The 72,089-nt window shown below is 35.8% G+C and overlaps 3 protein-coding genes, 1 long non-coding RNA gene and 2 other non-coding genes across 8 annotated transcripts; 4 read left to right on the top strand and 2 right to left on the bottom strand.

Annotated features, from left to right (window-relative positions):
* Positions 1-6,991: 6,991 nt before the first annotated feature.
* On the bottom strand, positions 6,992-8,270 carry LOC136208913 (uncharacterized). The gene is made up of 3 exons (XR_010677321.1): positions 8,132-8,270; positions 7,310-7,450; positions 6,992-7,123 (listed from the first exon to the last, which is right to left on the bottom strand). It is a non-coding gene; the product is annotated as an uncharacterized lncRNA (long non-coding RNA).
* Positions 7,325-9,478, top strand: LOC136208912 (E3 ubiquitin-protein ligase WAV3-like). The gene is made up of 3 exons (XM_066000204.1): positions 7,325-7,432; positions 7,506-7,589; positions 8,154-9,478. Exons 1-3 carry the CDS (start codon positions 7,325-7,327, stop codon positions 9,390-9,392), a joined length of 1,431 nt encoding a protein of 476 aa, XP_065856276.1. The 3' UTR covers positions 9,393-9,478.
* A 95-nt stretch (positions 9,479-9,573) lies between these two features.
* Positions 9,574-15,598, bottom strand: LOC136208911 (snRNA-activating protein complex subunit). Of its 2 annotated transcripts, none has more exons than XM_066000202.1 (12): positions 15,434-15,598; positions 14,715-14,862; positions 14,564-14,622; positions 14,397-14,463; positions 14,254-14,309; positions 13,688-13,898; positions 13,157-13,245; positions 12,972-13,056; positions 12,770-12,865; positions 10,589-10,714; positions 10,248-10,508; positions 9,574-10,117 (listed from the first exon to the last, which is right to left on the bottom strand). In XM_066000202.1, the coding sequence occupies exons 2-12, from the start codon at positions 14,853-14,855 to the stop codon at positions 9,833-9,835; spliced, it is 1,476 nt and encodes a 491-aa protein (XP_065856274.1). In that variant the 5' UTR covers positions 14,856-14,862; positions 15,434-15,598; the 3' UTR covers positions 9,574-9,832. The 2 variants fall into 2 exon arrangements, with proteins under 2 accessions (XP_065856274.1, XP_065856275.1); XM_066000203.1 differs by lacking the exon at positions 15,434-15,598 and adding an exon at positions 14,992-15,032.
* Positions 15,599-35,529: 19,931 nt separating this feature from the next.
* On the top strand, positions 35,530-35,636 carry LOC136210106 (small nucleolar RNA R71). Its single transcript, XR_010677813.1, has one exon. It is a non-coding gene; the product is annotated as a small nucleolar RNA R71 (small nucleolar RNA).
* A 7,115-nt stretch (positions 35,637-42,751) lies between these two features.
* LOC136210105 (small nucleolar RNA R71) lies at positions 42,752-42,858 on the top strand. Its single transcript, XR_010677812.1, has one exon. It is a non-coding gene; the product is annotated as a small nucleolar RNA R71 (small nucleolar RNA).
* A 5,892-nt stretch (positions 42,859-48,750) lies between these two features.
* Positions 48,751-51,597, top strand: LOC136209462 (protein PHR1-LIKE 2-like). Of its 2 annotated transcripts, none has more exons than XM_066000930.1 (6): positions 48,751-49,188; positions 50,031-50,104; positions 50,219-50,273; positions 50,473-50,548; positions 50,624-50,693; positions 51,000-51,597. In XM_066000930.1, the coding sequence occupies exons 1-6, from the start codon at positions 48,948-48,950 to the stop codon at positions 51,423-51,425; spliced, it is 942 nt and encodes a 313-aa protein (XP_065857002.1). In that variant the 5' UTR covers positions 48,751-48,947; the 3' UTR covers positions 51,426-51,597. The 2 variants fall into 2 exon arrangements, with proteins under 2 accessions (XP_065857002.1, XP_065857001.1); XM_066000929.1 differs by having other exon boundaries at positions 48,753-49,188; positions 50,028-50,104.
* Positions 51,598-72,089: the final 20,492 nt, after the last annotated feature.

The following is a 72,089-nucleotide window of genomic DNA, read 5'->3' as shown; positions in this document are numbered from 1 at the left end:
AACCTTAAGTTGGTTCTGAATTGATATGACATCCTTTCTCAGTTTCTTAGAATCTGATTGGACCTCAGAGACAAACTTTTGCATAATTTCTATATTACTATGCAAAATTGAGGTGTCCTGGAGAATATATCGAAAGTCACTCAGTTTGACCTCCTCAACCTCGTCACATCGCCTGCTGAGTGCTCTAACCTTTTTATTACACTTTTTGACAAGTGTGTAGAGGTCACTCAGGGCATTAATAATTTCATTTCTGAGCAAGGGTAGTGATATTATCTCAGTTGAGTGTTCCTTATCGTCAGATGCAATGGAGGGGTCAGCATGCTCAGAAACACATGGCTCAGTAAGTTCGTCAGCCATGAAACAAATCTTTGCTGACTCAGTGGTATCAGCTTCTGATGATGAAGACTCATCACTGTCACTCCAAGTTGCCACCATTGCCTTCTTGCTGTTCTTTCTTTCCTCAGCGTGGGACAGCTTGACTTGATATGGCCAGTTTGATGACATTCAAAGCATGTAATGGGCTTTGAGCTGTCCTTCTTGTACTTGCTGTCACTGGACTCAGCTTTGTACTTATCAAACTTCTTATAAGGCTTCTTAGAATATTTGTCATTCTTTCTAAACAGCCTTTTCATCTTTCTAGTGAACATAGCCATTTCTTCATCGTCTGTTGAGCTCCCATCAGTGGAGTCAGTTTTCATGACGAGAGACTTTGCTTCTTGTCTTCAGACTTTTCCTTCACCTCGAAGTTCTTCATTGATATCTCGTGGGTCAGCAGCGAGCCAATGAGTTCATCATACTTGTAGGTGGTTAAGTTTTGAGCTTCCTCAACAGCGGTTTTCTTTGCTTGCCAGCTTTTAGGAAGACTCCTAAGAATCTTCTTGACTTGCTCTTCCTCAGTGAAGATCTTTCCAAGTCTCTTGAGCTCGTTGATTATGTTTGTGAACCTTGCGTTCATGTCAGAGATTCCTTCATCATCATTCATTTCAAACAGCTCGTACAACCTCATGTGCTGGTTGACCTTGGATTCCTTCACCTTGTTGGTTCCTTCATAGGTGACCTCCAGCTTCTTCCAAATCTCTTGTGCTGACTCACAACCTGAAATCTTATTGTATTCTGCAGCATCTAAAGCACAGTGAAGCATGTTTATAGCCGAAGCATGATTTTGTAGCTTCTTGAGATCATCCTCTGTCCATCTAGTCTCAGCTTTGACAACCGTTTGGCCATCAATAGTTTCAACAGGAACAAATGGGCCTTGGACTATAGATAGCCATGCACTAATATTTGTTGCCTGAATGAAATTTTTCATTCTATTCTTCCAAAAGGTATAGTTAGACCCGAAGAATAGAGGAGGCCGAGTTATGGACAGACCCTCAGGTAAAATCTGAGTTGTCAGATTTCCTGGGAGAAACCGAGTGCTATTCTCAGCCATAGTGGGGATCAGCTCAAGGTAGTTAAACCTTGCACAGTGAGCTGTTAAGCTCTGATACCACTTGTTGGTCCCTTATAACGTGACAAGTTAGTCCCAAGGGGGAGGGGGATAGGAACTATTTAAAATTTTGTCTGTTAAGGCTGACTTCTTTTCTTATGAAAAGGTTTACACAGCGTGACTAAGCAGTTTGAAGACACAAGCTTAGTCAACTTGTGACTAAATCTGTTTCTTTCCTTGAGTTAGAAAATAGCAGTTAGAGTCTATTCCTAAACTCAGCTTGTTAGTACACTTAACTCAGCGTGAGCTCATTACTTAGTCAGTTTTATAGCAAGCAATAAGTAAAGGAGTTTTAAGGGTTAGAAAGATATTACTCAGCAGACTTATCCTGGTTCGGCCTCTCCGCCTACGTCCAGTCCCTGGAACTCGTTCCGAGCTTTTTGAATTCTCTACTGAGCTCTTTAAAGGTAGAGCACGAAACCTTTTACAAATAGAAGCTGAGTATAACAAGAGTACCTTCCTTTATACCTCTACTCACTCCTATATCTACTGCTGAGTACTATAACCGAGTACTCAGTCTCTCCTTTCTATTCTTCTAGAAATGATAAAGTGTTTGCCCTAAACAATAATTGCTAAGACACTTTAGATGATTGAAAATCACTCTAGACTTTTACACAATAATATAGAAATTGGTGTAAGGTATTTGCTTTGCTTTTCTCACAGAAACTTCAAGTATGAATTTGGTCAGCGTTTCAACTAATTGAAGATCTGCATCGATTGAAGCAAATGGATGGCCTTTATATAGTGACACTTGAGGCACCTGGTTATTTCGAATTTCGAAATAACCGTTGGAGGGAAACGGCTTCCTATCGTTGTCACTCTGAGCGTGCTCAGCGTCGTTGGCCAATAGGATTCTTGCATCTTCTGTCTTCGTCAGTCCTCGGCAGAATGTTTCGACATTTAAGGAAAAGTCCACGAGACAGCTTCCTGCGCCTTCTGAACTTTTCCCAAAGTAGAAATACTTTGTCTAGAAGTTGATCGTTGTCTGCCGCTGTCCAGACTGCATTGTCGTCCAACTCAGCAGCTTCCTCTTGAAGCTTTTGCTTCGAAGGCTTCTCGATCCTTCTTTCGCTGAGTCGTCGTTTTACTTGATACGGCTTCGTTTTGAACACTTGGGCCGAATGGTCTTGATGTGTTGACTTGGGCTTGACTTCCACTTTAAGGGCCTTTGGGCTTTTTAATCTTAATGTCTTGTAAATAATTAAACTCAACATTGAACAAACACATTAGTGTAATAAATCAAAGCATTTAAATTTAATGTGTTAGAATATTTTTATCATTACTTAAATAATTTTGTCAAATCAAAATCATGTGGAAAGGTGTTTCAACATGTCTGATTGAGTGAAGGAGCAACAAACGCACGGGTTCCATTTTGAGAATTGTTGGCTTTGAGTGCATGGGTTTCATGAGCTGGTTCGATCCTCTATGAGTAACTCTGTTGAGCTGGATTTGTGTCATTGTATTATTGAGAACACGAAAGTCATGCAGGAGTGGGGTAGGTAGTTTCATTACAGGCTCTCATATCGCATTCGTCGGTGTAAGGCTAACCTCGCGTTTCTATTGCAGAATATTTCAAATAATGGCTTGAATCAAGTTGTGGCAGCAAAGATGTTAAAAGATGTCGTTTGGGAGGAAAATAACTATTGGAACCAAAGAGTTAAAAATATGTGACTCTCGGATGGTGATAAGAATAGTAAACTTTTCCATTGAATGGTGTCGGGTAGGAGGAGGACCAAACGGGTTTCGAAGCTTGATAATGGAGATGACACTTGGGCCGAGTCCCCTGATGATATTCAGCAGGTTTTGTTCTTGTATTTCTCTACTTTGTTTGATGATCTAGATAATATTGTAAAGCTATGAGCTGCAGTTTCTTTGACTCTGTGTCTCGAGTGATATGAACGATCGTCCATTGGCCCCGTTTACTTCTGATGAGTTTTGTGGAGCTATTTTTCTAATGCATCCTTATAAAGCTCTTGAACCACATAGGCTCAATTCGGCCTTCTATTAGAAATTCTGGCCCACGATTGGACCTGATGTTGTTCAGAATTGCTATTTGTGGCTTAAGACTGGTGAGTTCCCCCCCCCCCCCCTTCCCTCCCCGTCTATTTAATACAAATGTGGTTCAGGTTAGTACTCTAATTATGATGAAGGATCTTCGACCTATTTCTCTTTGCAATGTTATTTATAAGATCTTGGCTAACATGCTAAAATTGATCCTTGGTGATATAATATTGTTTTAGCTTTCAAGCTGCTGCACATTATGAAGCGTCGAAAGGCATACTAGGATGTTGCCTTTAAAATCGACATTAGCAAAATCTATGTCCGTATTAAGTGAACATATCTTACAGTAGTTGTGGTTCGACTTGATTTTCACTCTACATTTGGGATTGGATTATGTAGTGTGTCACCTATGTTAACTATCACATTCAGTTGAATGGAGGCGATGTTGGGCTTGTTATTCCTAAGCGACGTCTTCGCCAAATGGGCCATCTGCCTCTTTATCTGTTTATCTTGTGTGCAAAAGGCTTGTCAGTTATGATAAAGGTGGCAGAGGGTTAAGGGTTACTTCACAATTGTAAAGCTAGTCGGTATGCTCCTCCGGTGTTGCATCTTCTTTTTGTTGATGACAGTTTTCGATTCTTCAGGGCCACGAGGGAGGAGTGTGTTGCTTTGAAAGGTACTTAAACCATTATAAATCTATCTCTAGAAAATCTATCATCCTCTAGAAGCCCGGTATTATGTTCAGCTTGAACGTTCCGAGCTCGACCCAAGATTGCATTAAAGATTTGTTAGATTTAAGAAATTCGCTCAATATTGGTCGTTACCTCGGCCGTCCATCTCCGCTTAGTCATAAGAAGAGGTCAGTATTTAGCTATCTTTGCGACAAGTTGTGGCAAAGGTTGTTTGGCTGGGATGGTAAGATGCTCTCTCAGGCTGGTCGGGAGGTATTTTTAAAGTCAGTTGCCCAAGCTATCACTTCTTACTGTATAGCATTTTTCTTCTATCATCGTCATTTGTGTCGATTTACAGCAAATGATGAACTCTTTCTAGTGGGGTTTGAAAGGTGATAAGCTCCGCATTCATTGGGCACCTTAGGATAGAGTATGCTTACAAAAGAAGAGTGGAGGATTAGATTTTCATCACCTTGAGTTGTTTAACCTCACCTTGCTCCATAAACAGGCTTGGAATCTAGCTTCCAACCATAATGCTCTTGCTTGTAAGATCCTCAAAGCTAAATATTTCCATGGAGGGACTTTGTAGAGGGCTCAGTTGGGTGATAACCCTAGCCTAGTTTAGAGGAGCATTTTTTAATCTAAGGACAATCTTGTTGAAGATAGTCGATAGCGTGTGGGATAAAGAAATACTATTAATGTTTGGCGACATCCTTGGATTCCTAATTCTTCTGGCTTTCGTCTGAGAACTCATGTTAAGGAGGGATGTGAGAATTTGCTTATGGAAGAATTAAGATTGGATGCTACAGTTTCATGGAATGTTCCTCTCTTAGAACAAATCTTTGAACATGAGTATGTGCATTATATTCTATCGGTTCCAACAGTAAATATGGATACAAATGACAGACTGGTGTGGCACTTCGACAAGCAGGGGAGCTATTCTGTTTGCTCGAGTTATAATGTTGTCTTTAAGCAGTTCTTTTGGGTCGATGGTGGAGACTCGGGTGGGTGGCTGGACTGAGATTTGGAAAATACACATTCCTCCTAAGGTTTGATGCTTTATGTGGCGAGCATGTAACAATATCATTCCTAACCGCGAGAAATTATTCTTGAAAGGGATTAATATAAACAATGAGTGTATGGTCTGTAAAGCGATTGGGGAACACAATTTCCATATCTTTGTTGAGTGACCCTACGCATCTGATTGCTGGTTAGCTATTGGTTTTGTTCCTGGATTGGGTACTACTTCGGACTTCAGTGAGTTGCATCTGCAAAAGAGAAGGTATGTATGGTAATGTGGAGCATTTGGGGTCAACACAACAATTTGCTTTAGAACGACCAAATTATGCCAGCTTCGGCCTTAGTTGATCGTAGTATGGTGTTGATGTATGATTTCCAATAGTGTCGGGGTTTTAATGTCGTTGTTCGCAATGCACTACAAGTGCAGCATGAACACAGATGGTCGTTCCAAGAGGTTGGCTAGATCAAAGCTAATGTTGATGTTGCCTCTGATGTCCTCTAAAAGCAAATAGGGGTTGGGATGGTTTGTCGAAATTCTCTGGGTCGTCTTATTGCGTGTTAGACACGGGCTTTTCCTAAAAATTAGTCTCCATTGGTGGTGGAAGCTACTAGCTTAAATGAGGTGCTAAGTTGGATTCTCAAAAATTATATCTTTAAAGTTTGGGTCGAATTAGACTTGAAAGGTATAGTGGACAAGTTTCGATCGAAAGTGGTTGATCTCTTGAAAGTGGATGTATCTTGGCTTCATGTCGTTTGGCTACTCAATGTGCAGGCTTTCATATTTCTCATGTAATCGTTACCCTAATAAAGTCGACGATACTTTACTTAAGAAGTCTCTGTTTTTACCTAGCTCCCATGTCTAGGACTTTGTTCCTTCTTTTACTTTGTCTCTAACTCTAAATGATGTAACTCTTGCTCGTTAATCTACCGAAGTTCCCGTTTAAAAAAAAAAAAAACAGTCACATATAACATTCAAATATTATATTAACCATGAATGTTATATAAATTAGAAAGATGCAACATTATTTCTTTCTTAATCTTCTTTACTCTTAATAAAAAAAAAAAAAAAAAAAAAAAGACTAACTTGAATACGTTTATCGGCGTTGCTCGCCTTCTATGACTGGATAAGAGCCAATTTTGATTATATCATTTTGAAAAAGTTCAGATTTGACCTTAATGTATAAAATGATACAAATTTACCTTTAACATTTTCAAACAACATCAATTTTACCTCTGATTTGACTGTTATTCAAATGTCAAATTGAACCTTCCAAACATCAATTACATCTAAGATAATTATTGTGTTACTAACGTAGTTATAAAAAACATACTAAAATGTAAACAACTAAATCTTCTACGTATAAGTTAATCATATGATACTCAAATAATTGTAAAACCAGTTATAACTAACAAAAAGTGTAGGAATCCGTTCAACTTGTTTGAAATGTCTAATATGATACTCAAATAATTGCAAAACCAATTCATTAAACTTTACCATTAGACAAAATGTAAAATTGATAAGAATAAATTTATACTTTCGTACGGGTAGATTCAAATCTCTTGAAACAATATGGTCAAATTTGGTCATTATTACGCTTTTCCACTAGTCCTCAACATAAGGGGGAGAGGGGGGATAAAATATTAGGCGCAGAATTTAGGGGTTGAGAAAGAGAAATGGAGGGACCAAATAAAGAAATCTAGAGATGGTCCCCCTCCCTCCTCCAACCCCATGAGACCAACTCTGATAAAGGTCCCATCTTTGTTTGTATTTCTCTATTCCACTTAATTACCCTTTCAAATTTCATAGGAAGTGGAACAGAAACAAGTGTAAGTAAAAATAAAAAGTGGGAGTGAGTCCCCATGGAACTAAACTAATCACTCACTGTTTAAGTTATAATGCCATGTGCCGACCATGCCTCTCTTTTTGCAGTCAAATCAAAATTCACTGGAAAAGAAAAGAAAAGCACAAATTTTGATTTCAATTTGAATTGGAAAACACTCCAAACCCAAGAAACCAAAAAGCATTATTCTAATTGTAATAAAGATAAAGTTGCAGTTTGTTCTTTCTTTCATAGTAGTATAAATAAAGGAATTTGCAGAGTTTTGGAAGCTGAAATGACTAAATTCATACCTCTTTTTTAGAACCATGGGAGTCGGAGGACTCAAAAGAGCTGCGAGGAAAATGGTGGTGGCTGCTTGCGCCTCCTTCTCTTCTTCTACCTCCTCTTCCTCCTCCTCCTCTGCCTCTGTCAATGTAAGTTCTTCTCTGATTCTGAATTCATATACACACTCTGTATATATTTTCTGATTTTTTATTAAACAAACAGGAGTGGGATTCAACTCCACCAAGATCAAAGCAAACAGAATCAAGCAGAAGCTGCATCAACAGTGAAATTAGCATGCCTTCTAAGGTTTGCTTTCTGAAAAAACTCCAGTTCCACCATAACCGTTTCATTTACTTTTGGTATCCAATGCTTTCTACTTTTTCTGTCCTTTTCTTTTATTTTGTTTCTTAGCTCATATTCGGCCACACCACACAGTTCCACAATTAAAAGAAAAGAACACTTCATTTTAAAGATTTCCTCTTTCCTACTTCTGTAATGTGAATTACTTGACAAAGTTTTGAAAATCAATTATAGTGATTCTAAAAGAGTAGATTTTACCTCTACCTGCAAAAGAAAATTTAACTTCTAATGGGTGAGTTTCAAACCTCATTAATGAATATGCATTTTTTTCCCATTTTTTCCACTAACAGCAATTTCAAAACTTATTAGGGTGGCTAGAACATGAAATTTGACGTGATAAAAAAAAATCATTTTTCTTAGGTGAGGTTTAAAATGGCACATTCCAGTAAACATAGGGTTTAAAATTGCATTATTTTTATTCGTAAAAATTAAATTCATTCTTCCCAAATAACAATAAGACTTTGAAGAAATGTTTGACGTTTGTTTACCTTGTTGATTTGATGGAAGCAGAACATCTGCGCAATATGCCTGGAAGTTCTGACATACAGCACAGGAAACAGCCCAGGGCAGGCTATATTCACAGCTCAGTGTTGTCACTCATTTCACTTCGCCTGCATCTCATCCAATGTCCGGCATGGGAGTGTAACCTGTCCTATCTGCCGTGCCCATTGGACCCAACTTCCCCGTAACCTAAACCAACCCTGTCCCCTCTCTTGTAACCAAACTGACCCTGTTTTCCAAATCCTTGATGACTCCATAGCCAATTTCCGGGTCCACAGGCGCTCCTTCCTACGCTCTGCTCGCTACAATGATGATGACCCCATTGATACTGTCCCTGACCACACTCCTCATCATCCACGCCTCCACCTCTCTCTTGTCCCCTTACCTCCACCACCACCACCACCATCATTCTTTACCCATAGGAAACTTACTGCTGCTCCATATTCTTATCTCTGTGTAAAATTAACAAACCAAAGACCTATAGACTTGGTTTTGGTTGCAAGCCCCAGCGGGCCTCATTTGAGACTTGTCAAGCAATCCATGGCATTGGTTGTATTCTCCCTGCGGCCAGTTGATCGTTTAGCCATTGTCACTTACTCTCCATCGGCTGCCCGTGTTTTCCCCTTGAGACGCATGACTTCCTGCGGTAAGCGAACCGCGCTCCAAGTCATTGAGCGCCTTTTCTTTGTTGGGCAAGCAGATCCCACAGAAGGGGTTAACAAAGGAATTAAGATACTTGAAGATCGTGCTCACAAGAATCCACATACCTGTATCTTGCATCTATCTGATTGTCCAACATCATCATACCACACCATCAATATGCAACTGCCTATCCCAATTCATCGCTTTGGCTTGGGCACTTCAAATGGATTTGTCATTCATGAATTTGAAGAGTTCTTGATTCGACTACTCGGTGGTGTCATTACAGATGTCCAATTGAGAATTGGGGAAGGCAGGGTAATAAGGATTGGAGAGCTAAGAGGCAATGACGAAAAGAGAATTTTATTAGACTTAGGCAACCATGGTTCTGTTTGCGTAAAGTACAGCTATATGGAGGGTGGGGTGGATGAGTGCAGCATAACTGGAGAGAGACTGGTAAATTTAGAGGATAAAGGCGACACTGTTGCTCGGATGGAAAGCGAAGTGGACACTACTAGCGGGAGGACGAGCAGCGTGGAGAGTTGGGATTATCATGATCCTTACATGGCTAGAAGATGGGCTAAACATTTGCATACTTATAGACTTTGAATCAAGAGATCAATACATCACGATTCACAACAGTATCTATACACACAAACACACATTAATCACATCCACAAGAGATTCCAGTCGTCTATGAGCTTCCCAGTCATTATGCAGCAACAACCTATGAGTGCTTCAACAAAGTTTACATAAAGAATTGTACAATCATTCCTCAGGATGCAATACATAAATGAATTGCTTTTTTTTATATCACTCTAAGCTAATTAAAAGTTTTGGCATAAGCAAACAATAGTCAGCAAAAGACCCTCAATCATGTACTCTACCAAAAGCATTCAGTGTTATGGAGTTGAAAGTTTTACAAAATCATAAGTCTTTATCACTATATAATCACAGTATCTATTGCTGCAATTGAAACTGCAAGTTCAGATGAACAGCCATTCGCTTGTAACGATCAAGATGTAGACCGACCTAAGACAACTATGCAATTAGTCATGCAGACAATCATGTGTTGAGAAGTCGCTATACAGTAAAGATCCATTCTCAGAGTAGTGAAGAAGGTAATAGCAGTCATTACAGAAATAGCAGGGGTTATATGCGGTCCATTTGTCATCCACTGTCACTTTTGTGGCCCTGAAAATTTTGCAAATTTGACATTTCTGGACACGTAGCTTGACTTGGTACCTTACTATTGGATAAGCTGAACGATTCTGTGAATCCTCAGGATGAATCAATCTCATGTCTCTAATAACAATTGTATGCTTGCAGTCTCCCTGCAAAAAGGGCAAACAAACAAAAAATTGGTGAAGACATCTAAAAATTTGAACTACATTAAGCCATAGAAGATGCTGCCAAATATTGCATCCATAATTTCCAACAGGGTAAATGTGCAGATTTTCATACCTGATGGCAGTAGACGTATCCAGCACCAAGACGAAATCTCAAGTCACAAAACCGAGTCTTCCGCATTTCAACACGTCTGAATGGAGGCAACTGCGGACTCCGTACCTCACCTATGACCGCTTTCTGCTTTCTTTGCAACTCGCCACTTACAATGCACTCCCATTTTCTAAGAGCTTCATCTTTGGAGTTTCTGAGCCAATCGAATATAGGTTGACTGTAATCAATTGCAGATGGATCCCTCATATCGTTGCAGAACACATCCTACATTTGTGCATTCCAATATATTTTAGTGACAACAAACTATCTTCAGAATAAGTCAAAGAACAATGAGTACACCTTACTTCTATAAGAAAATACCCAGATGGATCATGTTGCCCTGCCTTTTGCATCACTTGGTCCGTCATGCAATAAATTTTGTCCCTTATTTCAGTCAATGGTTGTCTACCAAGGACCAATAACTCTTGTGCCTATAGAATAATTCCAAATTCAATAAATTGTATGTGCAGGAACAAAAGTAAAACGTTACATGAAAAACTATAGGAAAATGTAAGCAACACTAAATCAGAAACCTATATATATATATATATATATATATATATATATATGTTGTTCGTTATATATATATATATATATATATATATATATATATATATGTTGTTCGTTACTAAAAGTTCATTACGTCTCTAGCAGCAGTTCAATGATTTTGAAAGGCAAAACACACCAGAGCATGAGCAAAACATAACACTGAAATTAAAAGCCTGAACTATGCAACAAAGCTTGGAGATTAAAACACACCAGAGCATGAGCAAAACATAACACTGAAATTAAAAGCCTGAACTATGCAACAAAGCTTGGAGATTAAAACGTAAAACTCAATTGAACTCCTCAGCCTAAAATGGATATAGCTACCTGCCCATCTTATGAAAAAAACATCATATGATTCACACAAGCTATGAAAGCCAAAGTAAAGCAAAATTGATTAGCACTCTAATTTCAAACTTGTGCCTCCCCTGATTTCCTAGGAACTCTAAAAATATATCAAACTGTCTTCCATATATTCTCACAAATCAAACTGAGCTTAAAACCTTTGATAGTTGACCATACACTCATCAACCTCAGAAACTATGCAACGATACACCTTACCAAATGATATTTGCAACAAAAGTATCGTAGGTCAGCAAAGAGTAATCTGTGTAGATACTTTAGTTCAAAGTAAGAGGTTTATGATTATTTAATATCTTAATCTAGACTATCTAATCCTTTATAACTATCATGAATTCAGATTATCAAGAACCCAATGGACCTAAAAGCTTAAGTTGATAGGTAAGGCCAATAAATAGCTTTTATATACACACACCTAAATGCTCCTTAGGCTTTAAGTATGTACAATACAAGCTCATCCTACCATGTGCTGAAATTCCATTAATACATAAGTTCGCAAGGATTTGAATCCTCCACCACTTGGTTTAAGAGGCTCTGAATACAATGTCAAGGAACTATTTAACCCAAAAGCTTAAACTTGTAGGTACGACCAAATAATAGCTTTTATATATTATCTTTCACAAAGATAAATAGGAAGAATAATAGAAAATGGCATAGTGGGATAGTTATTAAAGGCGTAAGGGGGACCTGGAGCCTTGGCGGTAGGCGCAAAGAGCAAGCATGCGCCTAAGTGACACAACACAAGCCACAGTAGAGAATGAAAATGTACAAAAACCATAAAAGACGATGTTTAACATATAAGAAGTGATAAATTCTAAAACCAAAATGCAAGAAATACTAAATCATATTTATAATTTTAAATTTTAATCACGAATCAAGTGTTCAAACAAGTCCTCTGTACTGTATCACCTTTGAACCTAAGAATTAGATGGATCAACACCACTGAACCAAAAAATTGCCAAAAAAAGTCTGAAACAAGACCCAACTGTCCCTTTTCATGGCTAAAGAGTTCAGAGAGGAGAAATCAGAAATACTTTAAATAGTGATGGTGACAGCAAGGCTCTTGAAGAAATCATCAAACAGAAGAAACAAAGAAGACGCAAGCCTTGACTAAGAGATAGAGCAGAAAAATTATGTGAAAAAGCAAGGACTGAGCTGGCTTTTGTAGGAGCGCACATCTGTAGGAACAGGAAGTTTTGAAGGGTTAGAAAACCCATCCAAGTGGGATGTATCTGCTGAAAACAGGTCCCCAAACAGAGGAAATGTGTTCTTTATTTTCTATATTTAGATACACGAGCCCAAATATGTCTCATTATGGTTCCTAAGCATCTCTTTGTTTCTGATTGGGAAACTTTGAAACGCCAGCCAAATGGCATTTCCATGCTTCACAGTTAACTGCTAATGATATTAAAAGATAATTTATTCCATTCTTGCTATCCTACATCTCTAGTAATGATTGAATAATGGTGATCATAATTAAAAGGAAAGTAGAACCATCATGATCTTAATTTATAACAAAACAGAAATCAAAGATAATTTGTTTACAGTTTTAGCATCACCAAGAGAATCAAAAGCCATACCTTTGTCCATTGTTGTATGTTATGGTAAACCTCAATGCAAAGAACAACGTCAGGGTGCTGCACAGCTCTGTGTTCTTTAAGATCTGAGGGCTTCAGCTGGTGTTTATATGACAAAAGAGTACCAAAGAACAAAAACGAGCATTAAGAATAATAATCTAGACCACACTTGTAGAAAGAAGTAAAAGATAATTCTGAAGGCCACCTGTTTCCCAGAATTTGTAAACCTAAGACATTTCATCCCTTGAGTTTCCTCTGGGGCTGAAACAGAAGTCTTGCTGATCTTGCAACTAGCAAGGGACCAAAAAAAAAAAAAAAAGGCAATTGTAAGCAAAAGATAACAGGAGCTATATCAATCACACGGACTTACAAAATTTTGTATCTACAAACTTTAGTGAATGTAGTCTGGCAGTTGCCTTGTCTTGATCTTGCTTTTGCTTGATTTTTAAGACCTTCTCTGCCTTCACTAGACAACTCTCCTAGAAATTTCAAGAATAACAAGTACATCAATAGAACATAAGATCGGTGATCATGCACCACAAATGAGGGAAAATTTAGAAAATATTGTTCCTACATATATTCTACAGGGCATTAATATATGTTCATATTGTAACCTCCTTAATCTAAGCAACTGCAACTAATTTAGTCCTATGTGTGTCTACATGCAAAAATTAGTGGTTGCATTACACTTCTTCTCATCTTGAAAGCACAGCATTAAGGGAGGAAGTAAAAACCATAAAGCAAAAGCAAATAAGATAAATTTATTGTAGTAACATGAACAAATCATTGATCAAAATGAATGTCCGTAAAATTAGAAATCAACTGAAACTTTGCATACCATATCTTAATAAGATACTGTTAGCAGCAGTACCAACACATGGGTGAAAACTGAAAGTAGAAAGGGTAAAACATGTAACACACCTCAACAGCATGTTTAGAACTGGTTCCAGACTTGGATCCTTCTGATGATTTCAAACATCTTCTTCTCTTACTTGGCTTGGTATCAACAAGAGTCGCATCGCAGCAGTTCCCTTCATTAAGTAATTCCAAAGCAGTTGATGCTTCCCCTTCTCTTCCAGAACTTTCCAATTGTGAGTTACCATCGCTTGGCAAGCTAAGATCATTTTCTCCTCTAAGGACAAAAGGAACACCTTAGGACATAAATAGAAGGACTAGGAACAAAGAAAGAAAGATATAACATCCATTGCACAGTGAAGTATATTCCCAAACAAAGAGGATCCTTGAAATTCATGTTTGATGGATCTAGATCTTCACTGGTATGTAAGAAATGATGATAACCTAATCTCTCTGTAAGAATACATGCTAAGATGTGTACATACATGAAAAATGAAGAGGAGTTTATAAAAAAAAATCCAGCAAATTGTATGAATTTTGATAAAAGACAGCCTATGGCAGCAGTAAAATTTCAATGATGTGAATGGATACACAAAACGAAAGCACAAGGCAAATTTAATCGCAAGAAGCACCTAGGATTTGAGTGCTTTTGAGACGCCTTCAAGGAACTTTCCTTCTGCCTCACATCCTGAAGTCAGAAACCACAAAACATCAATAACAAAGATCCCCCAACAAAAAAAATAAAAATAAAATAAAAAAGACTGAAGCAATATACCTTCAAAGTTTCCTTCAAGGCCATGTCTACCAAATCCTCGTCACTGAACATTTTAAGCTCATCAACCCTGCCATGAATAATTTTTATAATTTGTAATAAATAGAAAGAAAGTCTTCACTAAATAATATAAATAAGCAAAACCATAGGAGGAGAAAAAGAAAATTTACAATATATCCTCGTCAGTGGACAATGAAGAAGAATCCACACACAGTTCAAGTTTCAATTCCTAAAGGAAAGGGACAGCAGCCAAATTTGTCAAACAGTATAAATGAAATCATACACAAGATAAAGAAGAAAAAATAGAGATGAAAAGAAAACCTCAAGTTCATGAAGAAGAGTAGATTCAAATTCAGGAACCCTAGTGAGTGGGCCTACAAAGTTGTTAATGTAAATAGGCCCTCCACGAACAATAGATGCGTTGATCACTCCATCTCCATCTCCAGATGTTGAACTCATCATCTAATAGCTAAGCAATAGTAAAGTAAACAATCAACACAGATGGAAATACGAATATATTACTGATATTCTGAAAACAGAACTTGGAGGAAAACCAGAAATAAAGCTAGAACAAATGGGCTTGACAGGGAAATCCAACCCTTGATCACAGGCTCTGATAACATGACATGAAACCGCTTGAACTAAAAACTTAAATGATAGTTAAGTCCCAATTCATATTAAGATAGGAAGAAAATGTGTTAAATAGGTCAATCTTGCCAGGACTCGAACCCTTCACACTTGGTCAAAGAGACTCTCATACCATGCCATTAATCCACTTAACTAAAAGATTAGCTATTAGCTGATAGTTAAGGCCCAACTCATATTCAAATCCCATCACTCTTTCAATTGAAGACTAAACTTTCCGATTAAAGGGTTTGGTTTCCACAAGAAGTTTAAGTCCACAAAGGAATGCAAACAAAAGCATTGGAAGCAAATGAAAATTCTTAACGTTAAGCAAAGCACAAACTAATTCAAACTTGCAGCTGAAAAGAAGTGAAATTGAACAAAAGAGTAACTTAAGGAAGGGAAAAAGAAAATACCTGGTGGCGGTGGCGGTGGCAGAATTGGGATTGGTGGTGCTCCTTGTGATCGGTGGTGGCAGAGCAGAGCTGCAATCGGCTTCAGTGAACTTCGGAGCTTCTATGGAAACTTGATTGTCGCCGGTGGAGATCGAGGGTAGCCGCCGTGGTCGGTGGCCGGTGAAATGTTTATAAGGCAATATATGATCGAAATGGTCAAGACTTTTGAGCATATTTATAGCAACTCGGAACGCTGCGTTTTAAGAGTAAATCTAGGGATAAGGGCAAATTTGTTTCTGGTTCAAATTTAACCCTAACATTTTTAACCTGTCAATTTTATTCTATGTTACTTAAAAGGCATAATATCCATTAAGCTCCCTAAACTAAGGTTTCAAAATCAATTAAGATCCAAAATTATCAAAATCATCAATCAGGTCCCTCAATTAAGCAAAAATCACCAATTGAATCCTCATTCTAAACAGAAATCATCAATTGAGGCCTCATCGAAAATCATTCTGTTGAACAGTTTCAGACCATCTTCCTCAAGCTCATTTTGAACCGCACAGAGATGATTACAGTCTATATCAAATAGTCACAGTTTCTGATTTTAGGATAGGATAGAGATTCAATTGATGGTTTTTGCTTAATTCATGGACTTGATTGCTAATTTTAATAATTTAAAGTCCTAATTAAATTTGAAGCTTTAGTTTAGTGGTCCAAATTGATGTAATGCCTACTTAAAATTTAAAAAATCAAGTTTAATTCTTATTTAATTGTCATATCGAACTTTCCAAACATCAATTACATATAACATATTTAATGTGTCACTAACAAAGTTACAAAAACATATATTAAAATACTAATAGCTAAGTCTATCACATACAAGTTAATCATAAAAGAAATTTACCAATGGCTCTAAAATGTTTATTGTGTTACTAACTATAGGAATGATCTAGTCCCGAGACATTATCTCTAAATAGTGCCTTTAATTATCGTATTCTTTATTTGTGATCTGTTCACGTTTGATGGGTTGACGATCCAACTAAGTGAAACAGTGAGGCGATAAGATACTAATCTAGATGTCCCTGGTTTGTTGTCATCGTGGGAACAATAACAAACAACAGACTATATGTTCATTTGTTGTGATGATGTTTCATCGGTTGCATGCACTAGATGTCAAAACAAAGGCATACACTATGCCATTTTTCCTTTCACATGACACAATATACATGACAAAGATTTGTTTTCGTATCGTCTGATTGTTTTTCGTGACAGTATATTAAAATTCTGTTATCTTAAAGCGTAAGTTTAAATCAACTCAATTTCGTTGTGGCCTTCCGATGACACAAGTCTGTCATTTATAAAAAGCGCGCGTTTAAGTCAAAATTTACATAATCATTAGATGACGGTCGTTATAAATAACTGTCATCGTTTGCGGAAAACATAAAAACCGGCAATGAAATTTTCACTTACGCAGCCAACGAAAACTTATCGCGCTCAATCTGTTTGACTGAAATTTCAGCTCATATATAAACCCCTCTCTCATTCCAAATCCCTAACTAGGTTTCGTGCAGCTCGTCTTCATCTCTCACACCCCTCTCCTTGGCTATCTTCGGCCGGTTGCTTACTGGGTTAAAACTAGGTAATGGTAAGCCATAATTACTTCGTTCCTAGATGTATTAGAGTTTCATTGTTTCTTACAATTCCTTTTCCTCATCTGGTTTACTAATTGTATGTTGATTTCAGCAGCTGGAAACGATATCTATTATATCGTTGAAAAGGTTAGATCTCTGGTCTTTATCTTTTTTAACCTAGGGCAATATATAGTTCGTGATGCTGACATATGTAAATATTGCTCTTTTTAGTTGCAGGGATAGTACGCAAGAGTGCTGAAGTATATGGGACGGCTGATGGAAGAGATGGTTTCATGCCTACAACGTATGGGAAGATTTCTTTAACTTGTTGAGTACATATATTGTTATGTTGGTTGCATGTATGATGTGGTTGTATGCCTTAGTTAGACATGAGTATGTCATAAAGGGTTGTGTATAGGAATTGTCATGTACTGAATTCATTTGGGATAAACTATGGTTGTGTATGTGTATTGCTATGAAGCTTATGGTTGACGTTCTGTTTAGGGAGCTAGAACTAACTATGAGTATGTCTATCAATATGCTTAATGCTACTTTGTATATGCCTTGAGTACAGTGAATGTGTATCGTGTCACTTGGCTTGGTATGCTTATGGAAAAGCATTCAACATGGTGTTGTTTATGTGTATTGCTATGAAGCTTATGGTTGATGTTCTGTTTAGGGAGCTAGAACTGACTCTAAGTATGTGTATGAACATGCTTAGTGCTAGTTGTATGTAACATGCTTAGAACTGACTCTGAGTATGTGATAAACTATAGTTGTGTATACGTATTGCTATGAAACTTATGGTTTATGTTCTATTTAGGGAGCTAGAACTGACTATAAGTATATTTATGAACTGACTATAAGTATGATGATATAGTCAACTGTTGCTATTTGTGTCACTTGAATATACATATACAGCATGTTTTGTGTCAATTGAGTATTGTGTTTGGCATAGTCATATGGTCAACTAAATCTCCATACTATGTATCTTGTCAATTGGCTTGGTATGCTTATGGAAAAGCATTCAACATGGTGTTGTTTATGTATATTGCTATGAAGCTTAGAACTGACTCTGAGTATGTGATAAACTATGGAAAAGCATTCAACATGGTGTTGTTTATGTGTATTGTTATGAAGCTTAGAACTGACTCTGTGTATGTGATAAACTATGGAAAAGCATTCAACATGGTGTTGTTTATGTGTGTGAACATGCTTAGTGCTACTTGTATATAACTTAGTCAGACATGAGTATGTGATAAACAATATGAAGCTTGCATGTATGAAGCATGGTCACCAAGTAAGCATAGTCATATGGTCAACTAAATCTCCATCACTATGTATCGTGTCACTTGGTCGGTATGCTTATGGAAAAGTACTTAACATGGTGATGAGGTTGTATGATTCTAACAACACAAGTTTATGACTAAGCTTGTGGTGACAATATCATACACTTCATCACCGTGCTCACTTCATCATAAACTGTACAATCCAAGTGGTAGGTACATAGTAAGAAGCTTTCAAGTATCATATAGCATGTTCTGTGTCCCGGAAGAGATGGCTACAACATATGGGAATACTCTTATCCTATGAATGTTCATTACGTGAAATAATGTTCATGCCTACAACATATGGTTGTGTGTATAGGAATTTCCATTTACTGAATTCGTTTGTATATATAATAGTTAGACATGAGTATGTGATAAACAATGGTTGTGTATGTGTATTGCTATGAAGTATGTGTATGAACCTGTTGCTAGTTGTGTCACTTGAATATACATATAGCATGTTATGTGTTAGTGAAGTATAGTGATGGATTTATGATGCTATCAGCACAAGTTTTATAACAATTAAGGAATAGACATGTATACACGAATAAGTTGTCTACTTGTTATATAGCATGTTCTGTGTCACTTGAATATACATATGTCTACTTGAATAAGTTGTCTACTTTGTATTACAAAAAAAGGATAGCGTGCAAGAGGGGCATGATTATGTGATGTACGAATAGCGTACAAGGGGGAGCGTGATGCACGAATAGCAACAAAGGAGATTTGGATGCTAAACAAACACTGGAGTTGGATGGCGTGGAGTACTGGAGAGGCATGGAGCCAACATTGAAGATCAGATTGATTACCAAGTAGATTTGTAATCAGTAATCATTCTGTTCTTCAAGCTTGGCTCTATGCCCATACACTAGTCCACACCATCCAGCTCAGTGTTTGTTTAGCATCCAAATCTCCTTGTTATTCACACATCACCCTATGTACACTATTCGCACGTCACATCATCATGCCCCCTTTGCTTGCTATTCGCACATCATATATCCGATGCACCTCCGTAAGAAGGCTCACTAAGGGATAAGTGTACCCCGTTGTTATCAAGTAATAAAATCTGGAAAGTCCAGGTATCGAATCCACAAGATTTATTTCTGCAAGTATCGAGCTACTTGGTCTCAGGTATTATCTAGGCTATGGGGGGTTTGAATTGGTTTTGATTAAGTTAACCTACTCCTAATTAAGTTACTTCTACTCCTATCTAAGTTATTCTACTCCTAAGTGATCTTTTACCAATGTAATTGCCCGAAGGGACATGAGGTGATACGATAATAATGAGAATAGATTGTTTAGACAACGGAATTCAAACCTAATCTAAGTCACTTGTGTCTGAGGCGATTAACCCTACCTATCCTCCTGAGGTCCCTAGTTCGTGATTCCCTTGTAAGGCCGAAACTAGCTCTAAGGTTCAGTAATTTGGGCTTAATCTTCTATAGGATCGTCAATCCTATAGGCACTGATTAGGCCAGATTCAGCTCGCAATATGTGCCAACTTAATTTTGGGATTATCAAATGAGTTAAACCAGTCAGAAAAAGTGTAAGACAAAGATTTAAGCAATAGAACAATTGAATAAACAAAACTATAACATATATTAAAGATGAAAAGTATTGTCACGAAAATACAATGAGCCTAGGATTCATAATATGGATCAAAGGCTAGACAGAATATAAAAGAAAAAAAATCCCTTTCAAGGGAACCTGTCTACCAATGTAGGCGTTTTCCTAGGACTTAAGGATGGAACTTGAGCAATCCTCGATGACGGAGCTTCGGAGGTGTCTTCAATGGAGGTTGAAGGAGATGGAGGAGATGGAGATGATTTCTCAAGGTGAAAGCTAGGGGTTTTACAAAGATAAAAGATGTCTAATTAACAATAAAAAGGTCCTATTTATAGTTGTGTTTTAGTCCTAAACCTAATTGGATTTGTTTCCTGATGTAGGTGGAGAAGTCAGGAGCGAAACGTGGAGTCGTGGGGCCGGTAATCAGTCAAAAGACTGATTCCTGAGGCACAGCTCGTCGAGCTGGGCGAGCCAGCTCGGCTCGAGCTGGCCTCTGATGGCCAGCTCGCTGAGCTGGAATCTAGCTCACCGAGCTGCTGGACGAGCTAGAAAACAGCTTCACCGAGCTGGCCTACAGAGGCCAGTTTTTGTGCTCTAGACATGCCCAATTCACCAAGCGACTGTCGAGGGGTCCCCGAGATTCGATTTTTGACCAAAATTGATCCCGTTTTAACCTGCACATGCACATAAACTCCAAACAACGTTAGTCCAAAGGCTAAATTGACCCATCAGTCGTTAGATTTGAGTGAAAACTCCGTTTAGTGAGACCTTTGGTGGATCAATTAGCCTTAATAAATAATTGAAAGTTAACATACGTGCTATTTTGGCGATATTTGCCCAAAAACAACTAGAAAATGACCTCAAACTACAAAAAGTGAACAGGACGCATACAAAACACAACTATTACGCACACATGCATAAAAATGCGAGAATTGCTCGCTTATTGTAGGAAAACTAGACTAAACTAACCTAAAAACCGTGCCTAAAGATAGGGGTTTTTTACCCCTATCAATATCCCCTGCATACTCTTTAGTCGATCTCTTGGCAGTTGCTTCATAACCTGCCCTGTTGTTGAGGTATCGCTCAACAATTCGCTCTCGACCAGGAAATGGCTCCTCGATGAAGGGCTCTATCAGCATTCCATAAATATTCCACAATAGCTAGAAAATGCATTTATAAATTAGACCCCAAACATATGAATAGATAAATTAGAACCCAAACATAGGCAAATACATAGATTTATAGCATCATCTTACCGTGGCAATACTATAGGAAGGGCGATCAAGTAGCTGGGGCATAGATACATGCCCCAAAGGACTGATATTAGGATGATAAATTTTGGTCCTGAACATGAGCTACGAATAATAATAATGTCATTAGTGTATATGCATATATATGAACTGCTTACTATGTGTTAATAAGTTCATGTTCTTACAACTCGAGGTGCACGATAGGGGAAATCGATAGAAAAGTCCATATGGACTATGAATACACCTCCTTCATAAGGGGTGTTTGGAGGGCCCTTCATCACGAAAGTCCATTATTGACGGGCAGGACCTGCATAACTATTGATGAGCCACCTGGGTGCCTCATGCCGAAGTAGGGAAATCTGTCCCTCAACACGAGTATGAAGGTCCCTTATACGTCTATCTATGATCGATATAACTAGAGTAATTATAGTGTTGGATTGTGACTCTTGAGAACTGGTAAAAGCTTCATATTTATACTGTGGGTAAGTGAAAGGTCTAGGAAGGGGAAAGGGTAAATGAGAGTTATTAGGTCTATCTGTACATGGTACGTGATTAACGAGCATCAGTTGGTTTTGCAGATATCAAGACTTGAGGATTCTATGCCTAATAATGACTTATAGATATATGCAGATCAAGTTAAATTTTGCTTCCAACACCATGCCTTTGACAGATTTGGAGATGTATTAATTGCTTATTGTTTTTACCTTTACATACATTCAGAAATTCTAGTTCAAAATAAACAGATTATGAGCATTAGTTTGGTTCAAATGTAAACAGATTGGCAAATTTAAAATCATTGATATACATAAATTCGTGTTCATTTGATTATGTTTCAATAACCAGATTCATTCAAAGAATAAGGCAAAGAGTGACATTTACGTTAAAAGAAATATCATCTAAACAACAATACAAAGATATTAAAATAAACAAATCTGTCATCTGAAAATAAATCCATTGACATGATTGATCAAGAACTATGTCATCTGAAACAAGCTACAACGACATAAATTATTATAAAAACTGTCATCGCGTATACCAATATGTCAATTTTCCATATATCTACTTGACATTTTTAATTATTAATATGTCATGTGATGACATTAAATGTGATGTTAATAATAAAAAAGTTGCATCGTAACAAGATTAATATGAGAGTACGAAACTAGGCTTATATCATGCATCGTATCTTCACATGACAGAACCTAACCGTTGTCTGAAGGGGCAACAGATGGCAGCGAGCCCCGTGACAGATTTATATCTCGCGGGACGACGGTTTTTAACCATCGTCTGAAGGGGGTTTTGGCATAGTGATAAGGGTTTATGAAACAATAAGCTTTGGACGATCCGTTATAAAAACACTACATGGTAACAATGTCATAGGTGGTTCTCATGTAGTACTCATAGATGAGTCATTAGACTGAAAGTTACTATGGAACCTAGGTGAGACGCAACATGCTTTTGTTATCACCTAACGGGCTAGTAATTTGGTGTCAATCTGAATAAATTAAGAGGATATGAGTGAAGTGCAGGGATAGCCAATCTCTTACGGGATATATATCACCGGTCACTTTATTAATAAAGCTGAAAAGCCTGTGGCCACACCCGAATGCAGATATTTCTTATTCGAGCTTATCAATTCACTATGAGATCAAGAAATGCCCGAGCATCAAATGAGTGTGACATCATGCTAGACTTGATAGCAAATGATCACTTTGAGATTACGATTAGGTTCTTGGTTTTGATATATAAGATAATTGGGTAAATTTCATCAATGGTGTACAACCTTTGCCCCATTTCACACTTTGGTGTACAACCTTCAATTTGTCTCACTAATATGTACGAACTTATAGGTGACCTCCCACTATGGTATACAGCAGATAAAAATGACCGGTCAACCCGAAGTCAACGCACCACATCACCATTTTTCATCTAATTCATTAATACAAGTGGGACCCATAAAATAATAATAATAAAAAAAATTCTTTTTCTCTCTTTTACCCATATCCCTTTAATCTCTTCATCTTCTTCCCTCCATTTCTTTCACCTTCTTCAAATTTATTTCTCTCTATCTACATCTCTCTCTATTCTCTCACTTCAAACTTCACTATCTAACTCATCTCACTTCAAACTTCATTGGAACCCATTACCCTTAAAAGCCTACAAATTAATTCTCTCATCTCCAACTGAATCTTAATTCAACGACTTTACCTTCTCTCTCTCAAATTTTTCTCTAGCAATTTAAGAAGCTCTAGTCATTCAAAGAAGCTCCACCGTTTCCAGAAAATTCTGAGCAGCTCCATCAATTTAAGATTAAGGATTTGACCAAAAATGATAGAGTGAAATACGAAGTTCACATTATAGTGCTCTAGAGCTGCGAGGACTGTTTTTTTTACCGAGTGGAGCAGCGTCGAGTTTTGCAATATGGTCGATGAGGACTAAATCAGAGTCCAGATAAAGAACTCGCCTGAAACTGAGTCGTCGAAAGCGTAGACGTTGAATTTGAGGCAGGGGAAGAAAGGCTAAAAACCGAAAAGGCTGAGAAAAGAGACATGCTTACTTTCCTGGCTTACTTAGTTCGGTGAATTTATGCCCTCTTCTTCGAAAGGAGATTTCAATAGATGAAGCCACCATTTTTGCCTCTGAGTTAAGTGCTGTAGTATTTGATTTAGTGGAACCAGATGAGATCTCCTTTTTGACCCATTGCCAAATAAGAAACAACAGCATTACACTTTGTTGAGCGATTTCCGCAAGTGCACGGTTTCGCTTGTAGTAATAAAAATATCGATCCCACAGGGATACGTTTTTTAATGAAAAACTTATTTTTGAATTTATTAATTTCGAACTTGTTAGATTTATTATTAATTGTAAATGAAAAGTGAAATTTGTCTAATTGAATTTAGGAAAAATAATTGTTTAATTGAGTTTATGAACTTTGAATACTTGAAAAATGCTGGAATAAGATTTTATATTTAGAATAAATCGATTGTTAGAAAGATCTTCTGATTTAGGGATGAATTTTACAAAACAGGAACATTTAGAACTTTTTAGAAAAACAATGAATGTATTCATTTGCATTAAGCAAAGAAAACAACTTAAACTTTGTATCAATTATGATGATGAAATAAATGACGGAACCTCTAATTAATTGGCTTTGAACGCGACAAAACCCTTTCGGGATAGTTGCCCTTACTCAAATTAAAACTCTTTTGAGATGATAATTTGCCTAAGTGTTCAACAAAGTTTTCTTGTAATGATTTTGAATTCAACTGCGTATTAATGAAAACACCAGCCTCACTTATATTGGATTGGTTACCATAAGTGCTGCATAACGATTTGTCGAATAGAACAGACTTTATTAGATGAAATATAAATTGATACAAGTTTACAGAGAACATGGAGCATCGAGTTCTTCGAGGGCGTGCAAGTGAACAGCTTGATCGGTTCCTTTCTTTGGGTTTCCTTAGAGGTTGTCAGGCTCAGGGGCGAACACTCTACTCAATCTTCTCGCTGTAACTTCGTAATAGGGATTCGGTCGGCCACTATCATGATGCAAACTAAAACTGGAACAATGTCTAAATGCTACTGAGTTGTAATTAAACTATAAACAATATGTGTACCTCATCTTGTTTTGTACAGAATCTAATTTCTAACTCTCGAAATGTTTTGACTTAGAACTTAGACATAAGTTCTACGCTCTGATTCTATATCTATATTATAACATTTTATTGCATTTTTTCTCAACATCAACTCTTTATTTATAGATGTTGAAGGGTTGTGTTTGAAGTGATGTATCCGTTGGTTAAGAGTCGTGTCCGTTGTGAAAGGACGTCTTTATCCACTTGAACGAACACGTCTCTTGGATTTCAGCATGTGTTAAATGCTTTTGGCAAATTTTCTGCACTTACCGAGGATAGGAATCCTCGGCCGTGAATGACGTAGCATTAAGTTGAACGTTGGACGAAGGGGAGAAATGGCTAAACCACGCGTGTCGCGACCGCGGGTTGGGGATTCACTGTCGCGGCACGGTGAGTTTTCTCACTTCTTTGCTTTCGTTCGTGTCCTCGACTTGGTGCTTTCGATTTACTTCGTCTTTGACTCCTTTTGTAGGGTTTTTCTTCTGTTTTTGATCCTTTTTTGTTCCTATTTGGATTTTACCAAATATTTAGGTACCTTGCAAGAAAGAAAGATATTCGAGAGTAAAAGTAATCTAAACAGATATAAACAACATAAATTTGTAATAAAAAATGATGTAAATGTTAATGATATTTTAGGTATATTTTGGGCTTAACAAATCTCCACACTTAATCTTTTGCTAGTCCCGAGCAAAATTTCACTGAATTTATTCCTTAACTAATCTCTTTATGAAAATAAAACATATATCTTTGTTTTTACCTTTTAAATTAGTTAAGCCGAAAAGACTAACTTCGCATGGCAAATTTATACGCAAAATATCAAACTAACTTAGTATAAATACGATATATCATTCGTCTTGTATTTCAATGTTTAAATTGAAGTATTCGGGACGATGTAAGCATGCATGTTATTGAGTCTTTCATCTCAAGGCATTTCAAAACACCAAATTTCCTTTCCCAAACTTGAATTATTATATATGAGTATTAAGTTTAATTTATTTGCTTAGTTACGCCCGTGATAAGGGTGGTCTCGATCGTAACTTTATATGCATTTGTTTGTGTTCGCTTAAGAGGTACCGACCATGCCATGGGTGGACGCAATCGTTACTTTAAACTTTAAACACGCTTAATTTTTCTTATTTAAACGTTCCTTCCATACCTCGATTGTGATAAGGGTGGTCGCAACCGTGGCCAAAAGTACGCTTTACTTTTTTATTTCTTCCCTTTCATACCTCGACTGTGATAAGGTTGGTCTCAATCGTGGCCAAAAGTTAAGAATACGATTATGAATTATAAATTGTAAATTGGGAAAAAGAAAATTAGCACATTCATCCTATATTGACTTAAAATTCAACATGTATTATGGCTATAGTTTCCTTAAAAACTTCAATTTGTGTTAATGTAAGACAAAATAAAAAACCGAGCTAAAAATTTGTTAGTTCAATTTAATGCCTATAAATCTAATTGAAAATTTAAAATAAGATTTATTGTATCGTGAATTTCATGATAAGAAATAGAGATTGAAAATAAAGAATTTATTACTTAAATACATTCACTCGAGACAATTTTTACTTAAAATCGTGTCGAAGATTTGTGAAAAATATTTTGAAAAATATTACCCGTATAGAAATATTTATTTCTATCGATAATGATAACCTAAAAATAATCATAAAAGAAATTTAACTTATGATTATTTGATAAATGTAAAAATGATATTTCATAAAAAATGTTAAGTTTTTTTTTTCATTTGTTGCAATATAATTAAAAGTGTTGCAATATACGTTGCATTTTGTATTTTTGAAAACAAGTGAGTGTTGCATACATTCATTCATTCATTTGCATACATTCGTTCATTCATTCGTTTGTATAAAAATGATATATGTATATATCTCCTCCCACACTTAAATTGGACCATGTCCTCATTGGTGCAAAAATGGAGATAAAACGTTAAAGATAAAACAAACGGAAAAAAATGAAAGATATAGCAAAGAAAACATGCATCATAAAATTAAATTAAAACTGAAATTATACGAAACATAAGAAATAAAAATGTACGAAACTGAAATTAAAACAAGATAAGATAAAAATAAAAGATAAAACCTAAGCATGCGGCGGGGAATCCGGAGGTGTTGGTGAAGTTTCCACATTTCGGCGACGGAAAAACGAAAGCATCCGATGCCGAGTCGATCTTTGCGCACGCCTCAAAGTATTGAGGTTGTCATGCATCACCATGTTGTTCTCCACCAAATCATCAATTCTGAAATTCATTTGTCGAGTATTGGCATTGATTTGGTTCAAAATTCTTCTTAAATCCACCGGATCATTATCTTGAGATGCTTGGGCTTGTGGTGCATCTTCCGCTCCTTCCTCCGCACCTCCTTCCTCGGTACCTACATTATGAGAACTAGAAGCACCTCCACCCATAGTGCCACGAAGATGTGCAATACGGGTAGCATAAGAAATAAAAACGGGAGGAGCCGCAGAAACCAAAAAATGAGCCCGCTCAAGAGCCGCAATGTCCAAAACCGGAACATACCCATGGTAGGTGGACATATCATAAGTTGCTAATTCATCCCGTGCTCCCAAAACAATAGCAGTGATTAAATTACCGAGAGGGACTTGAGTGGTGTGAGCCCTCGAAGCACGATACAAATTGTCAAATATCATTCCAATGCTATCAACCCTTAAACCTTTGAATAAACAATCCCAAACAAACAAATCCCGGACTTGAATTTTTGAACTCTCAACACGACCAAAAAGTGAAAAACTCAAATACTTGTGAAAGAAGAACACACAATTGTCCTTAATCAACTTGCTCGAAGTGTTTTTAGAGTCAAAAGAAGTTTGGTCGGAAAGATTTGCCAAAAAGAGTTATTGTCAAAATCCCGAGGCTTATCATAAAAATCACTAGTAGGGAAACCAAACATATTTCCCATAGCCTCATAATCTATGGTATAGGTAGTACCATTATTCCGAAAAGAAATTTCTGTCCTCTTTTTGTTCATCTTTAAAGTAACCAAAAACTCAACCACATACTCTTGAATTTGGGGAAAACGCATAGAAGCAAAAGTTTCCCACCCCAAAGTCTCAATAAAAGCATCAATTTGAGTAGTGAAGTTCAACTTCCTTACCGAATCAAAATCAAGAAACTGCATGTCCACGAACTTACGATTGGCGTGTGAAAAATGCTTGAAACGTCCAACTTCTTCCTCGGAATGAATGTCGAAATAAGCCACGCAACTAATACGAAGGCGATTAGCCTCAGTGACAGCCGGCTTGTGTCCAACACGCTTTGCTCTAGGCATGGTTATGGTGTTTAGGGTTTAGAGAAAAAGATGAAAAGAGAGAAAAGCTTGAGGTTGAAGATGAAGTAGAAGGTTTGTATGGAGACTTGAATTGAAAGGTTTAGGTGATTGAAAAGGGTAATGATGAAATTGGGAAGAGTAAAAGTAAGATATTGGGAAGAGGTTAGAGTAGGGGATTGGTTAAAATTGGAGGTGATGTAAGGTTTGTGTAAGTAATAGGTATATATAGGGTTGAATAGGAAGATTAATAGGTAGAGTAGGAATAGGAATAGGAATAGGAATAGGTAGAATTGGAATAGGAAAAAGGTTGTAAAATAGGCAAAAATCCGGACTTAGGAGTGCATGAATGTCGCGTGTCGCGACCGAGGACGGTCATCCGCGGCCGTGAATCGCGTTGTGCAGCGAATTTTTTTCCTGAATTTTAGAGGGATTTTGCTGAAGTTACCGAGGACGCGCATCCGCGGCCGCGAATCGCGTGTTTCAGCCAATTTTTTTCTTAATTTTTGGGGGAATTTTGCTGAAGTTACCGAGAATTTAGTCATTCTCGGCCGCGGATCACCTCGTGGCTACCCAAATTCTGCATATTAACTCAATTTCGTGCAATTTCTTGATAAATTCTATCCTGAACTCCTTGAAAATGTTATCTGTACTTAAAAACACAAATGTAAAACATTAAATGATAAGGAAAACCAAAGGTTTATCCTTATTAATTGGAAAAATAAATGAAAATGCTTTAATTAATGAATGTTAAATTAAGAATAGGAAAGGTTTGGAACTCAAAATAATTGAAGCATTTATGTTCATTTATTAATGTAAGTTAAATGAATCTTTATTTAAGGAATTGAAACTTAGTTATTAATATTTAATTAGTAATGAATGCTTTAAAGTTTTATTTAATAGATTCATAAGTGTAGAATAATGAGTTTCCATATAATCAAAAGAGATATAATGCAAAATAGAAAGTTTTATTGATTTAGCAATATATACAAGATATTTACAAACAAAATAATCAAAGTTATGCTAGAAATTCGTCCCTTTCAATCGGGATTTTCTTAGCCCTATAGCGGTCTATTTTCATCTGCACGAAGGCTTGACGTTCTGGTGCAGAAAGAAAATTTGGGCCTGATCGAAAAACTCGGTTCACTAGACCTTCATATTCTAAAAATTCATAGTCTAGTGTCGGGAAAGGTTCAACATCACTCCAAGGAACAGAAATACTTCCCTTGGTCCCTAGTATTATTCCACATATAATATTCCCGAACCCAACCTTCTTAGCCTTAGATCTAGACGCGGCAACAAGACCCTCCATCAAAATCTTTGAAGAATCAACCACGTTGCCTTGAAATATATCGCCAAGGACATAAAGGTCAGTTTCTTGGACGACACTATTGAACGTGCGACCGACCAGACTGTGACTCAGAAATTTATGCAGATATAGTATAGAGTTGGAATAAAAAGACTTATTATAGGCAAGTTTAGGATTGAAAGGCCAGATGCCGGTGAGCATTCGCCAAATATCAGTGTATGTCATGTCTCTTCCATGATGACGTTTGGTAGTATCCTTCAAGGGAAAACCAAACCAAGCATGCAATTCAGGATATCCAAAAGTGAAAGTTTTGCCATCCCGACGAAAACTAAGACGCACCCGATGCTTGTTAACAAAACGAACCGTACAGAAGAACTCTAATATCCAGTCTCCAATTATAGGAAACTTCATATCAACAAATCTGGTCCATCCTAAACGTTCCATGTAGCGACTCATATCATCTTTAATTCCCAACTGATCGTTAAGAAAGTCATCCATGTATAACATTCCTACAAAGAATGTGTAGCGAAGCTTCAAGAAGCGCCTTCCCTCATCATGATTGAAGATAGGAAAGTTACATCCATAACGCTCGGATATATCAATACGTTTATTGCGTGAAGCAACCACTTTCTTAGGATGAGTGTTTGTGGAAGTCATGGTGTTTGGAATGAGTAAGGAAGAAAGGTTCTGAACTTAATTTCTGGGTAGAGAAAATTGGAAGAAAATCAGAGAATTGTTCTGACAGAGATGAAAAAGAAAGTGACAGAAAACTGAACCTCTAGAACCTATTTATAAAATCCTAGGATGAAAAAGAGGTGTTGTTTTGAAGTGAAAAGGCATGAAATCAGACCTCTTAAAAATTAAGAAACTCAATTTTTCGTTTCTGAAGAGTTGTGTCTGCTGGAGATGAAGAACACAGGTCTGATTTCTGCAGAAATTCAGCGTGTCGCGACCGAGGATTCTGACCCGCGGTCGCGACACGCTGATTTTCTTGCGAAAATCAGGCGTAAAAAACCCCTAACCTCTGATCCTCGACCGAGAATCCCTATCCTCGGTAAGTTCAGAAATTTTTCCTGTCTAATTGAAATCTATTGAAGTCAGAATTCTCAACTGAGAATCCCAAATCCTCTGTAAGTTCAGAAATTTTCCTAGCTAACCAGATTTACCCAAATTCTCAACTGAGAATTCTAAATTCTCTATAAGTTCAAAAAATTTCTCACCTTCTTAAGAATTCTAAATATATGAATTCTCAACTGAGAATTTCAAATTCTCAACTCAGAATCAAAAAATTTCTTCTAATTCACATTAAATTCCTAAAAATTAATTAAAATCATGACTTGAATATATATTTTTTATATATCTAAATTTCTAACATAAAATGATATAATCAAAAACAAAAATAAAAATAAAAATAAATAAATAAATAACTATGTGTAGAAAAACGAAATGATTTATATGTCAAGAAATCTTGTTACGAAATTAGTTCCTATTTCGGAAATATTTTCGTAATAAATTTTACATCGATTACCATTAACTTTGAAACGATTACCGTTGGTTTCCTCAAGTTCTAAAGAACCATAGTCGAATGTTTTGACGACTAAATACGGTCCGGTCCATCTGGACTTAAGTTTTTCTAGAAATATACGAAGCCGTGAATTAAATAACAGCACCTTATCTCCAACATTAAAGTGTTTGACTTTGATCTTGGCATCGTGCCATTTTTTCACTTTTTCTTTATAAATCCTCGCATTCTCATACGATAGATGTCGTAACTCATCTAACTCATTCAAATTGAGCAAACGTTTCTTTCCTGCTTGTTGTAAATCAAAATTAAGTTTTCTAATAGCCCAATAGGCTTTATGTTCTAATTCTACTGGTAAATGACATGCTTTTCCATACACCAAACGATATGGAGTCATTCCTATTGGTGACTTAAATGCAGTACGGTATGCCCATAGCGCATTATTGAGTTTTTGTGACCAATCTTTTCTTGATGGCGAAACAGTTTTCTCTAGAATCCATTTGAGTTCTCTATTTGAGATCTCCGCCTGACCATTAGACTGAGGATGGTATGGCGTTGACACGCGGTGGCGTACTCCATACCTTTTCATAAGCATATCAAAATTTCGATTTATGAAATGGGTACCGCCATCGCTAACAACGAATCTAGGACAACCAAATCTATAAAATATATCGTCAAGAAAATTAACAACTACTTTAGAATCATTCGTAGGGGTTGCAATTGCTTCAACCCACTTCGAAACATAATCAACGGCTACTAATATGTAAGTTTTACCATTGGAAGGCGGAAAAGGCCCCATGAAATCAATTCCCCACATGTCGAAGATTTCAACTTCCAATATGTTTTTGAGGGGCATCTCATCTTTCCTTCCTAAATTTCCCGTTCTTTGGCATTTATCACAACGAGTAATAAATGAACCAACGTCTTTAAACATTGTAGGCCAAAAGAAACCACATTCCAATATTTTAGCTACCGTTTTATTAACTCCATTATGTCCTCCATATGAGCTGGAATGACATTCCGTTATTATAGATTCATATTCATTTTCTCCAACACATCTCCTAATTATCCCGTCACCACATGATTTGAATAGAAAGGGATCTTCCCAAAAATACTGTTTAATATCGAAGAAAAATTTCCTCCTTTGTTGGGAAGATAATCCTTCCGGAACAATATCGGTTGCAAGATAATTAGCAAAATCTGCATACCATGGTGACATGATACTTTCTACCTGATAGAGATGTTCATCGGGGAAATCATCTCGTATACCGATAGTTTCACCTATAGGACCGTTTTCATCTTCTAGTCTCGATAGATGATCGGTGACAAGGTTTTCTACTCCCCTTTTGTCTTTAATTTCTATATCAAATTCTTGTAACAACAAAACCCATCTAATCAGACGCGGTTTTGCATCTTTCTTAGCAAACAGATAACGTAAAGCTGCGTGATCTGTATAAATAATAACTTTAGATCCTAGCAAGTATGACCTAAACTTATCACATGCAAATACTACGGCTAACATTTCTTTTTCTGTTGTTGTGTAATTTAACTGTGCACCTGACAATGTGTGACTTGCATAATAAATAACATGTAATATTTTATCCTTCCTTTGACCTAAAACACATCCTACAGCTAGGTCACTTGCATCACATATGATTTCAAAAGGCAAATCGCAATCGGGTTTAGCAATTATGGGTGCACTAACTAAAGCTGTTTTCAATGTCTCGAAAGCTTTAATACAATCTTCATTAAAATCGAAGGTTGAATCCTTCATAAGCAAATTAGTAAGTGGTTTGGAAATCACAGAAAAGTTTTTTATAAATCGTCTGTAAAAACCTGCATGTCCTAGAAATGATCTTACTCCCTTGACAGTTGTTGGTGGGGGTAATTTTTCTATTACTGAAGTTTTTGCTCTATCCACTTCTAATCCTTTTTCAGATATTTTATGACCTAAAACAATTCCTTCGTCAACCATGAAATGACATTTTTCCCAATTTAATACTAAATTCGTTTCTTCGCATCTAGAAAGAACTTTATCTAAGTTTTTTAAACATGCATCAAAAGAATCTCCATAAACTGAAAAATCATCCATAAATACTTCCATGATATCTTCGATGAAATCATTAAAAATTACAGTCATACAACGTTGAAAAGTTGCTGGTGCATTACATAGACCAAAAGGCATTCTTCTATATGCAAATGTTCCATAAGGACATGTGAAGGTTGTTTTATCTTGGTCATCCGGGTAAATATATATTTGAAAGAATCCGGAATAGCCATCAAGAAAACAATAAAATGCATGACCGACTATCCTTTCGATCATTTGATCAATGAAAGGTAAAGGAAAATGATCTTTCCTAGTTGCCTTATTTAGGTTCCTATAATCTATACAAACCCTCCAACCGGTGGTGGTTCGCGTAGGTATTAATTCACCTTCATTATTCCTTACTACAGTTATGCCTCCCTTTTTGGGTACACAATGGATTGGACTAACCCATTCACTATCCGAAATAGGATAAATGATTCCATTGTCTAAAAGTTTAGTAATCTCATTTTTTACTACTTCTTTCATGTTCGGATTTAAACGTCTTTGTTTATCCGCTTTAGGTGGCTTGTCTTCTTCTAAGTGAATCCTATGCATTACAATACTAGGATTAATTCCTTTTAAATCTGAAATTTTCCATCCCATACTTCCTATTCTATTTCTAACAACTTCTTTCAATTTTTCTTCTTGATTTTCTGTTAATTTGTTAGAGATGATTATAGGTAGAGTATCACTTCCGCCTAGGAAAGCGTATCTCAGATGGTTTGGTAATTCTTTAAGTTCTAATTTAGGTGGAACTACTACTGAAGGCGGAACTGGTCCATCTTCTCGAATCAAAGGCTCTGGGTCCTTATCTTCTAATTCTTCACCCATTATAGGTTCTATTATTTCTTCTCTTTGAACAATGTCATTAACACATTCTTCAATTAAATCAAGTTTCATACAAGCGAAATCCTCCATAGGATATTTCATTGCTTGATTCATATCGAACTCGATCTTATCGTCACCTATTCGTAAAACTACTTTTCCTTCCGACACATCAACTAGAGCATGTCCCGTGTTCATGAACGGTCTACCAAAGATTAGCGGACAATTAGCATCATAAGCAAAATCTAAGATAACAAAATCAGTAGGAAAAATAAATTTGTCAACTTTCACCAAAACGTCTTCAATTATACCATATGGTCTTTTAGTGGATTAATCCGCTAATTGCAAAACCATATTGGTACGTTTGATGTCTTCTTCTAAACCTAATTTTTCAAAAATAGACAATGGCATCAAGTTTATACTAGCTCCTAAATCACAAAGGCAACTTGGGAATTCCATATTTCCCAATGTACACGGAATGGTAAAGCATCCGGGATCTTTAAGTTTAGTAGGTAATTTGCTTGATACTATCGAACTACAATCTTCAGTAAGTGAAATGGATGAAATTCCTTCCCAACTAATCTTTTTTGAAATTAAATCTTTCAAGAATTTTCCATAGTTAGGAATTTGCGTAATTGCATCCATGAATGTTAAATTTATATGCAAATTTTTAAGCTTATCTAAAAATGATAAAAGTTATTTATCATGGTCCTTATTTCGGACCCTGTGTGGAAAAGGTGGTTTTGGTACAAAAGGTTTCGTACTAGAGTCAATTGTTATATCTTTTTGTTTTAACGTATCTTCTTTGGATTTTGGTAAATCATTTCCAGGTAAAGTTGAATTTCCGGGCATTTCCGGACCTAAATAGTTTTTCCCTGAACGAAGAGTGATAGCCTTAACATGCTCTTTCGGATTTTCTTCCGTTTGGCTGGGAAGACTTCCCTCTTTGCGGGATGGAATTGATTTAGCAAGTTGTCCAATTTGAACCTCCAAATTATGGATGCTAGATGATTGGTTTTTGATAAGCTGATCGAATTTACTTTCGATCCGTTTAAAACCATCGTCTTGATTACTTACCTTTCCATTCATAGCATCTATAAATTTGTCGATTTTTAAAGATAAAGTGCTAATCGTATCTCTTGTTTGATTTTGATAATTATTTACACGATATTGATTAGCATTTGCATTATTATTATTATTACTATCTTTCTAGTTAAAGTTATGATGATTTCTCCATCCAGGATTATAAGTATTAGAATAAAGATTAGTAGTTTGGTTTTGTCCTTGGACAAAATTTACCTGTTCTATCTCATTCATACCTTCGTAATCAATGTCTCTCTGGATTGGATCATTAGGATCGCATGGTGCTATAAACTTATCAATTTTGTGCGATAAGGCAGAAAATTGGGCTTGTAACATTGCTACTGGATCAAGATTCATTATACCTTTAACCGATGATGTACCTGAGGATGATGGTTTCGCCGTTGGTATATGTCCACGCTCTGCGGGCCACATACTGCTGTTGATTGCCATTTCCTCCAAAAGTTCTCTTGCTTGGGCGGACGTCTTCTTCATAAATAAACCTCCAGACATAGCATCTAATGAACCTCTAGTTGTAGGATTTAATCCATTATAGAATGTCTGCATCAAAAGTGCATCTGGCAGTTGGTGGTGTGGGCATAAACGTTGAAGTTCTTTAAAACGTTCCCAAGCTTCATAAAGAGTTTCATTATCATTTTGTGTAAAAGATGTCAATTCTTTGATGACTCTTGCGGTTTTTGCTAAGGGAAAATATTTTGATAAAAACGCTTGGACTTAGGAGTGCATGAATGTCGCGTGTCGCGACCGAGGACGGTCATCCGCGGCCGTGAATCGCGTTGTGCAGCGAATTTTTTTCCTGAATTTTAGAGGGATTTTGCTGAAGTTACCGAGGACGCGCATCCGCGGCCGCGAATCGCGTGTTTCAGCCAATTTTTTTCTTAATTTTTGGGGGAATTTTGCTGAAGTTACCGAGAATTTAGTCATTCTCGGCCGCGGATCACCTCGTGGCTACCCAAATTCTGCATATTAACTCAATTTCGTGCAATTTCTTGATAAATTCTATCCTGAACTCCTTGAAAATGTTATCTGTACTTAAAAACACAAATGTAAAACATTAAATGATAAGGAAAACCAAAGGTTTATCCTTATTAATTGGAAAAATAAATGAAAATGCTTTAATTAATGAATGTTAAATTAAGAATAGGAAAGGTTTGGAACTCAAAATAATTGAAGCATTTATGTTCATTTATTAATGTAAGTTAAATGAATCTTTATTTAAGGAATTGAAACTTAGTTATTAATATTTAATTAGTAATGAATGCTTTAAAGTTTTATTTAATAGATTCATAAGTGTAGAATAATGAGTTTCCATATAATCAAAAGAGATATAATGCAAAATAGAAAGTTTTATTGATTTAGCAATATATACAAGATATTTACAAACAAAATAATCAAAGTTATGCTAGAAATTCGTCCCTTTCAATCGGGATTTTCTTAGCCCTATAGCGGTCTATTTTCATCTGCACGAAGGCTTGACGTTCTGGTGCAGAAAGAAAATTTGGGCCTGATCGAAAAACTCGGTTCACTAGACCTTCATATTCTAAAAATTCATAGTCTAGTGTCGGGAAAGGTTCAACATCACTCCAAGGAACAGAAATACTTCCCTTGGTCCCTAGTATTATTCCACATATAATATTCCCGAACCCAACCTTCTTAGCCTTAGATCTAGACGCGGCAACAAGACCCTCCATCAAAATCTTTGAAGAATCAACCACGTTGCCTTGAAATATATCGCCAAGGACATAAAGGTCAGTTTCTTGGACGACACTATTGAACGTGCGACCGACCAGACTGTGACTCAGAAATTTATGCAGATATAGTATAGAGTTGGAATAAAAAGACTTATTATAGGCAAGTTTAGGATTGAAAGGCCAGATGCCGGTGAGCATTCGCCAAATATCAGTGTATGTCATGTCTCTTCCATGATGACGTTTGGTAGTATCCTTCAAGGGAAAACCAAACCAAGCATGCAATTCAGGATATCCAAAAGTGAAAGTTTTGCCATCCCGACGAAAACTAAGACGCACCCGATGCTTGTTAACAAAACGAACCGTACAGAAGAACTCTAATATCCAGTCTCCAATTATAGGAAACTTCATATCAACAAATCTGGTCCATCCTAAACGTTCCATGTAGCGACTCATATCATCTTTAATTCCCAACTGATCGTTAAGAAAGTCATCCATGTATAACATTCCTACAAAGAATGTGTAGCGAAGCTTCAAGAAGCGCCTTCCCTCATCATGATTGAAGATAGGAAAGTTACATCCATAACGCTCGGATATATCAATACGTTTATTGCGTGAAGCAACCACTTTCTTAGGATGAGTGTTTGTGGAAGTCATGGTGTTTGGAATGAGTAAGGAAGAAAGGTTCTGAACTTAATTTCTGGGTAGAGAAAATTGGAAGAAAATCAGAGAATTGTTCTGACAGAGATGAAAAAGAAAGTGACAGAAAACTGAACCTCTAGAACCTATTTATAAAATCCTAGGATGAAAAAGAGGTGTTGTTTTGAAGTGAAAAGGCATGAAATCAGACCTCTTAAAAATTAAGAAACTCAATTTTTCGTTTCTGAAGAGTTGTGTCTGCTGGAGATGAAGAACACAGGTCTGATTTCTGCAGAAATTCAGCGTGTCGCGACCGAGGATTCTGACCCGCGGTCGCGACACGCTGATTTTCTTGCGAAAATCAGGCGTAAAAAACCCCTAACCTCTGATCCTCGACCGAGAATCCCTATCCTCGGTAAGTTCAGAAATTTTTCCTGTCTAATTGAAATCTATTGAAGTCAGAATTCTCAACTGAGAATCCCAAATCCTCTGTAAGTTCAGAAATTTTCCTAGCTAACCAGATTTACCCAAATTCTCAACTGAGAATTCTAAATTCTCTATAAGTTCAAAAAATTTCTCACCTTCTTAAGAATTCTAAATATATGAATTCTCAACTGAGAATTTCAAATTCTCAACTCAGAATCAAAAAATTTCTTCTAATTCACATTAAATTCCTAAAAATTAATTAAAATCATGACTTGAATATATATTTTTTATATATCTAAATTTCTAACATAAAATGATATAATCAAAAACAAAAATAAAAATAAAAATAAATAAATAAATAACTATGTGTAGAAAAACGAAATGATTTATATGTCAAGAAATCTTGTTACGAAATTAGTTCCTATTTCGGAAATATTTTCGTAATAAATTTTACATCGATTACCATTAACTTTGAAACGATTACCGTTGGTTTCCTCAAGTTCTAAAGAACCATAGTCGAATGTTTTGACGACTAAATACGGTCCGGTCCATCTGGACTTAAGTTTTTCTAGAAATATACGAAGCCGTGAATTAAATAACAGCACCTTATCTCCAACATTAAAGTGTTTGACTTTGATCTTGGCATCGTGCCATTTTTTCACTTTTTCTTTATAAATCCTCGCATTCTCATACGATAGATGTCGTAACTCATCTAACTCATTCAAATTGAGCAAACGTTTCTTTCCTGCTTGTTGTAAATCAAAATTAAGTTTTCTAATAGCCCAATAGGCTTTATGTTCTAATTCTACTGGTAAATGACATGCTTTTCCATACACCAAACGATATGGAGTCATTCCTATTGGTGACTTAAATGCAGTACGGTATGCCCATAGCGCATTATTGAGTTTTTGTGACCAATCTTTTCTTGATGGCGAAACAGTTTTCTCTAGAATCCATTTGAGTTCTCTATTTGAGATCTCCGCCTGACCATTAGACTGAGGATGGTATGGCGTTGACACGCGGTGGCGTACTCCATACCTTTTCATAAGCATATCAAAATTTCGATTTATGAAATGGGTACCGCCATCGCTAACAACGAATCTAGGACAACCAAATCTATAAAATATATCGTCAAGAAAATTAACAACTACTTTAGAATCATTCGTAGGGGTTGCAATTGCTTCAACCCACTTCGAAACATAATCAACGGCTACTAATATGTAAGTTTTACCATTGGAAGGCGGAAAAGGCCCCATGAAATCAATTCCCCACATGTCGAAGATTTCAACTTCCAATATGTTTTTGAGGGGCATCTCATCTTTCCTTCCTAAATTTCCCGTTCTTTGGCATTTATCACAACGAGTAATAAATGAACCAACGTCTTTAAACATTGTAGGCCAAAAGAAACCACATTCCAATATTTTAGCTACCGTTTTATTAACTCCATTATGTCCTCCATATGAGCTGGAATGACATTCCGTTATTATAGATTCATATTCATTTTCTCCAACACATCTCCTAATTATCCCGTCACCACATGATTTGAATAGAAAGGGATCTTCCCAAAAATACTGTTTAATATCGAAGAAAAATTTCCTCCTTTGTTGGGAAGATAATCCTTCCGGAACAATATCGGTTGCAAGATAATTAGCAAAATCTGCATACCATGGTGACATGATACTTTCTACCTGATAGAGATGTTCATCGGGGAAATCATCTCGTATACCGATAGTTTCACCTATAGGACCGTTTTCATCTTCTAGTCTCGATAGATGATCGGTGACAAGGTTTTCTACTCCCCTTTTGTCTTTAATTTCTATATCAAATTCTTGTAACAACAAAACCCATCTAATCAGACGCGGTTTTGCATCTTTCTTAGCAAACAGATAACGTAAAGCTGCGTGATCTGTATAAATAATAACTTTAGATCCTAGCAAGTATGACCTAAACTTATCACATGCAAATACTACGGCTAACATTTCTTTTTCTGTTGTTGTGTAATTTAACTGTGCACCTGACAATGTGTGACTTGCATAATAAATAACATGTAATCTTTTATCCTTCCTTTGACCTAAAACACATCCTACAGCTAGGTCACTTGCATCACATATGATTTCAAAAGGCAAATCGCAATCGGGTTTAGCAATTATGGGTGCACTAACTAAAGCTGTTTTCAATGTCTCGAAAGCTTTAATACAATCTTCATTAAAATCGAAGGTTGAATCCTTCATAAGCAAATTAGTAAGTGGTTTGGAAATCACAGAAAAGTTTTTTATAAATCGTCTGTAAAAACCTGCATGTCCTAGAAATGATCTTACTCCCTTGACAGTTGTTGGTGGGGGTAATTTTTCTATTACTGAAGTTTTTGCTCTATCCACTTCTAATCCTTTTTCAGATATTTTATGACCTAAAACAATTCCTTCGTCAACCATGAAATGACATTTTTCCCAATTTAATACTAAATTCGTTTCTTCGCATCTAGAAAGAACTTTATCTAAGTTTTTTAAACATGCATCAAAAGAATCTCCATAAACTGAAAAATCATCCATAAATACTTCCATGATATCTTCGATGAAATCATTAAAAATTACAGTCATACAACGTTGAAAAGTTGCTGGTGCATTACATAGACCAAAAGGCATTCTTCTATATGCAAATGTTCCATAAGGACATGTGAAGGTTGTTTTATCTTGGTCATCCGGGTAAATATATATTTGAAAGAATCCGGAATAGCCATCAAGAAAACAATAAAATGCATGACCGACTATCCTTTCGATCATTTGATCAATGAAAGGTAAAGGAAAATGATCTTTCCTAGTTGCCTTATTTAGGTTCCTATAATCTATACAAACCCTCCAACCGGTGGTGGTTCGCGTAGGTATTAATTCACCTTCATTATTCCTTACTACAGTTATGCCTCCCTTTTTGGGTACACAATGGATTGGACTAACCCATTCACTATCCGAAATAGGATAAATGATTCCATTGTCTAAAAGTTTAGTAATCTCATTTTTTACTACTTCTTTCATGTTCGGATTTAAACGTCTTTGTTTATCCGCTTTAGGTGGCTTGTCTTCTTCTAAGTGAATCCTATGCATTACAATACTAGGATTAATTCCTTTTAAATCTGAAATTTTCCATCCCATACTTCCTATTCTATTTCTAACAACTTCTTTCAATTTTTCTTCTTGATTTTCTGTTAATTTGTTAGAGATGATTATAGGTAGAGTATCACTTCCGCCTAGGAAAGCGTATCTCAGATGGTTTGGTAATTCTTTAAGTTCTAATTTAGGTGGAACTACTACTGAAGGCGGAACTGGTCCATCTTCTCGAATCAAAGGCTCTGGGTCCTTATCTTCTAATTCTTCACCCATTATAGGTTCTATTATTTCTTCTCTTTGAACAATGTCATTAACACATTCTTCAATTAAATCAAGTTTCATACAAGCGAAATCCTCCATAGGATATTTCATTGCTTGATTCATATCGAACTCGATCTTATCGTCACCTATTCGTAAAACTACTTTTCCTTCCGACACATCAACTAGAGCACGTCCCGTGTTCATGAACGGTCTACCAAAGATTAGCGGACAATTAGCATCATAAGCAAAATCTAAGATAACAAAATCAGTAGGAAAAATAAATTTGTCAACTTTCACCAAAACGTCTTCAATTATACCATATGGTCTTTTAGTGGATTAATCCGCTAATTGCAAAACCATATTGGTACGTTTGATGTCTTCTTCTAAACCTAATTTTTCAAAAATAGACAATGGCATCAAGTTTATACTAGCTCCTAAATCACAAAGGCAACTTGGGAATTCCATATTTCCCAATGTACACGGAATGGTAAAGCATCCGGGATCTTTAAGTTTAGTAGGTAATTTGCTTGATACTATCGAACTACAATCTTCAGTAAGTGAAATGGATGAAATTCCTTCCCAACTAATCTTTTTTGAAATTAAATCTTTCAAGAATTTTCCATAGTTAGGAATTTGCGTAATTGCATCCATGAATGTTAAATTTATATGCAAATTTTTAAGCTTATCTAAAAATGATAAAAGTTATTTATCATGGTCCTTATTTCGGACCCTGTGTGGAAAAGGTGGTTTTGGTACAAAAGGTTTCGTACTAGAGTCAATTGTTATATCTTTTTGTTTTAACGTATCTTCTTTGGATTTTGGTAAATCATTTCCAGGTAAAGTTGAATTTCCGGGCATTTCCGGACCTAAATAGTTTTTCCCTGAACGAAGAGTGATAGCCTTAACATGCTCTTTCGGATTTTCTTCCGTTTGGCTGGGAAGACTTCCCTCTTTGCGGGATGGAATTGATTTAGCAAGTTGTCCAATTTGAACCTCCAAATTATGGATGCTAGATGATTGGTTTTTGATAAGCTGATCGAATTTACTTTCGATCCGTTTAAAACCATCGTCTTGATTACTTACCTTTCCATTCATAGCATCTATAAATTTGTCGATTTTTAAAGATAAAGTGCTAATCGTATCTCTTGTTTGATTTTGATAATTATTTACACGATATTGATTAGCATTTGCATTATTATTATTATTACTATCTTTCTAGTTAAAGTTATGATGATTTCTCCATCCAGGATTATAAGTATTAGAATAAAGATTAGTAGTTTGGTTTTGTCCTTGGACAAAATTTACCTGTTCTATCTCATTCATACCTTCGTAATCAATGTCTCTCTGGATTGGATCATTAGGATCGCATGGTGCTATAAACTTATCAATTTTGTGCGATAAGGCAGAAAATTGGGCTTGTAACATTGCTACTGGATCAAGATTCATTATACCTTTAACCGATGATGTACCTGAGGATGATGGTTTCGCCGTTGGTATATGTCCACGCTCTGCGGGCCACATACTGCTGTTGATTGCCATTTCCTCCAAAAGTTCTCTTGCTTGGGCGGACGTCTTCTTCATAAATAAACCTCCAGACATAGCATCTAATGAACCTCTAGTTGTAGGATTTAATCCATTATAGAATGTCTGCATCAAAAGTGCATCTGGCAGTTGGTGGTGTGGGCATAAACGTTGAAGTTCTTTAAAACGTTCCCAAGCTTCATAAAGAGTTTCATTATCATTTTGTGTAAAAGATGTCAATTCTTTGATGACTCTTGCGGTTTTTGCTAAGGGAAAATATTTTGATAAAAACGCTTGGGCTAATTGGTCCCAAGTTTCAAATGTTGCATCAGGCATAGAAGTTAACCAAATTTTTGCCTTGTCCTTCAAAGTGAAAGGAAAGAGGCGAAGTTTGATTGCTTCGGCTGTTACATCAGTAATTTTAAAAGTATCACAAATTTCTAAGAAATTTGTCAAATGTGCATTAGGGTTTTCGTTAGGTAGTCCATAAAACGTTACGTTGTTTTGCAACATATTAAGCAAAGCAGGCTTAATTTCAAATTGATTTGCGTTTATACGGGGTCTAACTACACTATTAGTTACACCGGCCATTCCTGGCCTAGCATAATCCATAAGTGTCGGTGGATCGGCCATATTTTCTAGCTGGTCTACTTTGGATTTTAAGGGTGTTTTGTCTTTGTCTTTGTTGTTTTTCTTGTTTTTCTTAAGTGTTCTTTCAATTTCTGGATCAAAAGGGTCTGGTGGCGTGCCCGAATTTTGCGAACTGCGCATGAACTTGAAATTGTTACACGAGCCAAACTACCTTCAAAACAAAATTGAAAACAAATATGTTATATAAACTGAAAAATAAATAAAATATAAAAATTGTATAAAAATAATGTGTAAACCTAGATTCGAAAATAAAATACGAAAAATAAAAATTTTGTCAAAAATTTTGGCGTATCCCCGGCAACGGCGCCAAAAACTTGTTGAGCGATTTCCGCAAGTGCACGGTTTCGCTTGTAGTAATAAAAATATCGATCCCACAGGGATACGTTTTTTAACGAAAAACTTATTTTTGAATTTATTAATTTCGAACTTGTTAGATTTATTATTAATTGTAAATGAAAAGTGAAATTTGTCTAATTGAATTTAGGAAAAATAATTGTTTAATTGAGTTTATGAACTTTGAATACTTGAAAAATGCTGGAATAAGATTTTATATTTAGAATAAATCGATTGTTAGAAAGATCTTCTGATTTAGGGATGAATTTTACAAAACAGGAACATTTAGAACTTTTTAGAAAAACAATGAATGTATTCATTTGCATTAAGCAAAGAAAACAACTTAAACTTTGTATCAATTATGATGATGAAATAAATGATGGAACCTCTAATTAATTGGCTTTGAACGCGACAAAACCCTTTCAGGATAGTTGCCCTTACTCAAATTAAAACTCTTTCGAGATGATAATTTGCCTAAGTGTTCAACAAAGTTTCCTTGTAATGGTTTTGAATTCAACTGCGTATTAATGAAAACACCAGCCTCACTTATATTGGATTGGTTACCATAAGTGCTGCATAACGATTTGTCGAATAGAACGGACTTTATTAGATGAAATATAAATTGATACAAGTTTACAGAGAACATGGAGCATCGAGTTCTTCGAGGGCGTGCAAGTGAATGGCTTGATCGGTTCCTTTCCTTGGGTTTCCTTAGAGGTTGTCAGGCTCAGGGGCGAACACTCTACTCAATCTTCTCACTGTAACTTCGTAATAGGGATTCGGTCGGCCACTACCATGATGCAAACTAAAACTGGAACAATGTCTAAACGCTACTGAATTGTAATTAAACTATAAACAATATGTGTACCTCATCTTGTTTTGTACAGAATCTAATTTCTAACTCTCGAAATGTTTTTACTTAGAACTTAGACATAAGTTCTACGCTCTGATTCTATATCTATATTATAACATTTCATTGCATTTTTTCTCAACATCAACTCTTTATTTATAGATGTTGAAGGGTTGTGTTTGAAGTGATGTATCCGTTGGTTAAGAGTCGTGTCCGTTGTGAAATGACGTCTTTATCCACTTGAACGAACGCGTTTCTTGGATTTCAGCATGTGTTAAATGCTTTTGGCAAATTTTCTGCACTTACCGAGGATAGGAATCCTCGGCCGTGAATGACGTAGCATTAAGTTGAACGTTGGACGAAGGGGAGAAATGGCTAAACCACGCGTGTCGCGGCCACGGGTTGGGGATTCACTGTCGCGGCACGGTGAGTTTTCTCACTTCTTTGCTTTCGTTCGTGTCCTCGACTTGGTGCTTTCGATTTACGTCGTCTTTGACTCCTTTTGTAGGGTTTTTCTTCTGTTTTTGATCCTTTTTTGTTCCTATTTGGATTTTACCAAATATTTAGGTACCTTGCAAGAAAGAAAGATATTCGAGAGTAAAAGTAACCTAAACAGATATAAACAACATAAATTTGTAATAAAAAATGATGTAAATGTTAATGATATTTTAGGTATATTTTGGGCTTAACACACTTTAATTGATTCTAGATTTTTCAATTAATGCCAAATATGAAATTGTACCCATTGCCAAATAAGAAAAAGCAGCGGTGCCCTTCAATTATAGTATTTGATGTAGTGGAACCAGTTGAAGTCTCCATCCTTCTATATTCGATTAATTCCTTATTTTTTAAAAATTGATAAAGGATGATCATATCCAATTGATTCCTTAATTTTTAAAAATTGATAAAGGATGATCGAGAGTGGGTGAAAATTAACAAAACTATATATTAGTTAAGAGAGAGAATGATTAAATGAAGAGAAACAATGGAGAGAGAAAGAGAGAGGGAAAGGATAAAGAAAAGGGTATAAAAGTAATTTAATATTGGAGGGTTAAATTTTAACTTTTTGACCGGTCAAACTGTTGACGTGGCACGTTGGTTTCAAGTTGACCGGTCATTTTTACCTGCTGTATACCATTTTGGGAGGTCACCTATAAGTTCGTACATATTTAATGAGACAAATTGAAGATTGTACACCAAAGTGTGAAATAGGGCAAATGTTGTACACCATTGATGAAATTTACCCTAAGATAACTATCTAAGTTAGAAATGCCCAATATTGATAGTCATCATTGAAAAATCTTATTCTTCTTGCTTCGCCGTCCGAGCAGTTGGAGATCAAACGGACGAGTGATGGCGACCGCCGGGGAGAACCAATCAATAAATTCTTGTATGCCCGCAGACACAGTATGGTTCTCAAAGGGAGACAGAAAAACCTCTCTTGCTTAGATATTCTCCTATAGAAGCAGATGCAAAAAGAAAATGATGGAAAAGTGATGATGACCAGTCGGGAGAACCAACCTTATACTTTTGAATGCCGCTGACGCAGTGTGGATTTGAAAAGAGAGAGAAATCTCTTTTGCCCAGATCTTCTCCTACAGATGCAGATGCAAAAAGAAAAGGACGGAGAATAGATTGTGAGGAGAGAAGAAATTAAAGTGTTTTTAATTTTTTTACATTTAATTACTTGTAATAGATTTTAACATGTGTCAACTTTTTAATGGATCGCATATTGTAAATTTTCTCCTTAGAGCATCTCCAACAGCCTCTTAAATTGGCTCTTAAGTTAAAATTTGAGGAGAGAGAATGAAAAATCAGCTCCAACGATCTCTTAGTGACTTCTCAAATTACTAAGAGCCTATCGATCATTTCTATTAATAGAGAGCATATCTCCACCTCTTAGTGCCTCTTAATTCATTTTTTTATTATTAATTTATTATTGAGGAGTCTCTCGCCTCTCACTATTAATAAATATAACAACAAAATTAACAATTTTAATGATAAAATAATAAATAAAGAGTGAATATAAGGAGTATTGTTGGAGATAATATGTTTTAACAACTCTTAAATCACTAAGAGTCAATTGTTTATATTATTTTTAAAGAGTGCACTAAGAATCTCTTGGAAATGCTGTTAGGAGTTAAAAACGTTTTACCTTTTTGTTCCATTAAAATATCTTTACAAAAACCGGAAGAACATTTACTTTTGTATTTATATACAAATAAAAGGTTTAATACATCGCCAGCTCTCTGAATTTGTCCATAATAATAGATTGACTCTCTGAACTTTGGAAGTGCCTCACCAGCTCCCTAAACTTGCTTATTTTGTATCACCAGCTTCCTAAACTTGTCCATAAAAATTGATTAGCTTCCTGAACTTTGTAAGTGTCTCACCAGCTCCATAAACTTGCTTATTCTGTAACAACTAAATACAAAAACCATAATACTAACTCGGATTAAGGTGCAAAACCCCTATGGGTCAGGAGTAATTTTACCCCTAACGTCTAAAAATGTATAATTTTACCCCTAACACTGGAAGCCAAGAGCAATTTTACCCCTAACGTTGATAAATTAAGTTAATTTGAGAAATAATTCATCAAACTGTCTTATCGGTCATGAATCTTGTCATCTACACTTCACACATGCGTCATTTTATCAATAACAACTCACAAACATATGTTGGGATGTAAAAAAAATAAAAAAAATATACTGACTTTTGTACGAATTGGATAAAAAAAATCAAAAAATTCACCAACTTTATAAATTTGCTTTTGACTACTAATGTTAGGGGTAAAATTGCATCATTTTAGACGCTAGGGTAAAATTACTTCTGACCCAAAACGTTATGGGTATTTTTGCACCTTAATCTGAGTTAGTATTATGATTGTTGCATTTAGTTGTTACGGAATAAATAAGTTTAGGGAGTTGGTGAGACATTTACAAAGTTTAGGAAGCTAATAAATTTTTATGGACAAGTTTAGAGAGCCGGTGATACAAATAAGCAAATTTAAGGAGCTGGTGAGACATTTGCAAAGTTCAAAAAGTCAATCTACTATTATAAACAAGTTCTGGATTAGGTCCAAATGAAATAAATAAATTATATCCATGATATTTTAGCTTTGATATTACTTTATGGGGTTAGGTTATGCTTACTTTGTTTTTGATAAAGTAAGCCTTATTTTGTTTTTTCTACCATTGGATGGTGATGAATTTTGACAAAGTAAGCTCATCCAATAGTAGAAAAAACAAAGTAAAGTTTACTTTGTCAAAAACAAAGGGCCCGTTTGTTTTACCTACTATTTGCTGTTGTTGTTTACTATTTACTGTTACGGTTTGCTTTTTGCTGTTACGGTTTGATGTTACTATTACGATTTGCTATTTGCTGTTGGAAAAAGCAGCTTTTCCAAAAAGCAGAGATTCTCTGCTTTTGTAAAAGATTGCTTTTCGGGTGTAAAAAGGCAAACATGAAATCACTAACCAAATACTTAATGCTGCTTTTCAATTGTGAAAGACAAACAAGAGATCATTAGCCAAACACTTGAAACTCTCTTTTTTGAAGTGAAAAGGCAAAAGGAACCTGAAAATGAGTAACCAAACGCCCCCAAAATAAGCATAGAAGGCACCTTACTTTATGTTCCCTAAACTTCAAATTAGACAAACAAAAAAAAAATCCCTAAATTTTATCTTTTACCTTCTATATAAAAGTAAAAGATTTGAAGATAACTAAACCAGGACAACATGCATCTAAATGGATTCGAAAATTAAAATTACTTGTTAAATGAATTAGAAAAAAAAAATTGAAGAATTAAAATTATTTATAATATTAATCGAATCAGATCTACAATAAAGATTTAAAATTTAATGACTTTTATGGTACTCCCTCCATTCTCAAATAAGTGTCGTTTTAGATAATTGTTTTTATTCTTTTTTAAGTGTCGTTTTCGTTTTTCAATAAAATTTAGTATAGTTTTTTGGTCTAAGCATTTAAATTTTGTCTTGATTTATATGTTTTTTAATCTTTCAAAGTTTCTTCTCCAATCATTATAGGAGAGAGAATTTTTATTTAGTTAATTTATGTAAATTTATTAATTTAAGTGCATATTAATTATGTTTCTTAATTTGTGTGAAAATTGTAAAACAACACTTATTTGAGAATGGAAGGAGTAGTAAATAATAAAATTTAGAGAGTTTTGCATCCAATTTTAAAATTTAAAGGCTATAAAAAAGTAAGAACCTTAAGGGGCCAAAAGTGTAATTTAATCCAAATAAGATTGAAAAGATATAGAGGGTCAAGAAAGTAAAAAAGCTGGCTTTGGAGCTTGGATTGTTTTGTTGGGGGTGGAAAGTGTTCCCTTTTATAACCTAAGCTTAAGCAAGTGGTGGAGTCAAATTTGAGTGAACGGTGGGGTGTTCTTCGTCGTCTTTGGGAACTGGGAATCGTGAAATTGTTGTCAGCTCGGTTGGCGGTGGTGGCGGGGTGTCGCAGGTGAGGTTTTCTTCTTCCTAATCCCATGTTCCAGAGACCGATTCAACCCTACCACGGCGGTGCTGGGCCTGCTCTTGGGATTGTAGGTCACCAGGAAGACATGCAACTTCAAATGGCAAACCACACTCATACTCCTGATACTCAAACAATTGGAGCTGGAGAGCCATGCCTTGTTCTCACTTCCGATCCCAAACCTCGTCTCCGTTGGACTGCCGATCTTCACGAACGCTTCGTCGACGCCGTTGCTCAGCTTGGTGGTGCCAATAGTCTGTGCTTCCCTTTTTCCTCCTTGCATTCTCTTTGTTTTGCTATGAAATTTGTTTTAAGCTTTTTTTTTTTCCTGTTTACTGTTATTGTTTGTGTATCTCTTTATCCACTTTGAAGATAGATTTTTTGGAATTCTCTATTTACATTTCCTTATTGATTGTGTATTTATATATTCCAAGCTATGTTTTGTTTGATTCGTACTAGCATGTTTTGTTTTTAGGGGAGATATACGGTTATCTGCACATACACAATGTTCACCAACACTGCTTATGCTTGCTTTAAAGTTCTTCAAGTTTAGGAACGTCCCGAACTTTGTATAGAGTGGTTAGAACTCCTTTTTACAGAAATCTCTGAGCTCTCTCATCAAACTCTTCACATTATTTTCGTTCCTTCAGTCCTTTTCTTTTATTCTCGTGTTTTCATCTGAGTTCTAGCTTTTACTTCCGTATTTCCAAAAGCAATTTATGTGGTCAATTTGCGTGCAAAACTTCATGATGTTGAGAAGCAACACATCTCTTCACACTTCTTGTTGTTCCTAGCTTGAAACTTGGTTCAACATCAGTTGGCCTTACCTTATTTTCTAGAAAGAAAGAGAGATAGAAAGAATTTTACAAATTAATCACACTTTCTTCCTCCAGTTAGATATGGAGAAAGATACGCAGAGTCTTATCAAACTTGGGTTACCCTGTTTCTTTACTGGTAAATTTGAACGTATACTTGTTGACTCGGCAGGTGGAACAACTTACGTTGATATACATGTGAACAAGCTTAAATTGCTTATGTCTTAATTATTATTTATTTTTAGACTACTAGTTCACTGGAAAGTACTTTCATGCAGAAGCTACACCGAAGGCCATCATGCGAACAATGAACGTAAAAGGACTTACTCTCTTCCATTTGAAGAGTCACCTCCAGGTATTATGTCATTGTTGTGTAATTTTCCTCATATCATGCTATTAGTTATTCTAATGTTGGTTGAAATGGAACGTTTTTTTAGTTGTCAATGTGTATGTTTCTTATGTATTGCAGAAATACAGATTGGGTAAGCAATCAGGGAAGGATATGAGTGAAGTTGCAAAAGACGGTAGGTCCTGCAATATTCATTCTGTTCCTTCACAGTGTATGATAGCATCAACATAATTTTGCTTCTTCATCAATCTAAGATTCTGATTTGGACACTGATAAAAAAAAATATCATATGATTGGAAACCTAAAATCTAAATAGAATGTCTTTTTTCTTTTCTGTTTTATCCGAATTGACTTTCCCCGCGTTTTTATGGAAGGATTGCCTGGCTCGTACTTGGTAGAAAATCCCAGCAGCAATAATGCTTCTCCAGATGATTCTTCTGATATGAATGAGTAAGGAAATTTTTCTTCCTTCCCTAAAAATTCTCTGATGTGCGGAGCTGCTAAATATACAAATGTCATGTTTAGGGGTTATGAAGTCAAGGAGGCATTAAGAGTACAAATGGAAGTCCAAAGTAAATTATATCTCCAAGTTGAGGTGAATCTTCTCATTTTGGAATGATTTATACTTCCTGTCTGATTTTAGAATGTTTTCCGTGTAGTATAATCTCCAGGTTGGGCACATTGGATATATCTGATAATTATGGTCCTCTGGGTAACCTTTTTTCCGATAAATGCCGAATCAAGCTTCAACACTGACAAAAACTTTCTTTGATAATTAACAAAACCTTCATCTTTTTCAACAAGATAATTATAAAAAAATTGGATTTGGCTTTGAATTTCTTTCATTTTGGCAAGATCCTGACTCAAGCTAGCTGATCTTCCCTCCCACCTTGATATGTAGGCAGAGAAACATGTGCAAATTCGTCAGGATGCAGAACGGAGATATTTGGCGATGCTTGAGAGGGCTTGTAAGATGCTTGCTGATCAATTTCTTGGAGGTACATTTATGGACATAGACAGCCAGAAGGGTTTAGGGACAAAGACTCCCAGAGTCTCCATTGACCCACTCGGCTTTTACTCCTTACAAACTGAAACAGAAGCAGCAGGAGACTTGCATGGGCAAGAAGAAACGCCATCTAGTCTGCATCACCAAGGAGCTGATTGTTCGACAGAAAGTTGCCTAACTTCGAATGAGAGTCCCGGAGGGGTGACTCTGGAAGGATCTACAGCTGGAAGTAAGAAACAGATAGCAAGTATGGAGCCAGTGACAGCATCTATGGTTTGGGGTGATCCCCATGGCATAACTGGGTACGGCATATGGAGCTGAAACTGAAAGTTGGTATGTTCAGTTTTTATGAGGTAGTTGATCTCATGGTTAAAATTTCAAGTTCCAAGTGTACAAATAGTATTGCGAACATGTCAACTAACTGTGTTGATAAGAGTAGTGGAAATGACCTTAGATTGTAAATTAAATTGTTGCTGCATGGACATTTTGCTTATGACTCGACTCGTCTCCATCTTTTTGCAACTTGTTTTTCATTTTTCAAAAAGCACACTGCCTTTTCAGGTTAGATATCTTCTGTAGTTAGGGCTGTAAAAGCTCGATCTGGTCGGCTTATAAACGAGCTGAGTTTGAGCACGGTGAAACTCGACTCCAAGGCTTGCGTGCAGGCTTGGTTATAGGTTTATAAACTAGTTTGATTATAATGTTCATGAACAGGCTTGTGAGTAAATTTGGTTCCATTATTTATTTAATAGTAAGAAGTTTTATAAAAAAGAAAATGTAAAACAACGTAGTTTTGTGTAAACTTTAATTTTCTAGGTTTAAAAACTATGAAATTTTATATTAAAGAAATTTCAAATAACATAATTAATGAGCGAAGTTCATGATAAAAATTCACGAGTTGCTCACAAAAGAGCTCTTGTTAATTTCCTAATAAGCCAAGCATGAACAGGTTAAAGTTTGGCTCCACTCGACTCGATTATAGCTTTACCTGTAGTTGACTCATACATAAAATCCAAGTGATATAGTTTGGTATGAGCAGATTCTGATCAGGAGGGTAGCTTTACCTGTAGTTGACTCATACATAAAATCCAAGTGATATAGTTTGGTATGAGTAGATTCTGATCAGGAGGGGGTTTGAGCACCCATTGCGCAACGAAAAACTCCATTGAAAAACTCCATTGATTAGGATAAAGACATTCCAAAACTTTCAAATAAGCATCCATATGATTAGAGTTAGGGGTTTTACGAACCGAATCCAGATCGAGCCTGAATAGGTTTAGTATTATGAGTCTAGCTTTGATCAAGCTTATATATTAAAACAAACAAACAACTATGATGGCCGAGCTCTAAGAAAAGTAACAATTTTTAAGTTGTTAGAGAAGAGAAGAAACTCATATATTACGGATGGTTTTGTTATTGGTATAGTGGCTTATGAGCATTAGTTTTTAAGTTTTCTATTTTGAATTTTGAATTTCCAATTTCTGGATTACACAAAGCCTTAAAGCAATCATTAAACGTTTTTTTTTTTTTTTGACTTTTGTGAGTTATGATTATTTAAGAGTTAGAATCCATGATTGTAGTAACTAAAAATATAATCGAATTTATTTATAAGCTTTCGAACCAAACTTAAAGAAATTCATATTTGGTTTGTTAATGTCTCGAATCCAGCCTTATTGAGTCAAGTTTTGATTGAGCCAAACTCGAATAGCTTATAAGCTATCTTGGTTAATTGGAACACTCACTATCTATAATTTTCCATCACCGGTACAAGAATTGTGAAAATATTGGTTTCTGTGATTGCTGGCCGGCCTCTCCAATGAATGACCGGCTTTAATGTTCAAAGCAGCGCCGGCCTCAGTCACATACTTGTGTTAAAGGCCTGTTTTAAACTCGAAATTGGCCCAATCAAAATTGGACCCAATTGATCAAACAATCTTTATTACTTGGGAAATTGAAATTCTGTTAGACACGATTGTACATTTTATAGAAATAATTAGCTAGCTTTGCAAGTTTTTTTTGAAAGAGAAGTTCATAAATTTTATTAAAAACTGTCAGGGACATTCTAATTAGACTGTTCCTAATAATTACAGTAAACAAATAATGAATGAAAAAATTAGCATAGGATCGAACATCTCTTGAAACAAAAACCACAGAAAAGCTTGGACACAAAAGTAGAATGGATTTCGTTTCTACAATCACATTTTCAAATTCTGTCAGGTCCCTCGTAGTGGAAAAAATAACCTCAACTACGATTTTAGCATCAGTCTCGAAAATAATCTGGTCATAATATTAGGCTTTCTTTGCAAGTTTATTTGATATGATTATTAGTTTTTATATTTATATCATATATCAATATATAAATAACATAACATCTTTGAAGGAAAAAGACGTGCATAAAATGGAGGAAGAGATATTAAAGAAATTTAAGGAATGGAGAGATGAACAGATGTCATATAATTATAATAAGAAGATGAATTCGAAGGTCATTCCCAACTTGGTGGAGTTGCTGATTAATTAATTAATTTTTTTTAATTTTTGTGAAAGGAATGAAATGGAATAAAAACAAACACTTTGCAATCATATTTAGATAAAAACAAATTCTTTTTTTTTGTTTATAACGGAATATTTCCAAAGGTAGATTCCGTTAAATGGCCGGAGGAGGATGTCTTCATTCTGGTTTTTCTAATTATTTTTATTTTTATTAAAAACTAAGCAAAGTGACACTCAAAAGTATATACCTACATAAATAGAAAAAAATTAATCTTTGGGCCTTCCAATGTATGTATGGAAATTCTAGCAATATGATAATTTGTTGTAAACAAAATTCATATAAATAATTACTCGGTAATATAATTCAGCATTTAAATTTGTGATCATTACATCTCGCTTTTAGTTTTTAGTTATTTTTTGCTTTTCTTTTTCTTGATTAAATATTGTTGAATTTTTTTTTTATGTTATTTCAATTGATGGAAAACCTAGACGACTCCAAGCTGACAGTGTTGATCACAGAGAATGAAGATCAATTGTTACGTAACACTAAAAAAAGCAAAAGAACCAGATGACTCTTCTATGCACTCGAGCCTGAACGACTTTCTAGCTTCTCATTGGAAAACAAAAACTTCATGAAAAAAGACTTTGTTTGGGTGATGTAGATTGAAATCGACTGAAGATTGTAAACCAATAAATAATCTGATCTTCTCACGTTAGACTTGAAGGTTGAGTTAACCAAAGGATATGAAAATCCAAGCTCTCAACGGAGGCTATTGTTTAAATCCATCAAAGAGGGGAGCTTAAATACTCTCCCAAATAAGAAGGGAAAAGACCAAAAGCCCATGAATAGGGTTTTGGTCAAAACATGTGCACAAGGGTATGATAGGAAAATAGGAGAGTCCATGGCAGTTTAGTAATAAGAGGGTGATGGCAAAACAGTAAATAAAGAGTAACAGAAATTGGTCCCCTCAAGGTGAGAACTTGGAGGAGAAGTATTCTCCTGGACAAGTACGCCCCGCGTAGATGCGCTCCTGAACTTGGAGGTGCTTGCTCGTACTCATTACGCGTGGCGTCCTGCGGAATACGCCCCGCGTCATTAGGCTCCTGAGTTTGATGGCTCTGTGGACGGGAATCTGGCGTGGCGCCCAAGGCGTACGCCCCGCGTGTTTGACCTTCTGGAAAACTTCCTGCTCGAGATTGCTATCCACGCCCCGCGTGTTAATGGTGGCGCCCCGCGTCCCCGCATTACTTGATCCTCCTCCCATGACAACACTCCCCACGCCTGGCGTCCTGCTAGGTGATAGGGATCAAAAACCCCTATCTTTTAGTACGGTTTTAGGGACTATTTTATATCTTTTATTTCCTTTTTATTTACTTTAAATAGCAATTTATTATTGTTTTGTCAATTTTAGGTTTTTAAATTACTTTTTAGCTTTTTATTAAATATTCCTAACTTTTGTCAAATATTTTGTCACTTTTAATAAATTAATCTCTATTTGTTATTTTGAGCTTTATCTGTACCCAAAATTAAGAAATTAACCTATCAAAAATAAATCAAATTTGACTTGGTAATTAAAAAGGAGTTTTGGTAGGATAATTAATTAATTTTGGGTGAATTATCTAAATAATATTTTATGAGATTATGTGCAGATTTTTAGAGATAAATGTGGAGATTTTTAAGGATCAGAATCAGAGACCCACTCGGCGCATCAAAATCAAATAAAAGTCATGCAGAATATTTTGGCAGATTTTTAGGGATTATTTTTGGGCTTTTTGTATTTAAATAATTATATTTTATCCGCAAAGATAAATTAGTTTTTATTAGATAATAATTGGAGAGTTATTTTTCCATTAGAATAGTTTTTTGTTAATTAGTCTTTCGTTAGAAAAGCTTTTTATTAGTTAGTCTTTCATTAGGAAACTTTTTATAATTAGCTTTTTATTAGGAATATGTTTTATTAATTAGTTTTCCATTAGGAATAGGTTTTAGTTTTTTCATTATAAATAGTTCCATTTGTTAGGAATTATTGTCACCTTTCATTATTGTAAATTTACCTTAGCCTTCACCCTTGAAGATTTCTCTCCACCTCCTCCATCTCCTTCAACCTCCATTGAAGCACCTTCGAAGCTCCGCTCACCGAGGAATATTCAAGGTCCGTCCTTAAGACCTAGAAAGCCGGCTGCAGAGTAGACAGGTTCCCTGAAAGAGATTTTCGTATCTCCTTTTATCTTTTCTTGTTTGTACTCTTTGATACAGTCTATGAATCCTAGGCTAATTGTATCCTGTGACATTTTTCTTCGCCTTTAATAATATTTTAGCTCTTATTTTGTTCTATGATTACTTGTTTAATCTTTGTCTTACGCTTTATTCAATTGGTTTAACTCATTCAAAAGCCCCAAAATCTAGTAGGCATATATTGCGAGCTGAATCTGACCTAATCAGAGCCTAGGAGATTGACGACCTCTTAGTTGATTAAGCCCAAATTGCTGAGCCTTAAACCTAGTTTCGGCCTTACAAGGGAATCACGCACTAGGAACTTCAGGAGGGTAAGTAGGGTTAATCGCCTTGAAAGTTTGATTCAAATGATCAGATTGAAGTATTTATCTTAGATGAGCCTCAACATGATAATAAATTTTTGGAGCCGATATTAGTGGAGAATAGTGACCGTTCGACCAAAAGTGAAGAGTTGAAAATTTTGGTCAAAAAATCTACGATAGAGGAGTTCGAGATAACCCCGACTCAAGAATTTTATGTATTATATGACTTGCAACACGAGTCAAAAAGGGAGAAATCGAAACTCGTACATTACTTTTTTAAATTTATGTCGTGGATTTTATTTAATTATCATCCATCTGATAATCCAATGTGCATTTACAGGATTTTTATTAAAGAATTTGGATTCCTCATACGACTCCATGCGTTCACATAAAAAGAAAAGTATAAGTCGAGCTAAACGACTTTAAATTTAGCGCTTATCGGGAGGCAACCCGATATTTCTAACTTTTCGTTTATTTTTTTTTAGCTTTATATATATAATAAAAAAAATTAAGAAAAAAAAAATAAAAAAAAGATAAATAAGATAACAAACAAAAGAAAAAGAAACGAAAAGAAATTTGTGTCTAAGATTTATTATTTACATATGTATATAAATATAGTTAATAAAAGAAAAAAAAATCAAAAACCAAAAAATAATAAAAATCAAAACCAAAGTTAGCCTAGGGGAAAGTTGAGAAATATGAAATATATCCTTTTTTTTGAGGTTGCAGGTGCACCTCGTCGAAGCACCACTTGCTTCGACGAGATGCATATGTTCCAGGAGGTTGGGAACCTCCTGGAACTCCTCACCTCGTCGAGGTATATCCCGACCTCGACGAGGTGGTGATTTAGGGTTAATTACCCATTTAATCCAATATTTCTCCATTACTGACCGTTTTAGTTTTATTTTCTGCAGTAACCAACTCCGTCTCTCAACTTCTCAAGCCATTTTCCGGCAACTCCCTCGACGGAATTCACCGATTTCACCTCCAATCCGCTCCACCAAAACAACTCCTTTCTACCACAAATTCATCCCAATTCCACCAATTTACAGGGAATCCTTCTATCCTTTACTTTTTGCTTTAGTGTTATTTCGCATTTCGGGACTAAACGCTACACTAATAGGGGATGGGAGTAAAAGATAGTACGTTATTTTTATTTCCAATAATTACTATTTTCATACTTTTGTTTTAATCGTGTGATGTACGTTTAATTTTAATTTTGTGTTATTTTGTACATTTATTTTTACTATCTTTATTTTGCTCTTTTATTTTATTTTATTTTTTGTTAATTTTTATTTAGCTTTTAAGTGGATGTTTTTTGTTTGTTAAATAATTTTGAATAAAAACCCCGTTCTAAAGTTTTGCTTCAATCAAACAAGAAAATCAAAAAAATAAAAAAAAAAATTGTCTAGAATAAAATTTAAATTTTGATAGGATGAAATTTTATTTGAAAATCTTAAATTTTGTAAACAAATTTTGGACTATTTTGAATACGTAATTTTTTTTTTACACTCAGTATTTAACAAATTGACATTTACATTTTGAGGAATAAAATTGAGTTAATTGGCACACATTATCATTCCAATGTGAGTTTTTGAGCCTAATTTAAAAAGCATTCACTAATGCTTCATTTTTTTCTCAAGAGTGTTCCATAATTACACGAAACTTGAGAATTTGCATCAAATACCGGTCAAAACCTCACGCGTCTAGCTCAAAACACGACATGATTAAGGCCTTCCTTGTTTTGCCCCCACATTTCAAACTCAAAATGATAGCCCACCTTAAACACATTCTCCGTCGTTCACCCCTTCGAGCCTAGACATTCCATTCATTTCACCACGTTACAAGCCGCATTCCCTTCATAAATACCATTTTTATTCCCCCTAAATTTATGGGCAATTAGTAACCAATATGCTTGAGATGATGATTCACAATAATTACGAAATTCAGACAAACACTTTCATCGATATATAACGGTTATACCTCTCTATTTTCATATATTTCTTATTCTCTATATATACATTATAAATAAAATTCATATTGATATAAATATATATATAAAGTCAAAAAATAAAAGAATAAAAAAATATATATCATATATATAAATAAAAATAAAAGAGAGATTTCCGTTACAAAAATTCTGAATTACCGAAAGACAAAATCTCTTTTGTGAATCTATCAAATAATTACCCGTGAATTTATCTACCCATAAAATCTCCTCTTCTCCACACTTTTACCTTCAACCAACGTTACAACCCGTTAAAGACCTTTTGATCGTGTTTATAGTCGGTCGCGTTTGGTAACGATTTGGATGACCATGCAAATTTTTAATAGTTAGTGTTTTTATCGGATTTGAGCGAACATTTGATGCCCTAAACACTTGAGCGTAAGAGTGACTTCCATGCGAGGTGTTTAAATTGGTTCAATTTTATTCAACACAATGAAAAATGTCCGTTTGGAAAATAAGGGTGTAAAAACAAATCATTTTATCCAAAGAAATAGTCCGAGATTTGAATATAGAATTTTTGCTCATTTTCGATTAAAATAATTCATGTCTTTACGTTAACTTATTCGACGAGAAATTTTGTTTTCAGCTTTTCTTTGCTTGAGGACAAGCAAAGCTTAAGTTTGGGGGTGTTGTTATCGTCGTAATTTATAGCATTTTTAGTATTTAATTACTAGTTATTTTGTACCATTTTAATAAATTTTAATAATGGTTTTTGTATATTTTCTTCATTTTATGTATCTAAGCCAATTTGTATGTTTTCTAGGCACTTTCGTAAGGTTTTCGGCACAAATAACCAAGTCGGGGCTTAAGGCGGCAACTCGGGAGTAAAAGGGACCAGAAAAAAGGAGTTTTAGTGACACCCAGCGTGCACTTCGTCGCGGATAGGTGCTGCAAGATAAAGTCCAATTGTTCACACTAGGACAGATTTGACACATTTTCGTATTTTCAACTTATCTCCCTCATACGGACTCGGATTGAGACGATTCAAAATGCGTTGGAAAGCTAAGAGAAAGATGAACAAATGACTAATGATAATCATCTCCAAATTCGAAGTGCATCAGGCCCAGAAAATTATCCAAAGTTGATAAATATGTTGAAGCCTAAGATTCCTTTCACACCTTTACACATTTCAACTCCTAAATTATTAAAATCTTCCCCCATACTCTCTTAAATGCTAAATTCAGATGATAAGGAGTGGGAGGCCATAAGGATGACTTGATCTTTGGAATTATGTGTGCCATTTTACTATAAAATGAGACCTTAGGTGCCATTTGAAGACACACCAAGCTTAGGCTTAATTCTTCCCTCTATAATGTTATTTTGTTGATTCTTATCCTCAAGAATCAGTTGTTTGTGTTGTTCTTATTGTTGTTAGAGTGTTGTTTGTGCAAAAGTTCATCTAATAAAAGTAAGTTTCAAGTTACCGAAGAAGTTCGTTCGGTAATCGTCACTACGGTTTCTTCTAAACTTTAATCTCTTTTATTAATATGAACTCTATTATCTATCTTTATAAAATGTGTTTTAATCTAATGATGGGCTAAACCCCTCTTAACTAAGGCTAAAAGTGGATCTTAACCTTAATTATGTGGTAATTACGTTTAACCTATTTAAGTTATCTTTATCCTTTTGGAGAACTAACTTATGATTCTTAATGCTTGTAGGAGATGGGCCAAATCTCTACTTGGATATAATTAATCGTTTATATTGACCGTGATTAAATTGATTAATCGAAATTCATAAGTTGGACCTAATGACCATTTAGTGTGGCTTATTGGTTTTCCAAGGTTTTTCATGAATCTTATTACAAATCTTTAATTATTACTTGAGCCGGACCAAGGGAAAGTAATAAATCGAAGGTTTGGAAATAAGAAAACTTAATGCTTCTTTGGATTAATTACTTGAGCCGGACCAAGGGAAAGTAATTAATCGAAAGTTTAGAACTAATTACTCGAGCGGTTTTTCTTGAATCTTAAGTAATCACTTTAGCCGGACCAAGGTAAAGTAGGTTAAAAAGGTTTAGATTTAATCTTGTTACAAATCTTAGATTTATTACTTGAGCCGGACCAAGGGAAAGTAATAAATCGAAGGTTTGGAAATAAGAAAACTTAATGCTTCTCTTGATTAATTACTTGAGCCGGACCAAGGGAAAGTAATTAGTCGAGAGTTTAGAACCGATCTCGAGAACTATTAGTTAATAAGAAAAATCGTCATCTTAAAAAGGATAAAACAACTTAAAAGAGGTTAAGTGTTATTACCAAGCAAAGAGGTTAAGTGAAGCTAGAAGCCTTAGTTTCTTTTATTATAAGTAATCTCTCACTTAATTTGTGTAATTTTTATTTCATTTCTTGCTTAAGTCTTAGCTTGATTGTCCAACAAACTCTACATTTTGGTTGTTTAAATAATAGATAGTAAGCAAAGAGATTAGTACTTATAATCACCATCCTCGTGGGAACGATACTCTACTTTCACTTTATTACTTGATACACGACTAAGGTACACTTGCCTTCACATGCACGTATACGTAAAACGCGCATCAAGTTTTTGGAAGTATATGAATTATCATGTTGAATTTCTTTTGAAGAAATAAAATCAATCATTAGTTCCTCAATAGTTTTTTCTTCATCACTGATATGTTGTGGTGAATTTGGACCATCATATTGATATTCGTCCTCCCAATTTGAGTAGAATGAGCTGAAAACCATTAAAAAAAAAGGTGAAGAAAAAGATCAAAATATTTACAAAAAAAAAAACGTTTAAATTAATAGAAGTTCAATTAGATTAATATTACAATTCTACCATCCCCGACAACGGCGCCAAAAACTTGATGCGCGTTTTACGTATACGTGCATGTGAAGGCAAGTGTACCTTAGTCGTGTATCAAGTAATAAAGTGAAAGTAGAGTATCGTTCCCATGAGGATGGTGATTATAAGTACTAATCTCGTTGCTTACTATCTATTATTTAAACAACCAAAATGTAGAGTTTGTTGGACAACCAAGCTAAGACTTAAGCAAGAAATGAAATAAAAATTACACAAATTAAGTGAGAGATTACTTATAATAAAAGAAACTAAGGCTTCTAGCTTCACTTAACCTCTTTGCTTGGTAATAACACTTAACCTCTTTTAAGTTGTTTTATCCTTTTTAAGATGGCGATTTTTCTTATTAACTAATAGTTCTCGAGATCGGTTTTAAACTCTCGACTAATTACTTTCCCTTGGTCCGGCTCAAGTAATTAATCAAGAGAAGCATTAAGTTTTCTTATTTCCAAACCTTCGATTTATTACTTTCCCTTGGTCCGGCTCAAGTAATAAATCTAAGATTTGTAACAAGATTAAATCTAAACCTTTTTAACCTACTTTACCTTGGTCCGGCTAAAGTGATTACTTAAGATTCAAGAAAAACCGCTCGAGTAATTAGTTCTAAACTTTCGATTAATTACTTTCCCTTGGTCCGGCTCAAGTAATTAATCCAAAGAAGCATTAAGTTTTCTTATTTCCAAACCTTCGATTTATTACTTTCCCTTGGTCCGGCTCAAGTAATAAATTAAAGATTTGTAATAAGATTCATGAAAAACCTTGGAAAACCAATAAGCCACACTAAATGGTCATTAGGTCCAACTTATGAATTTCGATTAATCAATTTAATCACGGTCAATATAAACGATTAATTATATCCAAGTAGAGAGTTGGCCCATCTCCTACAAGTATTAAGAATCATAAGTTAGTTCTCCAAAAGGATAAAGATAACTTAAATAGGTTAAACGTAATTACCACATAATTAAGGTTAAGATCCACTTTTAGCCTTAGTTAAGAGGGGTTTAGCCCATCATTAGATTAAAACACATTTTATAAAGATAGATAATAGAGTTCATATTAATAAAAGAGATTAAAGTTTAGAAGAAACCGTAGTGACGATTACCGAACGAACTTCTTCGGTAACTTGAAACTTACTTTTATTAGATGAACTTTTGCACAAACAACACTCTAACAACAATAAGAACAACACAAACAACTGATTCTTGAGGATAAGAATCAACAAAATAACATTATAGAGGGAAGAATTAAGCCTAAGCTTGGTGTGTCTTCAAATGGCACCTAAGGTCTCATTTTATAGTAAAATGGCACACATAATTCCAAAGACCAAGTCATCCTTATGGCCTCCCACTCCTTATCATCTGAATTTAGTATTTAAGAGAGTATGGGGGAAGATTTTAATAATTTAGGAGTTGAAATGTGTAAAGGTGTGAAAGGAATCTTAGGCTTCAACATATTTATCAACTTTGGATAATTTTCTGGGCCTGATGCACTTCGAATTTGGAGATGATTATCATTAGTCATTTGTTCATCTTTCTCTTAGCTTTCCAACGCATTTTGAATCGCCTCAATCCGAGTCCGTATGAGGGAGATAAGTTGAAAATACGAAAATGTGTCAAATTTGTCCTAGTGTGAACCATTGGACTTTATCTTGCAGCACCTATCCGCGACGAAGTGCACGCTGGGTGTCACTAAAACTCCTTTTTTCTGGTCCCTTTTACTCCCGAATTGCCGCCTTAAGCCCCGACTTGGTTATTTGTGCCGAAAACCTTACGAAAGTGCCTAGAAAACACACAAATTGGCTTAGATACATAAAATGAAAAAAATATACAAAAACCATTATTAAAATTTATTAAAATGGTACAAAATAACTAGTAATTAAATACTAAAAATGCTATAAATTACGACGATAACATTGATTAAGCCCAAATTGCTGAGCCTTAGACCTAGTTTCGGCCTTACAAGGGAATCACGCACTAGGAACTTCAGGAGGGTAAGTAGGGTTAATCGCCTTGAATACAAGTGACTTAGATTAGGTTTTTAATCAATAGACCTAATAATCTATCTTCATTATTATTGTTCATACCATGCTCCTTCGGATAATTGCACTAGTGAAAGATCACTTAGGAGTAGTTTAACTTAATTAGGGGTAGAGTAATTTAATTAGACGTAGAATAACTTAGCTAGAATTAGAATAACTTAGTTAGGAGTAGTATAATTCAACTAGGAGTAGATTAACTTAAACAAAACCAAACTCAAAACCCCCAAAGCCTAGATAACACTTGAGACCAAGTAGTTCGATACTTGTGGTAAATAAGTCCTGTGGATTCGATACCTGGACTTTCCAGATTTATTACTTGATAACGACGGAGTACACTTATCCCTTAGTGAGTCTTCTCAACGGGAGGCGCATCAAGTTTTTGGCGCCATTGCCGGGGATTTATTTTTTCTGCAATATCGAACCAAAGGTCGATTTGTTAGTTTAGGCATTCTTTTGTGAATATCCTTTGTCTATATCGTTGATACTTGTTTATATATAATTCTTTATACTTTTTGTGTGAATATTTGTTTTTAATTTTTATTGTTATTTCTAATGATTCTTCTTTTTTGAGAAAATGGCTAGAAACAATGGAAATAAGGAGTCTGTTACGCATTTGCTTAACTTCCTATCTACTCACGAAGACCAAACTGACGATTTGTATGCCTCAATTAAAAATTTATGCATACAAAAAGGGATCCTAGTTGATTCAACCACGGACGAATCAATTAAAGAACCCAATTTGGTAGGTCAGGTTGATCAGGTAATATCTTTTCCCATTAACAATGAAGAACTGATCCCTAATTATGAGAAACCAAAAGTTTCAATATTAATTGAAGGATAAGTTGAAATTGAGCCTCTAGAGAAGAATCCAAAAATAGAAGAGTTCGAATTTGCTTCATGTCTAGAAATTTTCATTCTCTTTGATCTACCTAGAGAATCAAAAAGGGAGCAAACTAAACTTTTTCATAATTTATTTAAATTTGATCCTTTGTTTTCATTAAAATTCTTTGAAACTGATAATCCGTTTTGCAGGTACGGATTATTTATTCAGGAATTTGAATTCCTAACGCGAATGTCAGCATACACCTAGGCGGGAATTCTATGTCGAGCTCACCGACTATAACGCAGCGCTTCTTAGGAGGCAACCCAAGTTTTAATAAAACTTTTCAGGTTTATTTTATTTAGATTATACATTGATCTTTTAGTTTAGTTGTTTAGTTTTCTTTTACGTTTTTTAAGTGTTCGGGTTTAAAATAAAAAAAATAAAAAAAATAAAAAAAAAATTGGCCCCGGGAGGCCCAGCTCACCGAGCTGGGCACTCCAGCTCGGGCGAGCTGGGCACTGCCGCCCAGCTCGGCGAGCTGGGCACTGTTGCTCGACGAGCTGGGCACTGCCACCCAGCTCGCGGTGGGCACTGCCGCCCAGCCCGCTGCTGGGCACTGCTGCTCGGTCGAAATAAGCAACAGTTCGGGATTTTTAAATCCCGAACGGAGTTAAATAAATAAATAAATAAATAAATAAAAATTCGTGTCGCGTTGTTTTATTTTAATTTGTTTTAGTATGTTATAATCCCAAGAACTGTACACTCTATCCGAAGTTAAAGTTTCGTTATTTGTTTCTTTAGGACTGAAAACCGAATCTAAGATTGCATGACAACTAGTTTAGGTGTAGGACACAATCCTTATATCTGTAAAAGCATGAGCTAAAGTTTGCATTTAGACCCTACTTTTGAAGAAATGCCAAAATCATTTCTTAGGTAGATAACTTAAGAATTGAAGGCATGTGATATTAAACTTGAGTTTGGGGAGAACTAGTAAGCACAAAATTGAAACCCAAAGAATTGTGAGTTGAATTTGAGCCTAAGAGTGAACATCAAAAAGCTCTTTTTCTTGACATTTTTGTGTGAATGCTTTGACTTGTGGAAAGATTACAGATTTTGCACCTAATACTGAGTTGAACCTACATGCGATGATTTGAGATGTTAAACGATGAATCAGCCTCATTAGAATTAACTATTTTCTTTACCTTATTTTATCTTTTTCATCTACTCTAGGAAGCCCCTTTGAGCATGTATTTTTGTAGTTTGTAGATTTTTCTTTCGTTCTAACCCATTTTTTTGCAAACCATCACTTGGTTTGTTACCTAACCCAAATTTTTGCAAAGCTCACATTGAGCCCTTGTTTTCTTCTAGCGCTTTATCTTTGTTTATGGCATCATAGTAGCAAGCCAAAAGGCTAAAAAGTGAATGGGCATTACTATCCAAAAAGAAAAAAAAAACAGAAAAAGAAAAACAGAAAAAGAAAAAAAAAAGAGAAAAAGAAAAACAGAAAAAGAAAAGAAAAGAGACGAACAAAAAGGGGAGAAATTCATTCCCGAGTTCTTAAAATCAAAACGTCTAAAGAAAAAAATAATGAATAAAAAGCTCAGTCACTTCATATTTGCTAAAGCCATTTTAACTTTGTTTTCTAGCGCTAAAACTATTAACCCTTGTTGTACCTTTAACCCTCTAACCACATTACAACCCCAATTCGAGGCTGTTTTTGATATCATCGGAGTCATGTAGCATAGTAGAGGAACTCGGATGAACGTGCAAAGTCAACGTAATCCTAAGCAAGAACATAAGCCGAGAGTAAACACTTTAGCCACCAAAATTGTGTGAATCGAGTGAACTACCTATGGTGAGGTGTTTTACTTAGCTATCCCCTTAAGCTCGTTTAATTAAACATGTATTCTTTTTCTTAAAAATATGACCTGTGATAATTGAAATGCGGCTTTTGGATATCGTGTCTTTATTTTGTACTTCCGAATGCATGTAATTACAGATGCTCGAAATTGTATCAGACACCTAGTAAAACTAGGAGGTTTTCTAGCTTGGCTTGTGATTACGGGTTTAGTTTTTTAGTTTACTTAGGGACAAGTAAAACTTTAAAGTGTGAGGAGGTTTGATAGGGGTCAAAAAACCCCTATCTTTTAGTACGGTTTTAGGGACTATTTTGTATCTTTTATTTCCTTTTTATTTACTTTAAATAGCAATTTATTATTGTTTTGTCAATTTTAGGTTTTTAAATTACTTTTTAGTTTTTTATTAAATATTCCTAACTTTTGTCAAATATTTTGTCACTTTTAATAAATTAATCTCTATTTGTTATTTTGAGCTTTATCTGTACCCAAAATTAAGAAATTAACCTACCAAAAATAAATCAAATTTGACTTGGTAATTAAAAAGGATTTTTAGTAGGATAATTAATTAATTTTGGGTGAATTATCTAAATAATATTTTATGAGATTATGTGCAGATTTTTAAAGATAAATGTGGAGATTTTTAAGGATCAGAATCAGAGACCCACTCGGCGCATCAAAATCAAATAAAAGTCATGCAGAATATTTTGGCAGATTTTTAGGGATTATCTTTGGGCTTTTTGTATTTAAATAATTATATTTTATCCCCCAAGATAAATTAGTTTTTATTAGATAATAATTGGAGAGTTATTTTTCCACTAGAATAGCTCTTTGTTAATTAGTCTTTCGTTAGGAAAGCTTTTTATTAATTAGTCTTTCATTAGGAAAGCTTTTTATTAATTAGCCTTTTATTAGGAATAGGTTTTATTAATTAGTTTTCCATTAGGAATAGGTGTAGACACCGAGTCGGAGGACCTGTGACGAAAACCTGAAAACAAGACGGTCGAAGCGATTGATTCCGGAAGTTTTGAAAAATATATAAAGAATAATAAGCGGAGGAAAATTAACGGCACGACGCGGGCGCGCAACGGCATCCCGCACGCGGACGACGATGGTCGAACGCCCGCTCGACGGCTCGAGACGTGCGCGCGGCGTCCGTCGGACGCACCGTGAGTGGCACACTCTCGACGTCCGAGCAATGCCTGGGACCGCTGGCGGTGCGCGCCCTCGTGGGCCGTTGAGCGCACGTGCCTGGCAGCGTGAGGCGCGCGTTCGGCGGCCGCAACGTGCGAGCATCTGGCTGCGCGGAACGCGCGCTCGGCGGCCACGGAGTGCACACGTCCGACGGCGCGGGGCATGCCCCGAGGGTCGCCGGGCAGGCGCCCAACCACGTCGGGCGAACGCCCAACGCGTCGGGCGGACACCCGACGAGGATTGGGTGCGGCTGCCCAACCTCGCGTTGGGCGGCCGCCCAACAAGGTTGGGCGGCCGCCCAACCACAATGGGCGACGCCCAAATTTTTTTGGGCGTCGCCCATTGTTCCGGGATCCGCTTCCCTATATAAGGGCACGGATCCCAAGGTGAAGATGGGAGGGCTTTGGGGAGGCCTTTTTGTGAAAGGGAAAACTTTCTCACTCTAAACATTTTTAGAGAGAGAGAGTGGATTTTTTTTGAGAAAAATATTTTTTTTCTCAAAAATTCCAAATTTCCTAAGTTCAATTTTTACTAAAGTTTTATTAAAATCGAGAGCTCGCGGTTCGTGGAATCAATCGGCTTCGACTGTCAGATACCGAATCAAAGGTATTATCCGAGGACTAGACTCTTTATTTTATTTAATTTATTTCTCTCCTACTATTTATTTTTTTATGCTATAGTTTTTATTCCTTTAGTCATTTATTTATTTTATCACGTTTTATTTAGTTAGCGTATTTATTTAATTTTCGTTTCGTGTTAAATAAAATTCGGTTTTGTTTTAAAATAAAAACCTCGTTTTGGATATCCCAATACGAACCGTGATCCGATAAAAAGGTAGTTCGGGTATCGAAAATGTTGTAATTATAAGTTTTTTTTTTTAATTTAAAAGAGGTTTCCAAATAACGTTTTAAAATAAAAACATCGTTTTAGGAACTTCCGTTTTCGACTATGATCCATCTTTGGTAGTTCGGAAGTCCAAAACGATTGAATTAGATTTAATTTAAAGCTTTTGAACAAATCTGGAAAATACGGGAGTGCTGTTGTAATTTGCCAATTCCGTCACTAAAGGCTGTTTACCGACGGATTTTCCGTCGGTAAATCTGCCAAAACGTAAAAAATGCCATTCCGGTCCCTTTTTCTTAACTTTTAAGCTTTTAATCCTTGGTATATATATATATATATAGTTATGTAATACATGTTTTTCAAATTATTTTAGAACTTTAGTATATATGTTTATTTTAGAATGTTTATATATCATTTTTATTCTATTTTACAATATAAGTATAAATATATATATATATATGTATTTCCTTTTTATTAATTTAGGCTATGTTTAAATATTAGTTACTTGATATTTTGAGAAATAATGGATAGATATTAGCATATGGTATTTTTTTTTTGGTATTTAAACTATATTAATTATGTAAATATATGTATAGTTTTGGGGACATTTGGGTTATTTTGTTGGTTATTGAAGGAAATTATTTTTGGGATAAATATTATTTTCTTATTCATAAGATTTACTTATTGTTTTAGCATTTTTAAAGTATAAGTATATAGTATCTATTAGTCCTCGTATATTAATTTTTGGGTTTTCATATCTTCCTTTTTTATTTACATGTATATATATATATGTCTAAACTATTTTCTTTATTCTTTTGGCCCATTCATGGGTCCATGTCTCAAATAGGCCTTGTTTGATTATAAGTCTTGCTTTAAATAAGTGTCTTATTGTAATTATAATAGTTAGAGAGTCCATTAAATAAGTGGGGAAAATAAATCACAAAAAGAGAGTTTTTCAATTAAATTATTTAAGCTAATGAGCTTTTCTTAGATTTCTAATGTAGATAAATAGAGTCGTTTTCGTTGATATTTCAAATCGTCTTCAAAACACCACGTTTTAAAACCTCAGTCCGTTCCAACGACGGATTAAGCGAACATTGTGATCAAAGTCGTTTTCTTTGTTAATAATGGAGATTTTGAATCGCTTTCTTAATGAATTTGTACAAAATAAAACTGACTTGTATGTTTAACCACGTTTTCTTATTAAAAGGCTTTTACTTTAACGTTTTCAATTACTCGAGTCGTTCCAACGGCGATTCGGGTAAGCTTCATCAAACGGGGTTTTAAAACGCACCTAAATCGTTCCAACGGCGATTAAGGTGCGAACCATGTAAATAAACTCGTTTTGGGGAAATAAGTCAGCGTAGAATAAACACACAACATAACATTTAAATACGGTTGTAAATAAATCACTTCTTCCCCCCCCCCTATCTGTGTATGTATAAACATAAATAGGTGATTCTTTACTGATGTGGCTTTTCAATAATATATGCTCAAAATGGTTTCTAAAAAGAGAAAGAAAAGGGTTTCAAATGAATTTTAAACTTAAAGAAGTATACAATTAGTCCGTTATCGCCTAACATGCTGAGTAGGAGGCCGGTGGTTCATAACCGGGCGATGTCGGGGTGCCTAGTAGCCTTTCCCCGGAAAGGAGCTAGCCTTCTCGGCTCGTACCTAAGTTTCCCGAACCCACACTGGTCTCCCGCAAGGGATCGGTGTTCATTTTCCCATTCGTGGGTGGCAACTCTTCCATATCTCCGAGCTCCGGTCCTACCGAGCAGCTTGATTCCACGATTGGTTGCTTTCGGCGCCAATCACTGCTTACGTCGCCATGAGGTTGTCCACCCCCCGGTCCGCCCGGGAGATTAGGCCGCGGCACCTCCTCTAACAAGTGGCGACTCTGCTGGGGAAGCGAGAAATTTGATTCCGAAAGGCGTGTATTAAGCCCTTAACGGGGACGGATCATTTTACTTCTTTTCGTATGCATTCATGTGCATTATTGCAAACCCTTTGGGTAATTTCCGCGAAACCTCTAGCGAGAGTCCATTCGTCGCTCGAAAGAGGCTAGCGTAAGTTCCCCCTTACAGTAAGGCGCCAGAGGGTCCCCATCCATTCGTTAGGGGCGAATCTGTGCGGTCCTGTGAGGTCCCGCGGTCAGCCGTGTCAGCATATAGTAGCCTTAGAAGTTTCCATAGGATCACCCGTTACTATTTTTGATGTGATAAAAGAATCAGTTCGTGTTTTCAAACCGCCATGATACGTGTCTAATCCTAAAGTATGTAAAGAAAATGAGACGATGCGTTAATATATACTCATGAATCGACATACTAATTACCCTAAAACATCGAAACGATTTGAACTAAAGACGACTTAGTTATCTCGTATGTATGAACATGTGTGACCCGCCTTGTCCCTTTCGGTGTCCCGACGAAGGCACGTGTTCAGGAAATACGTTATGACGTAAGCACGTATTAGTATGAATCGGTTCGGTGTTAAGGATAGTTACATTTCGATACAAAAGACTATATTAACGGTAGCCGTTATTCACATTCTTTAGATAAATTGGGATAAAACGAGATCACGACGAAACGAAAACGAAGAACATTTCTGTTTCGAATGACCTTGTTGTAACGTGAAAAGTTTCGCATAAGTAGCCCGTCCCTTCCGAATAAAAGACGAGCTCTTACGTTATGCCTTGTGTCATTCTTAAGAGAAATGGACGTGTTCGCAAAAGGCGACTAAGAAAATAAAAAGACAAAAATGAACTAAACGACCAAAATCATTCTGAATCTACGATATATGTTAATCCCGCAAGTAGTTAAAGAAAATAAACCAATGCCGTTGAATACGTGCCTCGAACGAGTGTATACCCCGTTTAAAATCTCGAGGCCGAATTAAGCCAAACCATATAATTGCGCCATATGGACGAGACTGCGGGTTTTGACTAACGACTCGATCATTTCGACCGTTACCAAAACTGCAAGAAATATGGCCCGATGTACGTGTTTGCTTAAATTCGCGCCTAAAGGAAAGAAAACGGTGATATCCTCGCTTCGAACAAACACGCGATTTAACGAAAGGTTGGTTTTCTATAACCACACTAAGATGATATATCCCGTAGGATTGGGAAGAACAACGAACTGTTGCTAGCCGAAAGGTTACCGTGCGCTCAAAATAAGACTCGCCGTCTTTTCACGTAGCTAAAATGAGCAAACGGATCCTCGACGCTAAGAACAAACGCGTTACGCGATGAGTCCGTTCCCTAAAATAAAATCCAAAAGTGATTCCATCACTAAATAAACACGTGGTTACGTCTCTCGATAGATCCAAAAGATCCCGTTGTAATCCAAAAATCGAGACACGAACCCGCGTGAACAAAAGGAAACGAGTCATTGACAATAACGAACGATGGGACTAGAAGAATAACTCGTACCATGTCTAAAAACTGAGATGCGCTCAAAGGGAGTCAAAACCCGAACTAATGTGTCTCACGAAAGAACAAAAGACGAGTTATCCCGAAAGGACAATCCAACTTGGTCGATATCTTAGTCACTGAACGCTGATACGTCAAAAATGAACTGTATTGTCTGATGGATGATTTACTTTTTCCTCAATAATCGACAGCATCACGCGTCCTCTGGACCTCGATGTGAGCCCATACCAAAATCCTAGGAAAGAGACTTGGACCAACGAGTGTGTGGAGGAATAAGGATGGAAGAGAGATGATGTGATAATTGTGATTGATATCTAACATTTTCTTTCTCTTGTTACGATCTGATTACGCATTATGTTCGATTTTCACTAACTAGTTTGTTTGTATAGATTTATATCTTGTTGTACATCAGTCGAGTCAGATTTAAGTTATAATGCGTTCTATGCTTAACGAATCATTGCAATCATACCATATAGAGCGTTGCATGCTAATCGCATTGCGTGCAGCCATTCTAGGTTTCGTAGATTTAGGACGTGTTTATTAGGAAAGTGAGAAAGAGTCGACCCCAGTGTCGCGTGTCATTCAGGAGGCATACTAGTTATGTCGTAACATATCCCATACGTCTTTGCCTTGTCGTACCTATGTGTTGGGACGCATCCTATGCGTCCTTGGCACGTGTCGTTTGTATGCTAGCTAGGAGGCATGTCCATTATGTCGTGACGTATCCTATGCGTCTTTGCCTTAGCATACCTTATGCATGGTAGTGTACCTAGTATGTTTCTTCAGTGTCGTAGGCACTAGTCGGAAGGTACAACCCTTATGTCGTAGCATGCCCCATACGCTTTTGTTTTGGCATACCCCGTATGTCACGGCACCTCCAATATGTACTTACCCCGTCAAGAGGCGTACTGTTCTCTCGTGATGTATCCCCTATGTCCTTGCAGT

The sequence above is a fragment of the Euphorbia lathyris genome, chromosome 10, assembly GCF_963576675.1.
Source record: "Euphorbia lathyris chromosome 10, ddEupLath1.1, whole genome shotgun sequence".
In the NCBI taxonomy this organism is placed as follows: domain Eukaryota; kingdom Viridiplantae; phylum Streptophyta; class Magnoliopsida; order Malpighiales; family Euphorbiaceae; genus Euphorbia; species Euphorbia lathyris.
This window is presented reverse-complemented; position numbering and strand designations above follow the sequence as displayed.

Excerpts from the sequence above, each read along its gene's own strand:
- LOC136208912 (XM_066000204.1), top strand. The coding sequence starts at position 7,325 with ATGGGAGTCGGAGGACTCAAAAGAGCTGCGAGGAAAATGGTGGTGGCT. Across the intron at positions 7,433-7,505 it reads CCTCCTCTGCCTCTGTCAAT|GAGTGGGATTCAACTCCACC; the intron begins GTAAGTTCTTCT and ends TTAAACAAACAG. Across the intron at positions 7,590-8,153 it reads AAATTAGCATGCCTTCTAAG|AACATCTGCGCAATATGCCT; the intron begins GTTTGCTTTCTG and ends TGATGGAAGCAG.
- LOC136208911 (XM_066000202.1), bottom strand. The coding sequence starts at position 14,855 with ATGATGAGTTCAACATCTGGAGATGGAGATGGAGTGATCAACGCATCT. Across the intron at positions 13,246-13,687 it reads GTTCTAAACATGCTGTTGAG|GAGAGTTGTCTAGTGAAGGC; the intron begins GTGTGTTACATG and ends TGAAATTTCTAG. Across the intron at positions 10,509-10,588 it reads CTGGGTATTTTCTTATAGAA|GATGTGTTCTGCAACGATAT; the intron begins GTAAGGTGTACT and ends GCACAAATGTAG.
- LOC136209462 (XM_066000929.1), top strand. The coding sequence starts at position 48,948 with ATGTTCCAGAGACCGATTCAACCCTACCACGGCGGTGCTGGGCCTGCT. Across the intron at positions 49,189-50,027 it reads TCAGCTTGGTGGTGCCAATA|AAGCTACACCGAAGGCCATC; the intron begins GTCTGTGCTTCC and ends ACTTTCATGCAG. Across the intron at positions 50,549-50,623 it reads GATTCTTCTGATATGAATGA|GGGTTATGAAGTCAAGGAGG; the intron begins GTAAGGAAATTT and ends TGTCATGTTTAG.